General features: G+C 37.5%; 1 protein-coding gene and 1 long non-coding RNA gene across 4 annotated transcripts; one reads left to right on the top strand and one right to left on the bottom strand.

Annotated features, from left to right (window-relative positions):
* Positions 1–8,664: 8,664 nt before the first annotated feature.
* LOC105545076 lies at positions 8,665–43,586 on the bottom strand. The gene is made up of 2 exons (XR_001006865.1): positions 43,352–43,586; positions 8,665–8,977 (listed from the first exon to the last, which is right to left on the bottom strand). It is a non-coding gene; the product is annotated as an uncharacterized LOC105545076 (long non-coding RNA).
* LOC105545075 (L-lactate dehydrogenase A chain-like) lies at positions 10,015–11,675 on the top strand. Of its 3 annotated transcripts, none has more exons than XM_011987837.1 (2): positions 10,015–10,796; positions 11,066–11,675. In XM_011987837.1, exons 1-2 carry the CDS (start codon positions 10,110–10,112, stop codon positions 11,201–11,203), a joined length of 825 nt encoding a protein of 274 aa, XP_011843227.1. In that variant the 5' UTR covers positions 10,015–10,109; the 3' UTR covers positions 11,204–11,675. The 3 variants fall into 3 exon arrangements, with proteins under 3 accessions (XP_011843227.1, XP_011843225.1, XP_011843226.1); XM_011987836.1 differs by having other exon boundaries at positions 10,017–10,359; positions 10,528–11,675; XM_011987835.1 differs by having other exon boundaries at positions 10,015–11,675.
* Positions 43,587–72,089: the final 28,503 nt, after the last annotated feature.

Raw genomic sequence — 72,089 nt, forward strand, 5'->3', positions numbered from 1 at the left:
AGGTAAATCAGATATGCATCTATCTCGGTGAGCAGAGGGGTGACTTTGAATAGAACAGGAGGCAGATTTGCCCTAAGAAATCTCCAGCTTGCGTTTTCCTTAGTGATTTCGGGAGTCCACAATATTTTCCTTTCACAACAGTGTACTAGAAGTAAAATTATTCAGTCAAGACATTTTTAAAAAGCAAATGTAAAATTTTTAATCTAAGTTAATAGCATATTTTAAAAAGCAAAATATGCCGCAAGGGTAGCATGAAAAATCCACAGTCTTCTCTGTATGTCATTTCAACCAACTTTTTGGTGCCCAGAAACAATTATTATTCCATTGTTTCTCCGTTAAGTTTTCCTGATGGTTGCCATGATTTCAGGCTGCTTTTCTTGTTTCTAAACTTTAGATGTTAACGGAAAGTTAGTGACTTTCTGCTATAATAGCTGAAGATATTATTCAAAGCACTTTTAACATCCTGTTCTATTTCTAAAAAAAACTCTGGATTAATAACTTTATTACCTGATTTAAATATTATATTTAAAATATCAATTCCTTGTTCTATCAAATCCAGACACCATCTCTTGATTCTCCACATTGTAAGATGAGAATATCAGCATTCCTAACATTTCCTTACCCTGCTTTCCCTCATATTTGAGTCACTGAAAACAATTTAGGACACCCAGTTAGATTTGAATTTCAGATAAACAATTATTTTTTTAGATAAGTATGTCTTAATTTTGTATGGCATACACTTACATTCAAATATTTTCATTTGGAAAATAATAAATAGATAAGCAATATTTGAAGAATTACACCTAAGAAAGAAGAATTTCTTTGGAGGTATGTTAAAAACAAGTCCACCAATTCATGTTACATAACTCCCAAAGTCTTAGGATATTTTAGATACTTCTAAACTGAGCTTAGACACTGAAGCCAAAATCCAGAAGACTGGTGGAAAGTTCTATATAAGGAGGAACTAGACTCTCAGATTATTTCCCCAAGCTTTCACAACTAGGTAGAATTCTAAGTCCCACCCTAGCAGAGAAAAAGAAGTTCCTCTTTCTTTTTTGCAAAGTCAGTACAGGGAGGCTTTTATTATAGGGACAGCAGACAAAGCTAAGGGCAAGGTGTCACCCTGAATTTGAAAGAAGACTGAATAAAAGCCTGTATTCTGTCTGGAGAGTCCCATTTTCCTTTTTCACTATCAGGATGCTGATGGCAGCGTAATTTAGCAGGAGGGCTCCTATCCTTGCCTCAAAAGATTGGGTCAAATAAAAAAGCTTATAAAAACTGTCAATGGGACTCCTCAAGTGAAATAGCATGGTCCCTACCTTATCACTCATGGAGAGACCTATCAATCCACAACTTTTGTTACCCAAGCAGAGTTTTCGATTCTTTTTTTTTTTTTTTTTTTTAAGGACTGCATTCTTAAATATAGATTGCTGGCCAGGGAAAACCAGACACTTGAAGCCTCTAATATGAAAGACAAACTCCAAAATTTAAAAGTGGAAAAGGAGGACTCAGAGGAAACAAAGTTCATAAAAGAATAAAACTTAAAAAACAAATGAACTACAATTAAAGTTATCAGTAAGATAAGATGCTGCATTCGAAACAAGAACAGGATCTTTTAACAAGAGAGCATTCCTGAGCAAGATAGATCTCTTGCATACTACATGCAGGCTAAGTGAAACCTTCAAATCAATTAGAAGTTTAGAATATATGTATTTGAGGTCATCTTCCCAGAAGAAGAATCAAAAGACAAAAAATAAAAAATTTGGAGGAAAACTTAGGAAAATAATATTTTTCATAAAGATACAAAAACTGAATAATATGAATTCCAAGAAAGAAACCAAAAAATCAAAGGAGAAAAGTTTTTGAAGAAGTAATATATTTCCTACAATTGATGAACACAAGTTTTTAGACTGAAAGAGTTTACCAGGAGTTTAGGAAGAAACAAAAAATCCATGAAAAAAACCAGTACTAGAGAAATGGATCATGAAATGTCAAAACATTAAGGAAGAAGAAAATAAATCTTTAAAGTTCTGAGAAACAGAGAAGGAAAGAGGAGGGGAGAGAGAGAAAGAGAAGAAGAAAAAAGAGGTGGAGGAGAGAATTATATCAATTCAAGTATGAATAGCGTTAGCTTTTCAACAGAAACATTGAAACCTAGAAAACAGTAAAGCAATGTTTAAAAATCTTGAGGGAAAATAATTTTCAACCTAGAATACCATATTCAGATAAATTATCAATAAAGGGTAATGGCAGAGGCCAGGTGTGGTGGCTCACACCTGTAATTTCAGCACTTTGGGAGGCCAAGGTGGGCAGATCACGAGGTTGAGAGATCCAGACCATCCTGGCCAACATGGTGAAACTGCATCTCTACTAAAAATACAAAAATTAGCTGGGTGTGGTAACATGTGCCTGTAGACCCAGCTACTCGGGAGGCTGAGGCAGGAGAATCACTTGAACCCGAGAGGCGGAGGTTGCAGTGAGCCGAGATCACGCTACTGCACTCCAGCCTAGGTGACACGGCAAGACTCAGTCTCAAAAAAAAAAAAAAAAAGATAGCAGAAGTGAAAACTTTTCAGTCATTCAACATCTCAAAAATGCACTTAGCATGCAACATTTTCCAGGGCACCATTGAAAGATGTGCTAGCAACAAAGTGAAATAAACCAAGAAAGAGTGAAACATGGGATCCGAAACACACGAGCCAAAGAGAAGGAAGAGGAAGAGAATTTCCAGAATAATGATGAAAGAAAATCTGAGGAAAACAATGTTTTAGCAAGTCCAAATTGGAACAAGAGAGAATATTCCAGTAGGTATTGAAAGCTTATCTGTTAACTAGCTTGATTTAGCCATTCCACACTGTATACGTATTTCAAAACATTATGTTGTACACTATGAATATATATAATTTTTTATTTGTCAATTTAAATAATTATTTTTTTAAAAGAAAGTTTACCTGATTTGTGGGACCCTCATAGTTTAGGTATACTTTTAAAGTTCTGTTTGAAAATTTGTGAATGAACTAGTGTTACTTTAAAGCAAAATGAAATTAAAAAAAAAAAAGATGCAATTACTAAGTCTAAGACAAATAAAATGTTGGCCAGGTGGGGTGGCTCATGCCTGTAATCTCAGCACCTTGGGAGGCTGCGGTGGGCAAATCACTTGAGGTCAAGAGGTCAAGACCAGCCTGGCCAACCTGGTGAAACCCCATCTCTACCAAAAATACAAAAAAATTAGCTGGGTGTGATGGCACATGCTTGTAATCCCAACTACTTGGGAGGCTGAGGCAGAAGAATCACTTGAACCCAGGAGGTAGAGGTGATAGTGAGCCAATATCAAGCCACTGCACTCCAGCCTGGGTGACAGAGCAAGACTGTCTCAAAAAAAAAAAAAATGTTTATAACAAAGGAAATACATACATAGTATATTGTCTGTATGAGCTATAAAATATTTACAGAAATGACTGGGCGTGGTGGCTTACACCTGTAATCCCAGAACTCTGGGAGGCCAAGGTGGGTGGATCACGAGGTCAGGAGTTCAAGACCAGCCTGGCCAAGATGGTGAAACCCTGTCACTACTAAAAATACAAAAATTAGCTGGGCATGGTGGTGGGTGCCTATAATCCCAGCTACCTGGGAGGCTGAGGCAGAGAGTTGCTTGAACCTGGGAGGTGGAGGTTGCAGTGAGCCGAGATCATGCCACTGCGCTCCAGCCTTGGCAACAGAGCAAGACTCCATCTCAGGAAAAAAAGCATTTATAGAAACGATTACATATTAAATACTAATTTGATAAAATGATGATATAACTAGATTGAAACAATGTTGAGAAGGTCAGAGAGAGGGAGAGATAAAAGTGAAAGTTTGCATAACAGAATCAAATCCTCCTCTTGCATTATTGAAAGGCCTTAGACAATATAAAAAAAAACTGAAAAATCAAGATATAGGTACATATTTTGTTTGTAAAGAAGAGGCATAACGTGGTTTGGATATGTGTCCCCTCCAAATCTCATGATGAGATGTGATCCCCAATGTTAAAGGTGGGGTCTAGTGGGAGATACTGGATCATGGGAGTGTATACCTCATCAGTGGCTTAGTGCCATCCCCTTAGTGATGAGTGAGTTATTGCTCAGTTAGTTCATGCAAGATCTGTTCATTTAGAAGAGCTTGGGACCGTTCCCTTTTCTCTTTTACTCCCTATCTCAGCATGTGTTACATCTGCTCCCCCTTCACCCTCCTCCATGATTAGAAGCTTCCTGAGGCCCTCACCAGGAGCAGATACCAGCACTATGTTTCCTGTACAGCCTGCAGAACCATGTGCCAAAATAAACCTCTTTTCTTTATAAATTACCCAGTCTCAGGTATTCCTTTATAGCAATGCAAATGGACTAACACAAAGTGAATGCCAGAAAAAAACAACTCCAACAAAGAAAATGATGGCTTGTGCTAATCAGGACTTGGGATAAGAGAGGGGTGGAGCAGAAGTCAACTTTTTTCTTTTGTTACCTGTAAAGGTATTTGACATTTATTATTTTGTATACATTAAAATAATGTATATAATATATAACATACAATATATAATATACATGAACAAATAGACGGAAGTATTACATGTTCTTTTTTTATAGAAAAGGAGAAAAGAACACAATTAAGCCATATAAACCCAGTAAAATAAAGCATCAGAGTAGCTCCAAGTGTGGACACATGGACATTTTATAGCTATCTGGAACAATTCACAATATAATTTGCAAGCTTATTAGAAACATGAGGTGAGCCATAGACAAGGCAGGTTTCTTCTTTGTGTTCACAGCCCTAAAGCTTTTGAGGGGAGCTGTGACAGGCTTATATGACAGATCCCTGTTGGGAGCAGAGAGGCACCACAAGGCTATTGTGGTAATAGCCATAGACACTCATGACCCAGAGGTTGAGGCATTGCTGCCGCCTCTTCCTCCTCCTCCTTTTTTTGTTGTTGTTTTTGTTTTTTGAGACAGGGTCTGGCTTTCTCCATCACACCCGACCTATTGCATCCTTCTTGGACACTGTTTTAAAAGCCTGGAAAATATACCACTACCAAAATAAGAATGACATTGTGACAATTTGCAGACTGACATTGTGACACTTTGCAGACCAGGGCAATCCTTTTGACTTCCACCATCTGAAGCGATCATCAAACATCATAGAAAGACCTAGTTTGGGGCTGATCATGGCGACTCAAGCCTGTAATCCCAGAACTTTGAGAAGCTGAGGCAGGAGGATTTCTTGAGGCCAGGAATTCATGACCAGCCTGGGCAACAACAAAGTGAGACCTTGTCTCTAAAAAGAAAATGTAAAAATCAGCCAAGTGTCATGATGTGCTCCTGTAGTGTCAGCTACTTGGGAGGCTGTGGGAGGGTCTTTTGAGCCTACAGAGAGCTATGATTGCACCACTGCACTCCAGCCTGGGAGACAGAACAATATCTCATCTCTAAAACAAACAAACAAAAAATAGAACTGGTTTTATTTGGAAAAGCTTTGAAGGCAAATTAAAATGAGAAGGAAAAGATGAGGGGAAAAAATCCTGTATTTTGTTATGACATAGGCCCTGTTTAAGACACTTACACATATACTATGTCATACATATATTTTGAGTCAATAGGAATTAAATATAGTTACTTACATACAGCAAAGAAAAGTCATAGATTTCCAGGAGCTATCATAGCTTTTATAGGCATGTGCCTAGCCCAATAGGATTCAATTTTTTATAGGTTTAGTAGGACATCACTAACAATGCAGAGGTAAGCTACACTAAAAAATTATGGGTCCAGATGAAGGATGATAATGGTTTCACTCTACTTTGCCTGCATCATACCACATTTGGAGTGCTGTGGGATTTGGATGTCATATGCGGACACAAGCTGATTGAGAAACAATGACTGAGGAGAACCAAACCAGACTGTATAAGGAATAGGTGAAAGGACCAAGGCTTTAGGCCTGGAGGAAGAGAGGGCTTACTACTGCACGTTATGGCTATCTTGCCGTATTTTAAGTACTCTTAATGTAGGAAAAGGAATGTATTCCTTCTAGATTGTTTCTGAGATTGGAACTGGTACATGGATAGAAGTTATAGGAGGCATTCAACAGAAGTATTTTCTAATAAGTAGTGAATGATAGAATATCATGTCTCACAAATTACTGATCCTTCATTGGAAGTGTTCAAGGAACAACCAGATTATCCTCAATTAAGCACTTTAAGAGAGGATTCTTGCATTGGAATTGAAGTTGGACCAGTTTGGATTTAAAGTCTGATAAAGGTCTAATACTCTTAAGTTTTTAGATACATCAATCTTGAAATTCGGTCTCCAAATACTGATTATACAATAAATAAACATTGGCAGCTTTCTATGTGTCAGGAAAGAAGAGAGACATTGTTCCTGCCTAGTGAAGCATTACATCCAGCAGAGGGAATAAGAATTAGGCAGATGATTGGATAAATAATTGTAATTGTAATAAGCATGACGCAGAAATAAAGATTATATGGCAACATATTACACAGGCTCTAATATAGGTTGGAAGGTAAGGGAAGGCTTCTTTAAGAAAGTGATGTTTAAGTGTAGACCCAAAGGCTGAGTTAGCTACTAGGAAACAACTTTTGATTCAGTGTCAAGGTATAGAAAAGTGTCTTTTATTAGAAAATGGCACATATTGAAAAAGAATTCTGCCTTAGCATTCAACCGGTCTTGAAATGTCCTTGAACACCTCCCATACTTATTGACATTAACTATTGGCATGCTATCAGTACTGGCTGAACGTTGATTTTCTTCTTTATGGGAAGTTTTCCTCTGCTTACAACCCAGTCAATTTGCTTTGAATTTATACTTTAGGTCCTTTTAGTTTGAGTGAGTGATTTGTGTTGTTGTTATTGTTGGCTCTGACTGATACCAGGACTCACTATTCTATACTTGTAGGCACCCAAAAGTGTCAGATTCTGAATTATAGTCACAGAGGTAAGTGAAGTTGCTTTTTTGCCCTTGACTTTAGAGCTCAAAAGACTGCTTAAATGCCACTTGAAAAACAAAGAAGTGAGTGAAGAATGGCTCTAGGAGTAAATGAACTCATCCTTCTCCCGAGCATATTTCAAAAACCTACAGAGAGAAATCTTTTATCTAAATTAAACACGGACCCTCATGAAACCTCAAAGAGATCTGATGATATAAAAGGAGTATACAGGGCTTATGAAGTGCCGGTGGATAATTACAATCTGAGATTTATTGGTGACCACTCTTGTGTCAGTGAAAGGTTGGCTGACCAGATAAAACCAGGCATTGGCTAGAGGGAGGACTCTTAAACCACTCAATCTTTTGAAATTTCTAAGGAGTTTTCCAAGGGGAAAATCAGCATTTACATGCTATGTAGGAAGATGTTTACATACTGCAAATGGATTCAGCTGGGTTAGGTTGCTTCACTTGACAACGTCCAATTCAGTATCTGAGAAATGTCATCATGCTTTAGGTCTTAGGGATATCCATAGTGCCTACTAAGAGCGAAATGAGCATTTCTATGTCTACAAGGTATGTTATTGAATCCATCATGTTAGTTATCTTCAGATTAATTAAGGAATACAACATTGGCATTTAACATGGATCAAATCAAAGACCATGTAATCAGTGTCACCTAAAACATGATTATGAGGACAGTCTTGAATGAAGTTGTAGTTTTCATAGTGTGAGTCATGGTAAAACACTAAGATGGTGGCTTTTGTTTAACACTTGTTAATAGTGAGGCTACTAAGATGCTATGAGCATGTAGTAATCACTTGGGTCTTTTCCTTATCATAATTGCTCTATCTTCTAGTTGATACTAGATCTGTAGACCAAGTAGATTGTGACTATGGCAGGTAAATGGATGAGTTTAGGGGGGAAATTATGAGCATACTTTTTAGGAATAGTTAGGTAATCAAGACTAAAATTTTCAGGATGGGAACTTCTGTTGGTCAACATGCCTGTACACTGAAATGTGTCTTTGGGCTTTCAGAAGCGTGGTATAATTTCTTCCTCAAAGATCTGCTTGCTATGTTACATGGGTACAGAGCCATGGGAGTGAAGATGACAACCATAAGAAAGAGACAAAAGAATCTGGCAGCAAAATCAACCCCAGCAAAACAAAGTGGAAATTAGAGAAATTAATAAATGGAATGAAATTATATTACTCAAGTTCTTCAGTTTCTAAATAGGCTTTTATATTTCATGAAATTACTTTACAGTTTTAACTTTTTATTGTACTTTTATCCAAGAGGCTTTGGCTGGAAGTGTGCCCTGATAGGTCTAATGTTAATCATTTGAATTCTTCTGCATAACTTTCAGGTTTGGTTACTCACTGATTGACTCTTCAAACTTAAATGAATAGTTGAAAGAATAAGGCAAATTGTATTTTTTTTCTTTTTCTTTCTTTTTTTTTTTTTTTTTTTAACCAGACATTCTTTTCATTATGGTACTATGTGCTATGGTGTCCTAGGGCAAGGAAACATTGCCTTGCTATTTCACCAGAGTAAAATAATTATTGATTAGGCATTATTGATTTCTCAATTTCTGCAAGGAATTTGAGCCTCATTCTTGAGGAAAGAGGTGACAGAAAAAAAAATATTATATAAATGAGGTTTCTGAGTCAAAGATTAGGTTCATGCAAGGATCCCTATTTTAATTTTTTATTGAGTGTCCAAATTAATGTCAATATAACAGAATTCAAAGGCAAAGATAAAAGTCCACAGGCTCAATTCTAGCTACAGCACATGTCAGTAGTGCAGTGTCTGCTATGTGGAAAGACTGAGAAAGTGTCTTAATCAAAATTTCTACAAATCTTTGATATCTGCTTATTTATTTTCTGCAGAACAGGAGCCTCTTCATGTTTGATGTCCCAGAAGCAAGGGCCTGTTTCTGTTGAGTTTGATGATAGAAGATAGGTCTCCTCCCAGGGAGCTCAGCTGGATGTATCCTGCTTGCTGCCTTAGTTTCTTTTATGGAAGGAGATAAAGGAGGAAGAAGACTACATTATAGAATTGGTAGTTGTTTGTAGTGCTGGCAGAGTCTCAAATGATATTTGTTCTGTTACAGTCATTTCTAACCAAAGGATTCATTTTTGCAGCAGATGAAAGATGGACAGCATGCAAATGCTTGGATTAGACACATTCCAATGCTTTGAAATTCCATGCGTTGGTGTCTGTTATATGTGTTATTTTTCGATATATTTTGCTGCTATTACATGGGTGCTTACTTAGAACAATTAGTAAGAAAAACCAGCAGGATTTGTTTGTAGTCCTTACCAAATATTTGAATAGGAGTCAGGTGACTGTTAGAGTGGGAACAAAAAGTGCAGAAGTTTAGGATTTGGCCTTGTTTCAAAAACTGTTAAGTTTTAATGACTCTGATAATGTGTTCAGTCTCTTAAAGGTTATGGGGCTGACATTTTCCACTTTTTTATGGAAAGAGAATTAGATTAATTGTTAGGGTATGTCACTGGGGATCTTTTGCTTAAGGGCTACTTTTGAGTTTATTCCTGGAAAGGAATGAAGTTGGCAGAAACAAGGTCAGTTTTCTGTTATGTCTGATGACTGTTTCCAGGAAAGTTTGGTTAGCCAAACCACATGGATTCTTGGTCTCTATTGTAAATTGCCAAAAGGGACATCCACCCATGGAAATTATTACACTTTCCTTTTAAATATTGGCATCTGTAAGCTCCTCATGGTAAGAGGAGTAAAATTTTGAGAAGTCTGAAAAGATATAACTCCTGAGATCCAGCAAATGAAAAACACTGTCTTTCATAAGTGGAAGGTCTATCCCCATTGGATATGCTAGAAGGTTGGAAAATCATTCTCAAAATGAGAGAGACTTTGTGCAGGTGACTCAGCCCTCATAATGGTCTCTGCTGAAGCTGGACTTGATATTTTATAATATATACTAATTTAAAATGATACTCTTAACAAATCAGCCATTTATATAGTCACTTAACACCTGAGACATTACAATTAAAATAAGAACGGCATTAACGGTGCTGCAGCCGCTGTCGCCGATTCCGGATCTCATTGCCGCGTGTCGCCGATGACCGCCTGACGTGCATTCCCGATTCCTTTTGGTTCCAAGTCCAATATGGCAACTCTCAAGGATCAGCTGATTCATAATCTTCTAAAGGAAGAACAGACCCCCCAGAATAAGATTACAGTTGTTGGGGTTGGTGCTGTTGGCATGGCCTGTGCCATCAGTGTCTTAATGAAGGACTTGGCAGATGAACTTGCTCTTGTTGATGTCATCGAAGACAAATTGAAGGGAGAGATGATGGATCTCCAACATGGCAGCCTTTTCCTTAGAACACCAAAGATTGTCTCTGGCAAAGACTATAGTGTAACTGCAAACTCCAAGCTGGTTATTATCACAACTGGGGCACGTCAACAAGAGGGAGAAAGCCGTCTTAATTTGGTCCAGCGTAACGTGAACATCTTTAAATTCATCGTTCCTAATGTTGTAAAATATAGCCAAAACTGCAAGTTGCTTATTGTTTCAAATCCAGTGGATATCTTGACCTACGTGGCTTGGAAGATAAGTGGTTTTCCCAAAAACCGTGTTATTGGAAGTGGTTGCAATCTGGATTCAGCCAGATTCCGTTACCTGATGGGGAAAAGGCTGGGAGTTCACCCATTAAGCTGTCATGGGTGGGTCCTTGGGGAACATGGGGATTCCAGTGTGCCTGTATGGAGTGGAATGAATGTTGCTGGTGTCTCCCTGAAGACTTTGCACCCAGATTTAGGGACTGATAAAGATAAGGAACAGTGGAAAGAGGTTCACAAGCAGGTCGTTGAGAGTGCTTATGAGGTGATCAAACTCAAAGGCTACACATCCTGGGCCATAGGACTCTCTATAGCAGATTTGGCAGAGAGTATAATGAAGAATCTTAGGCGGGTGCACCCAGTTTCCACCATGATTAAGGGTCTCTATGGAATAAAGGATGATGTCTTCCTTAGTGTTCTTTGCATTTTGGGACAGAATGGAATCTCAGACCTTGTGAAGGTGACTCTGACTCCTGAGGAAGAGGCCCGTTTGAAGAAGAGTGCAGATATACTTTGGGGGATCCAAAAAGAGCTGCAATTTTAAAGTCTTCTGATGTCATACCATTTCACTGTCTAGGCTACAACAGGATTCTAGTTGGAGGTTGTGCATATTGTCCTTTTTATCTGATCTGTGATTAAAGCAGTAATATTTTAAGATGGACTGGGAAAAACATTAACTCCTGAAGTTAGAAATAGGAATGGTTTGTAAAATCCACAGCTATATCCTGATGCTAGATGGTGTTAATCTTGTGCCTAAACTGGTTAGTGTGAAATAGCTCTGATGCACCACTGCCGATTCTGTACATGCTGCATTTGCCCCTTGAGCCAGGTGGATGTTTACTGTGTGTTATATAATTTCCTGGCTCCTTCACTGAACATGCCTAGTCCAACATTTTTTCCCAGTCAGTCACATCCTGGGATCCAGTGTATAAATCCAATATCGTATGTCTTGTGCATCATTGTTCCAAAGGATCTTATTTTGTGAACTGTATGTATCAGTAGTGTACATTACCATATAACATAAAAAGATCCACATATAAACAATGCAACCAACTATCCAAGTGTTATACCAACTAAAACCCCCAATAAACCTTGAACAGTGAAAAAAAAATGGCATTAACTAATTCATGTATTTATTTCATGCAACAAATATTTATTGAGCACCTTGCAAGGGGCAGAAACAGTGAGAAAATTGACCAAGATAAACATATTTCTACTTTCATGAAACTTTCACCTTAATGAAGTAATACGTTATGGGAAAATGTGTTTTTTTAATGTTATACTTTATATTTCAAAAGGAAAGTATTTGGATAACTTCAGCAGATCATGCAATCATGATATTTTTGTATTGCTTGGGATATACTCTTGTTGATTCCTGCATGTTCTTCATTTTTGCAAATTTGTGATAACATAAAGCCTTTTTGAGACAGGTGGCAGACTTTGCCTAACATTAGTCTTGAATGCAATAATGTTAACTTACTTACAAAAGATTTAACTTAAGGATGTTACTCATTTGCAGTACTAATTGGATTTCTTTCCTGACCCAGTGAAATTTAGAATTTCCTAGATACTCATGATTATACAAAAGTATATCAGCCTGTTCTTTAAATATTATATTATCCCTTTTGTGGAGATACAATCAGACATTTTGTATCTACTCATTGTGGATATTCTTAATAATCTGAAACTCATTAGTCAAATAGTTGACACAATTAATTTGTTTAGGTCTCAAAAGAAAGGCCAAGTTTTGATAGTTTGCAGAGCATTTTAGCATTATTGGTCATTAATTTCCAGATGTTATTACTCTTGAAAACACATGTGACCATGGCTATTAGCATATAATATATTGTACTTCTAGTTTATTTTTATGATGCTGTTTAAAAAACACACAGGTTACATCTATGAGTTCAAAGTGAGATAACAACTCTGACAATTATATGGTGCCCTCAACTAGAGTAAGCCAGATATTCTCTGTTATACTAAATAAATGAGTCTTCGATTACTTGTTACCTCTGATGCTACTAATTACTAAAATGAAATATCGAAAGTTGTGAATATTTAATCTTTAAGACAAATTAGAAGAATTCAAGGCTATCCATATAATATCACTAATTGCTATACATTATGCATTATGATATATTTCTTGAAGAGGCAGAAATGAAATTGTTTATAAACCTGGGAATGCCTATGGGAGTGCATGTGTATGTGACTTGCATTTGTCCTATGTATATGGTGGATACTCATATGATAGCCTTTAGTCCAGGCAGACCTTGGCCTGGCCCAAATCTTAGCCTAGTGCTAAATGATCTGCTTCTCTGACTGTCCTACAGCCTCTACCTCCACCAACATATTTTCATCTCATATTGTTCTGACAAATGTATTTCAATTATTTTCATTAAATATTCAGATTCAGAGTTAAAAATTTAATTATTTAAATTAAATTTAAGAGTTTAAAAATTTATTTTTATTAACTAGTCAGATTCAGAGTTAAAAATGCCCCTTACAAACAAAACCCATTTAATTTGCAAATTTCAAACCTTGTATATGTCTGTTTTTCAGTCACCTTATTTACCTCTTGACTTAAATATATATCAATTTTTTTTTGGTAGAATGGTCCTTGCCTTTATTGTAAGCTGCTGCAAATCCCTTTGGGGAAGAGGTTATTTATTTGTAGCAGCAGAGTCTAGTCAGGAAAACACACAGTACTCTAGGTATTTCAAAGAGAGGGCCTTTTTCCAAGCAATTAGTAACACAGGTGAAAAAAGAACTAGAAAGCCAAACAAAGAACAGAGGAAACCCAAGAATTTGCAGCAGCAGGAAGTAGCTACCATGCCTAGGTCTGAAGGGTGAAAATGCACGGAGTGGGTGGTTTACCAGAATCCAGGTGCCAAAGCCATCTGGCAAACCTGTCTAGTAGAATCTGAAGCAATGCAGGTTGCCAGAATTTCTTGGGAATGGAGAGAGGAAAATATCCTGATTTCTCCCGTCTTCCCACCATCCCCTTCCCTAACTCCCTAATCCATTTCCAGTACCTCCTTTTGACAAAGTCTGGCAAGAAACTAGCACACACAGAGTCTTGCTGAGGTCGACTGTGACGTGACACAGAACAGAGCAGAGGAAGACTAAGAAATGGTTCTGTAAGCAAACAGGACAAAGACAAAGATATGGGTCAAGCAATCAAGACAAATAATCTTTTATTCATATTCATAGTATCCCCCAGAGAAAACAAACTGATAATTGCTAATAAAAAAACAAGCACTGTATTCCTTGATTAGCTTGATTCCTTTGATTAGATTACAACAATCTTGTAGTCTCAAATTATTAACAGGTAAACAATAGGTTTTATTCACCTACTTTCTAATACAGCATCTCTTAGCTGAACATAAAACTCAGAGAATGTATTTCTGTGGAAACTGTGTTAATTTTTTTTTTCTTCTGAAGATGTTAGAAGAAAAGTTACAGAGGTATTTGTTTAAGCAGTCTATAATTCTACTTAGAATCCAATTGATCTTCAGAGATGGTCATACTAGCACTATAAACATATGTTATATCCACTAATATAAGTTTGTAATTTGATGATTCTTAGATCTTTACTTCTAGATAGGAATCAATTAGATAGACCTAAAGGAGTTAGAAAGTATTCTGAAAAATAAAGAAATATATATGAAATAAGTCTGGATTTGTTACCTTCTTAATATAATGTAACCTGTCTAGAGATTTCCAGAATGAAAAACATAAAATTAGAATGACTTTCAGTACTTATTTTTAGGAAAAATATACCTCTTATTAGTTTAATAAGAAAAGATTTATCCTATAAAATATGATATACCGAGTTTTTATGAAGTTTGAATGATTAAAATTAAGCCTTGGTTGGATTTCATCAAATTCAGTGTGGAGCTTTGGAAACTCATTGAACAGTTCTTTCCTTAGATAATTACCTTGCTTAGAAGTGCTTCCTGTCCAGACAGAATTCCCGATTTTTTTCACTTATTAAGAGAAGTCGGTTCCTTCATGCCTTTATAAATGGAGTAAAACATGAATACATTTTCTAGGAAGAGTGATCTTGTTTATTGAAATCAAACTATTTTAACTAGAATTATAGTAAGAAAAATTCCAACCACAGTGATATTTAAAATGGTTTTATTCTCTCTCTTTCTTAGCTTTTTTCCATCTCTTTTTGTAAGTCATATACACTCGAACAAACTAATAATAATAGTAAGATCTAGTTTCGAGGTAGTGGACTGCAACATTGAAGTCTGTAGACTTCTTTGCAAAGAAAAATGTTTCTTGGCGTTAAAAGTTTTTCTATCCAATACAAAATTCTGAGTGAGATACATCAATAGAGTGTATAGGAGTTCCTCCACTCTGGTCAGCTTGTTCTACGGAGTGAGACTGATACTGCTGCTTATCTCACAGTTTTGTTATGATAGTTAACATTTATTAAACTCAGACTAATGTTTGACACATAGTAAATAATAAAGAAATGCTTACAGAATAAATAAATACATTCATAAATAAGTTGATCTCTGTTCAAGTCATGCCATATTAATTACAATCCACATGCTAGAGTGTATGATATTCTCTCTGCCTGGTTCCCCACCTCTCTTTCTATTATTTAAATCCTATTATTCTTCAAGGACTGTGCAGATCCCACCTGTCTAAGCCTTTCAGGACAGACAGCTCTGGACTCTGCTAACCATGTTTCTCCTTCAGTCATTTGCACTTCTGCACCAATATTCTATTTGCTTTATTTAGCCTTTACCATTGGTTGTTAACCAGGCAAGGATATTAGAATTCCCTGGGTTGCTTTTCTACAATGTATATCCCTAGGTCAAACCCCTACGATTTTTAGAGTCAGTGAGTCCTACCTGGCACCAAAACATGCACATTTTGATAGGGTTCTTCAGCGAAGCCAATATAAGCCACTAGTCAAGATACACTGATCAAAATTATCTTTTGTTGCCAGTATGTAGATTTTCTTTATCAACACAAATATAAATATCTTGAAGACATAGACCATGCTTTGTTTTTCTTATGTAAACATAGCCACTACTGAATAACAGTCCTCTTTCATGTTTCATTGTAAGATCTCTGAGACTGGCACCCAGATTATGCCTTGCCAATGGGTTGGGGAGTGTATTAGTTCTCAAGCTGCTAATAAAAACATACCTGAGACTGGGCAATTTATAAAGAAAGAGAGGGTTAATGGACTCATGTGGCTGAGGAGGCCTCATAATCATGGCAGAAGGTGAAAGGCACATCTTACACGGTGGCAGGCAAGAGAGAATGTGAGCCAAGCAAAAGGGGAAACCCCTTATAAAACCATCAGATCTCGATGACTACCACAAGAACAGTATGGGGAAAGCCACCCCCATGATTCAGTTATCTCCAAAATGAGTCTCTCCCACAACACGTGGGAGTTATGGGATCTACAATTCAAGATGAGATTTGGTTGTGGACACTGCCACACCATATCAGAGAGGGACAAAGAGAACCACAGGTAGATCATTCAACTGTTGCCACAATTATGCTATGTCCTGAATAACCACAAATCTTCAGTGATATACCAAAAAGGCACTCTCATTCATGTTTCTGGAATCAGCAGGAATAGCCTAGGCACCTGTGCTGATCCTGGCTAGGCTTTCTCACATGTTTGTGGGGTCAGCTGACTGCTGGCTGGGCCCACCTAAATGTCGCTGTTCAACAGCTCACTCATGTATCTGTGAGCTGACACTGTTCCATGTGACTTTGGTCTTCCTCCTGAGACCAGAAGGCTAGTCAATGCAAATTTTGTCTTGGCAATAATGGAGGACAAGAGGGCAAATGCAGATGTGTAATCTCATTTCAAGTCTTTATTTGTATTGCATTGGCCAAAGCAAGTCATGTGGTAAAAGCCCACTTATGCAAGGTGAGTACTGCACATTACATGACAAAAGCTGTAAATATGAGGAGGTGGGAAGAGTTGATGTCATTTTCTCCGCATGAAGCTCTTGTTAATGTCTCTCTTCTGCACAGCACCCACTCTGGTGCCTTCCTGAAGCTTATTTCTTATTGCTTATAATTCTGATGTAATGTCTTTAAAAAACAACCTTATCACCCTGAGTAAGCAAGTAAGGAATCTTGTTCAGAGAAAAATGTTGCGAATAAACCATCACATTAATGCTATTTCATTTGCCATTAAATAGAAAAATACCTGTATTCCACAGACTTGACATCACCAGAATAATATGTCACATTTCATTAGACTAGAACATCAAATGCAGAAAACAAAATATTTGCTGTTCAGTAGGATTATCTGCTACTTGAACAAGGTTTGAGGAATTGTCAAGATGATGTGTTTGAATCTAGGACATTAAAACAAGAACGATGACTGAAAAATATGTTAAAAACCCCACACATTTGCTTTGAAAGGATACAGCATCTTGTTATCACTTGTGATTTGACCGTTGGTTCCATCTTTATTACCTGTGTCGTTGCTTAGTGAACTGTTGTAAAGCAACCTGTGAAGTATGCTATAAAAATTCAATTTACTAATACCAGAGAATCACCATGGGGAAGAATGGGAGTTTTTGCTAAGTTCCCTGGGATCTAACAAGGCCATGCCATGTTTTTGTCTGAGGGACTTTGTCTCTTAACGGATCAAAAACTTACAATATAGTATGGCATAACCAACTTTATCTATAGACAAACAGTAAATAGCCAACATAATAGATAAATAACTATAGCCATTTTTCTGAATTAATATGCTCATTTTCTATATTTGATTCTTTACTTGCTCTCAGGTAGGTACTTCATTGGCTCGTGGTGGGAGATTGATCAGATACATGAATATTAAATAAACTATTGGAAATTGCTTTACAACCCTGCTCTGTCCTTATTCTTCTGTGGAATTTTAGGTAAATCACTTAGCTGATTAATATTCTTATCTAAAAGAAACAATACAATTTGGATATATAGTTAGCAAGGGCCCTTGCCTATGTAGCTGAACAACAGATAATGGACCTGAAGTAAACTCTAAGTCTGTCAACTACACACCTTTGTTCAGAATCACAATGTATGCGTAGGTTTATATTTTATGAAAGCTGTGCTGTTTTATTTGATTTCTCTTTCTAAAAGGAAGAATATTAACTTGTAAAATAAAGAAAACAAAAGGCAGCATAGCGAAGCAGACTATGTGGTTTGGCTGTGTCCCCACCTAAATCTCATCTTGTAGTTCCCAAAATCCCCATGTGTCGTGGGAGGGACCAGGTGGAGATAACTGAATCATGGGAGCAGTTTTCCCCATCCTGTTCTTGTGATAGTGAGTTCGTTTTCACAAGATCTGATGGTTTTATAAGAGTCTTCCCCTTTTGCTGGGTACTCATTCTTCTCTCCCCTGCCACTTTGTGAAGAAGGATGCGTTTGCTTCCCCTTCTGCCATGATTGTACATTTCCTGAGGCCTGTGGAACTGTGAGTCAATTAAACCTCTTTCCTGTATAAATTACCCAGTCTAACAATGTCCTTATAGCAGCGTGAGAATGGACTAATATACTAGGGTGTGGGCTTATGCAACGTACCTAGTCCAGTTCAATCTCATTACCTTGCACTGATGATGAGATTCTCAGTCACAACTACAGAAATAACTAAAGCAGGTGGTGATTTTTATATAACTGAAAAGTTTCTTCTCAGACTATAATTGCTAGAGGAGAAAAAAACAGAGAAGCATGAGAATTTTACATGTGTAATTACAAAGGAACATGAGAACAAGTCCATTTTCCTAGTAAGTGAGAAACCATAGTTCTCCACAGCATTAGGAACTCTCTCCCTCTTGCACAAATGCACATATATATGTCCACTTCGTTTTCAGGCAATAGCCCAGCGGGATCAAGCTGGGCACAAAGTTGGGCCCTCAGGAGAGTGGGTTAAAGGCCTAGTTTCCCTTTCTTAAATGGAAAATGCTGTGGAACTAACATTGTAATTTATCTTGCAATCAGAAAGGAGAAATAATAGCTTTGGGATTCAATTCTTTTATGAACTCTTTGGTAAACTATGCAGGTAGTGTGAATTGCAGTAAGGAAAATGTAGCCAGCACTTGGATGAGCTACACTGGACTTAGGACACTATATAATTAAGAGATGTTAGCAGAATGTTTCTACAGGAGGATGAGGGGAGCAATGGCTGGCCCTGACTTGGGACCAGCTCACATTCACCTTGGGAAAGGGAAGGTTATAATGGAAACAAAGCTAGTGGTGGAGAATAAATTATTTCAGAATGTTTGTTATCAAGAGAGTTTGAATCTTTGTGCCTTGTATGTGGATAAATAGGCAATGAGTAGAAGAGCACAGTGCTATGAATGTTTGATAGCCAAATGATAGCTTGATGTCAAAGCTACTGATAAGTATATGCCATTTTAACTTCATTTGATTGCAGCAGTAGAACAAGCTAAAACTGAAACACAATAATTTTCAGGATTTAAAAGTTTAAAAATTCAAGCTGCATGGTATTGTCTTAGAAGGGAGCAATGAGGATAAAGTCATTCTTGTAATGGCAAAAAAAAAGATGAGTCATGGAAAAATGGTTAAAGCTTAGATTCATAATTTGATGCTCAGCTGTGACAAAGATCACCAATATATTCTACAAGAAAAGAGAATAGCATATTTTTAGGAGGCATCCTGTACATGAGGAAAAGTGTTCCATTTAATTTTGGGTTCTTGTTTCTATAAAAATAAATATTATGAATCAATATAGGATTGATGGTGCTGTTGAGAACATTTGGTTATGTGACTCATGCTTTAGAACAGCACTTTCCTATCAGGCAACTAGCCAGAGATCCTCCTACTGCTGGAAAATGTGTTTAATCAGAAGACAGGCTTTAATTAGATAGGATCATGCAGCTTGCTAACTCTTCATCTTTAATTTTCCAGGAGCCATTTCCTCATCATAAGGATGCAGTAGCCATAATTATTCCAATCATCCAAAAGAGAAGACTTTAAAGTACAATAGTTAGCCAGCAAAAAGAGAAGGCTAATTTCCAGTTGTGAGAGCATTTTCCCAAGGCAAATATTCCTTTTGTTCTGGATAGATGTATTTTTGCCTATTTCTACCTTTGTTGGGCTCCATTTTCTTGCCCTTCAATAGCTGAGTTCTCTGCTAACTGTTCTGAATTCAATAACTTTCTCTACTCCAGAAACCTTTCCAGTTATTTTTTTAGCGCTAGCCAAATTGTCTATATTGCCTAAATAAGTACAATGATGGCACATGAAATAAAAATGCCCAACAAAAAAATTTGGAGAAATCTCTCATGATATGTGGAATTTTAATAGATGTAAATTTAAAAAAAATGATTGTCAAATATTTGGGCAATCATGAGCTAAATGAACAGAATTTTTTGCTGTAGGATTTATCAGTGTGTTTGCTCTACTGATATATGTAGGCATATTTATGAAGCAGGTTCACTGTGCATTGGTTACCAACTTGTCTGAGTCTGGTGAGGCCCAATACCCACACACACAGCAAGTTGATTGAAGTGGGTTTATTGTATATAGATGGGCAGCAAGAGACAACAGAATTCTAGTATTCGTTGCCAACTAATCCCAGAAGACTCAGGAAAGCTGCCTGGGGTAGATGGAGTTTTTACAGCATGTGTCCCACTTGCATCACAGCTGGTGGACCCCAAAAAGCAGCCCATCCTGGGTAACATGACATGCTGGGCTAAAGCATTGAAGGACATCCTGTTTCAGGGTTGGGGGTAGTAGGGAACTGGAACAGAGCCCAGACTGTTCCAGCCAATTTCCTCCTTATCTCAGGATTTTGCATTCTTGCACATACTGTAGTTATTCTTGAGAACTACACGAGAAAAAGGGAGGAGAACTGGATTGGGTCCCTGCCACCTGGAGAGCTGTCCAGCATCCTTGGCATTAGACTTCCTGGTCTTTCCACCTCCATGATATTTTATTGGGAAAAGAGGACATGGGGGAAGGAGTTTTCTCATTTGAGTAACTAGCAATATTACCATTTTATTTCAAAACCATTGTAAGATCATACTTTTGCACCATGTTGCCTATTAAAAAGTTTGAGAATGGCTTCATGATTCCCACTATAAAGAAGAAAGAAAACCTGATTCCACTAGAAAGAAGAAAGAAAACCTGATTCCATATGACTCATAGCATACATTAAGCTTTATGTTAGTCAAAATAAACTAGGCAAATGGAGGTGCCCAATCTCTTAGTTTTAGCCCCTCAGTCTTTAGATACTTTGATGATAGAGATAGTCATAGCCCAATGGGCTAAGAATTGTTCATTACATTTTAACATTTTTTGAGGATTATACATGTAAATGAAAATAAAGCTGCTTATTTGACATTATTTTTTAAACTAGAGCATATAATATTTATTGATTATTTGATTGGTATATACTGAAAACTATAATCCATATAAATATTTGGCTTTAATCCATGCTATCATCTCATTTGCTAAGCCCTAGCTTAAGCTACTATCATCTCTTTCCTGACAATTTTAATCACCTCCTGTTAGTCTCCTTGTTTATACCCAGGTCACATTACAGTCTATTCATCACCCAGCAGCCAGGGGGATTAATTTAAAGTATAAATGAATTCAGACCATGTTCTTTGCTGCTCTGAATCATCAAATGATGTCCTGTGGTATGCAGAATTCAAAGATGGCCCTCAGATTTCCATACCCTCATGTAAAACATCTTGTGTAATTGTTTGGAAGAATAACCTCTTGAACGTTAACAGGACTTGCAAATATGATGGGATTTCACTCAAGATTGTTACAGTATATCACAAAATGGATTTTGTAAATGTAATTAAGGTCCCAATTCAAACCTTGCCTTCAGCTAATTAAAAGGGACATTATCCTGAGCAGGCCTGAGCTAATCGAATGAGCCCTTCAGAGGGATCCAGGTCTTCCTGGAGGTCAGAGAGATTTGTTGTCAGCAAGATGTTCCCCTGCTGTCCTGGAAGAAAGCAGTCATGTTGATGGAAGGAGGGGAGGAGGAGACAATTGGCAAAGGTTTGAGAGCAGCCTCTAGGAGCTGTGAGTGATCCTTGGCTGACATCCAACCAAAAGACAGAGACCTCAGGCCTACAACCACAGGGAAATGAATTCTACAAATGACCTGAATAAGATGGAAGAGCACCCCAAGCCTCAGATGAGAGCATAGTCACTGCCAACGCCAGGCTTGTAGCCTGGCCAGATTCTGAGCAGAGAACCTTGCAATGTCATGCTAGATTCCTGACCCATAGGAACTGTAAGATAATCAATTTGTGTTGGTTTAAGCTTTTATGTTTGTAGTAATTTGTCACGTAGAAAAATAATATACTTTCTATCTCTAACAGAAGAATATATGCATGGCTTTAGTAAGGATATTGGATTTTATTCTGGGTTCTGGCCTTCTCTTTGTCATCATCTTCTATTCTGTCCATGGTTCACACTGCTTTAGCCACACTGCTTTCACAGCTCTTGGAACACTGTGGTGTGTTCTTGCCTAAGGGCCTCTGTTCTTATTGTTTCCTATTCCTGGAGCCCCCCTGCGTCAGGGCATCCACATGGCTTCCTATCACACATCGTTCAGATTAGTGAGAATAAGCTGACTTGTCTAGTCAGGATAGGCAGGAGTTCTGCTGTGCCAATAAATAATCCCTAAATCTCAATGACTTAAAACAACAAAAGTTATTTAAAAGTTTGTTATTCCTTTTTCCTATATGTTTAGTATAGATCAACAAGATGGCTTTCCTCATCACAGGCACGAGGGTCCCAGGCTGACCGAGGCTTCCCATCTTGTAATGGATTTTTTTGATTAACGTTAGCATAGTATATATTTCTCTATCACTTTACTCTCCTGGATCCCATTACATTTAATCTATTTGTGTCTTTATATTGAAAATGGATTTCTTATAGACAAAAAATAGTTTTTTTTTTTCCTTTTTAAGTCCACTCTGACAGTTTCTTTTAATTGTTATATTTAGATCACTGACATTTAAAGCAATTATTGGTATAATTGAATTAATATCCACCATGTTTGTTACTATTGTCTATTTATGACTTTGTTCTGTGTTTCTTTTCCTTTTTTATATTTGTCTTGTATCTCCTTCTGCCTCCTCTGCTTTTAATATATGATTTTCTCAGCCTATCAGTTTTATCATTTTTTTAACTTTCTTTAGTAATTTTCCTTGAGTTTGTAGTATACACTTATAACTAATACAAGTCTGCTTTTAAATAACATTGTGCCACTTCATGGGCAGTACAAGTACTTTATAGCAAAATATTCTCAAATTCTTCCTCCTACTCTGTAATATTACTGCTATTCATTTGTCTATAAGCTATAATTAGTGAATATATGGTAGATATTATTTTAAACAAGCTTTTTTGTTAAATTCAAATAAGAAATTTTACTGTACCTTTATTACTTCTCTAATGTGCTTCCTTTTTTATGTAGATCTGAGTTTCTGACATATTTTTTCCTTCTTTCTGAAAAATTTCTGTTTTATATTCATTGGAAAGTAGGTCTACTGGTGAAAAATTTCCTCAATTTTTGTTTGTCTGAGAAAGTCCTCATTTCTCCTTCACTTTTGAATGATAATTTGATAAAATACAGAATTCTAGAGACTTTCTCCAACACTTTAAATATTCTACTCCAGTCTCTTCTTGCTTAATACCTGGGTGGTTTCTGAAAACAAGTCCATTATGATTGTTGCCCTTCACCCTGTATAGATAGGATGTTTTTCTCTTCGGCTTCTCTCAAGATTTTTCTTTGTCTTTGATTTTCTGTAGTTTGAATATGATATGCCTAGCTATGTGACTACACACACATGCACACACACACAGATGCAGGTGTGTGTGCGTGTGTGTGTGTTTGTGTGTGTGTATTCTCCTGCTTGGTGTTCTCTGAGTTTTCTGGATCTTTGATTCTGTCTCTCTCATTTGTTTGGGAAAATTCTTAGTCCTTATTGCCTAGATTTTTTCTTCTGTTCTCTCTATCCTCTTTCTCATGTTCCCATTATGTGTATATTACACATTTTGTAATAGTTTAACAATTCTTGGATATTCTGTTCCATCTTTATCTATTCTTTTCTCTTATTGTATTTTAGTTTTAGAAGTTTCTTTTGACACTTTCTTCCTGCCTATGATTCTTTCCTTGGACATATCCAGTCCATTGATGAGCTTATAAAAGACGTTTTCATTTATTATAGTGTTTTTGATCTCTAGCATTTACTTTACATTTTTTCTTAGAGTTCCCATCTCTCTGCTTTTATTACCCATATGTTCTTGCAGGTTGTACACTTTTTTCCCTCATGGCCCTCAGCATATAAATCCAAGTTTTAAATCCCTAGTCTGATATTCCTACATCCCTGGCATGTCTGCATCTGTTCTGATGCTTGTTCTGTCTCTTCAAACTGTTTTAGCAAGTCTTGTGATTTTTTTGTTGTAAGCTAAACATGATGCACTGACTAAAAGGCACTGAGGTTAACTCTCTTTTAGTGAAAGGTTTATCTAGTTAAGAGGTAGATTGTATTTACTGTTGGCTGTAGCTGTAAGTGTCGGAGGCTCAAATTTTCTTTGTTCTCATTTTCTCTCCCCTGTTGCCTTTGCGTTTCCTTAGAAACTTCTAAAATGAGGTCAGAAGCATGCAGTTCTTTCCATTGTATTCCCCTGTGTTATATGGGAGCCCTATTGATATGATGGTGAGGTGTGTGGAGAGAGGAAGCATTCTCTAACTCTATGCTTTGGTCTCAGTCCTTTAGTGAGCCCGTGCCTGTGCAAGTGCTTCCCAGTCTCCCTTCCTTTTAGTGGATGTGGGAAAGATAAAGGGGTCTGGGGTTGGGTATTTCCATTTTTCCAGGTCAGTTAGATTCTGGTAAAACCTTAGTCAGTTAGGCCCTGCTAAAAGATGTTCTCCTGAGGGCATGCCTTGTTAATAAGAGCAGAAGGCTCTCAGTATATTTCAGAATAGCTACTCTCTTCTTCCTCTGCAGGAAGCACCAGAGGATTTTTCTTAGAGATTCAGTGTGAAAACCTGGTGAGTCTTGTAGGTAAAAGTCCCTGAAGTGTGGAGTGCCCCTAAGACTGAGCTTTGCTGGAGTTTTTAACTCTAAAAGTTGCTTACGTTGTGCCTCCAGCAATTCCATCAATTACCATTCAGGTTTCCCTACCCCAGTACTGGTTCACATGGAGATTTCTACACCTTCTGTAAGTTGTAGTTCTCTGCATCATCTATCTGTCTCTCCAGTTCTGGGGACAGGTGTTTGCCTTGTGACCTCAGTTTTCTGAAGGATCTAAAAATAGTTGTCGATTTTTAGTTTGGTCAGCTTTCTTCTTGCTGAATGGACAGGAGGAATGACTTTCGAGATCCTTTCCTGCTGGACTAGAAACCAGAAATCGTAATACCACTATGGGACTGAAAGCTTTGACACAGCATGGGGAAACACCTTAGAGAACTGCACACTGGCTCCTAAATTCCTTAGCCTGACAGTGACACATCATTTCTATTCATATTTCATTGGCCAAAGTAAGTCATATTGTAATATCCAATTTTTAAAGTGTGAGTAATCTAACCCTCCTGTGTTTGTGGAAAAAGAGAATAAGAAGTGCTGGGGAACATTATTAAAGTTGAGCAGAGGACTCTATATAGGGTATTGCTAACTCGATCTACCACTTTCCTTTCTTATCATGTAATATTTTCTCCCTGGCATTTGACAATACCATATTTTACCGTAGGATATTACAAAGAAACCTATTATGCTAGGTACTCTGTTTGTTGCTTGTCTCCCCACTCCCATCTACACCAATATGAGCACCACAGGAACAGGAATTTTATCTCTATCCCCAAAATAATATCCCCACTTTAATCCCCTGAACACAGGATATTCTAGGCTCTGTACACATTGGGCGAATGGCTTAGTGAATGTTTGTTTAAACCCTGAGAACCCTGAAAGATAAACTCTTGCTTGAATCCACTATAATAGCCAAATCAGGCACAGGAACTGTCTCTATGATCAGAATGAAGCTGATAGAACTTGTGCAGAGCCTTTGTCACACTGGCTGGGTGCATCCTTTGCTATCAGACAGCAAGGAGAGAATGAAAATGCTTCAGAAGTTCCTTAGGAATATGGTGCTATTTTAAGGCAAAGGCATAGAAAAATGAGATTGAAAATAAGCTTAGAGTTTTAAGTAATGTAGTCAAAAGTGTCAATAACTTGAAAAAGAGACAATTCTCAATTTAAAAATCTTCCCATCTCAGTTTTATGTTGATAACCAAGGATATGCAGCTTTCATTTCTCACTAAAAAGCAAAAAGCTAAATCATGTCTTGAATATGAAATGTAGATGCAGTGCTTGGAACACTCTCCTTCTGAAGGAACAGACCTGCCAGATCCTGGGGTGCTTGAAATGGATGCTTCCTGCTGGTTCGGTATCACCATCTTTGTGCTTCTTTATGCTTATTGTTCACTCTGAGCTTAATGAGTGCATTCAGGCATGTAATGAAGAACAACACTATCAGACAAACACTTTATTGAAGTCCAAAGATATGGTGGTTTTATCAATTATATTATTCAGTAGAATAAATTTGCAATTTATTTAAAAATACATCAATTGGGTGACATCTGGAACACTGGTGCATTGACACTCACAATATTAGCAGCCATGCTATAAAAGAAAATCTTAAATGGATGGCGTTTTGTTACAGTGAGTGTACAGTTTTTGTCTGTCTACGTACTAGAGGAAATAGATGAGAGCAACGCAATTGTGAATCACAGGTCCTTCTGGTGTGAAATTCATCCTAACTGAGCTTAAAACATTTGATAGCCAAAGGCATGAGCCTCCATGGCAAATAGTTCTCATTTTCACCTCTGCTAGCCTCGGTTAATGGAATGAATATATGACTAGAGGGCAGGTGAACCCTGCTAGCTATCCAAGAGTAACTTCATCTAAGCAATATACTTGTCTTATGTTTTTATCTTTCTTTTCTGTTTGGGTTAATTTTTATGTATTTATTTTTATTATTGCTTTTTTTAATTATACTTTAAGTTCTGGGATACATGGGCAGAATGTGCAGATTCATTACATAGGTATACATGTGCCATGGTGGTTTGCTGCACCCTTCAACCCATCATCAACACTAGATATTTCTCTTAACACTATCCCTCCACTAGTCCCCCACCCCACAACAGGCCCCAGTGTGTGATGTTCCCCTTGCTGTGTCCATGTGCTCTCACTGTTCAACTCCCACTTACGAGTGAGAACATTCAGTGTTTGGTTTTCTGTTCCTGTGTTGGTTTGCTGAGAATGATGGTTTCCAGCTTCATCCATGTATCTGCAAAGGATATGAACTCGTCCTTTTTTACAGCTGCATAGTATTCCATGGTGTATACATGCCACATTTTCCATATGCAGTCTATCATTCATGGGCATTAGGGTTGGTTCCAAGTCTTCGCTACTGTGAATAGTGCTACAATAAACACATGTGTGCATATGTCTTTATAGTAGAATAATTTATAATCCTTTGGGTATGTACCCAGTAATGGCATTGCTGGGTCAAATGATATTTCTGGTTCTAGATCCTTGAGAAATCACCACACTGTCTTCCACTATGGGTGAACTAATTTACACTCCCACCAACAGTGTAAAAGTGTTCGTATTTCTCCACATCCTCTCCAGCATCTGTTGTTTCCTGGCTTTCTACTGATGGCCATTCTAACTGGCATGCGATGGTATCTCATTTTGTTTTTGATTTGCATTTCTCTAATGATCAGTGATGATGGGCTTTTTTCATATACTTGTTGACCGCATAAATGTCTTCTTTTAAGAAGTGTCTGTTCATATCCTTCACCCACTTATTGAAGAAGTTGTTTGTTTTTTTTCTTGTAAATTTCTTTAAGTTCTTTGTAGATTGTAGATATTAGCCCTTTGTCAGATGAATAGATTCCAAATTTTTTCTCCCATTCTGTAGATTGCCTGTTCACCCTGATGATAGCTTCCTTTGCTGTGCAGAAGCTCTTTAATTTAATTAGATCCCATTTGTCAATTTTGGTTTTTGTTGCAATTGCTTTTGGTGTTTTATTTATGAAGTCTTTGCCCATGCCTGTGTCCTGAATTGTATTGCCTAGGTTTTCTTTTAGGGTTTTTAGGTCATACATTTAAGTCCTTAATCCATCTTGAGTTAATTTTTGTATAAGGTGTAAGGAAGGGGTCCAGTTTCAGTTTTCTGCATATGGCTAGCCAGTTTTCCCAACACCATTTATTAAATAGTGAATCCTTTCCTCATTGCTTTTTTTTGTCAGGTTTGTCAAAGATCAGATGTTTATAGATGTGTGCCATTATTTCTGAGGCCTCTGTTCTGTTCCATTGGTCTATATATCTGTTTTGGATCTGTTTTGGTAGCAGTACCATGCTGTTTTGGTTACTGTAGCCTTGTAGCATAGTTTGAAGTCAGGTAGCCCATGACGACTCCAGCTTTGTTCTTTTGGTTTAGGATTGTCTTGGCTATACAGGCTCTTTTTTGGTTTAATGTATAATTTAAAGTAGTTTTTTCTAATTCTGCGAAGAAAGTCGATGGTAGCTTGATGGGGATAGCATTGAATATATAAATTACTTTGGGCAGTATGGCCATTTTCACAATATTGATTCTTCCTATCCATGAGCATGAAATGTTTTTCCATTTGTTTGTGTCCTCTCTCATTTCCTTGAGCAGTGGTTTGTAGTACTCCTTGAAGATGTCCTTCATATCCCTCATAAGTTGAATTCCTAGGTATTTTATTCCCTTTTTAGCAACTGTGAATTGGAGTTCACTCCTGATTTCACTCTCTGTTTGTCTATTATTGGTGTACAGGAATGCTGGTGATTTTTGCACATTGATTTTGAATTCTGAGACTGCTGAAGTTGCTTATCAGCTTAAGGAAATTCTGGGCTGAGATGATGGGGTTTTCTAAATATACAATCAAGTCATCTGTAAACAGAGACAATTTGACTTCCTCTCTTCCTATTTGAATAGACTTAATTTCATTCTCTTGCCTGATTGCCCTGGCCAGAACTTCCAATGCTATGTTGAATAGGAGTGGTGAGAGAGGGCATCCTTGTCTTGTGCTGGTTTTCAAAGGAAGTGCTTCCAGCTTTTGCCCATTCAGTATGATATTGGCAGTGGGTTTGTCATAAATAGCTCTTATTTTGAGATACGTTCCATCAACACCTAGTGTCTTGAGAGTTTGTAGCATGAAGGGTGTTGAATTTTATCGAAGGCCTTTTCTGCATCTGCTGAGATAATCATGTGTTTTTTTGTCATTTGTTCTGTTTATGTGATGGATTATGTTTATTGATTTGTGTATGTTGAATCAACTTTGCATCCCAGGAATGAAGCGGACTTGATCGTAGTGGATAATCTTTTTGATATGCTGCTGGATTGGGTTTGCCAGTATTTTATTGAGGATTTTTGCATCGATGTTAATCAGGGACATTGGCCTGAAATTTTCTTTTTTTGTTGTGTCTCTGCCAGGTTTTGGTATCAGGATGATGCTGGTCTCATAAAATGAGTTAGTGAGGAGTCCCTCTTTTTCTATTGTTTTGAATAGTTTCAGAAGGAATAGTACCAACTCCTCTTTGTACGTCTGGTAGAATTTGACTGTGAATCTGCCTGGTCCTAGGCTTTACTTGGTTGGTAGCCTATTAATTACTGCCTCAATTTCAGAACTTGTTATTGGTCTATTCAGGGATTTGACTTCTTCCTGGTTTCGTCTTGGGAGGGTGTGTGTGTCCAGGAATTTATCCATTAGATTTTCTAGTTTATTTGTGTGGAGGTGTTTATAGTATTCTCTAATGGTAGTTTGTATTTCTGTGGGATCAGTGGTGTTATACTCTTTATTTTTATTGTGTCTATTTGATTCTTCTCTCTTTTTTCCTTTTTTAGTCTGGCTAGTGGTCTATCTATTTTGTTAATCTTTTCAAAAAAACCAGCTCCTGGATTCACTGATTCTTTGAAGGGTTTTTGTCTCTATCTTCTTCATTTCTGCTCTGATCTTAGTTGTTTCTTATCTTCTGGTCGCTTTTGAATTTGTTTGCTCTTGCTTCTCTAGTTCTTGTAATTGTAATATTAGGGTGTCAGTTTTAGATCTTTCCTGCTTTCTCCTGTGGGCATTTAGTGCTATAAATTTCCCTCTAAACACTGCTTTAGCTGTGTCCCAGAGATTCTGGTATGTTGTGTCTTTGTTCTTATTAGTTTCAAAGAACTTTTTTATTTCTACCTTCATTTCGTTATTTACTCAGTAGTCATTCAGGAGCAGGTTGTTCAGTTTCCATGTACTTGTGCAGTTTTGAGTGTTTCTTAATTCTGAGTTCTAATTTGATTACACTGTGGTCTGAGAGACTGTTATGATTTCTGTCTTTTTCATTTGCTGAGGAGTGTTTTACTTCCAATTATGTGGTCAATTTTAGAATAAGTGCAATGTGGCGCTGAGAAGAATGTATGTCCTGTTGATTTGGGGTAGAGAGTCCTATAGATAACTATTAGGTCTGCTGGTCCAGAGCTGAGTTCAAATCCTGAACATCCTTGTTAATTTTCTGTCCCATTGATTAGTCTAATATTGACAGTGGGGTGTTAATGTCTCCCACTATTATTCTGTGGGAGTCTAAGTCTCTCTGTAGGTCTCTAAGAGCTTGCTTTATGAATCTGGATACTCCTGTATTGGATGCATATATTTAGGCTAGTTAGCTCTTCTTGTTGCATTGATCCCTTTACCACTATATAATGCCCTTCTTTGTCATTTTTGATCTCTGTTGGTTTGAAATCATTTTTTTTTTTTTTTGAGACAGAGTCTCACTCTGTTGCCAGGCTGGAGTGCAGTGGTATGATCTCGGCTTACTACAACCTTCGCATCCCACATTCAAGCGATTCTCTTACCTCAGCCTCCTGAGTAGCTGGCACTACAGGCGCATGCCACTATGCCCAGCTAATTTTTGTACTTTTAGTAGAGACAGGGTTTCACAATGTTGGCCAGAATGGTCTCTAGCTCTTGACGTTGTGATCTGCCTGCCTTGGCCGCCCAAAGTGCTGGGATTATAGGCGTGAGCCACCATGCCCGGTCTCAAGTCTGTTTTATCAGAGACTGGGATTGCAACCCCTGCTTTATTTGCTTTCTGTTTGCTTGGTAAATATTCCTCCATCCCTTTATTTTGAACCTATGTGCATCTTTGCACATGAGATGGGTCTCCTGAATACAGCACACTGATGGATCTTAACTCTTTATCCAATTCTCCCATCTGTGTCTTTTAATTGGGGCATTTAGTCTGTTTACATTTAAGGTTGATATTGTTATGTGTGAATTTGATCCTGTCATTATGTTTCTAGCTGGTTATTTTGTCCATTAATCGATGCAGTTTCTACATAGTGTTGATGGTCTTTACAATTTGATATGTTTTTGCAGTGGCTGGTACTAGTTTTTCCTTTCTATATTTAGTGCTTCCTTCAGGAGCTCTTGTAAGTTAGGCTTGGTGGTGATAAAATCTGTCAGCATTTGCTTGTTTGTAAAGGACTTTATTTCTCCTTCCACTTATGACGCTTAGTTTGGCAGGATATGAAATTCTGGGTTGAAAATTCTTTTCTTTAAGGATGTTGAATATTGGCCCCTACTCTCTTCTGGCTTCTAGGGTTTCTGCAGAAAGATCTGCTGATAGCCTGAAGGGCTCCCCTTTGTGGATAACCCAATCTTTTTCTCTGGCTGCCCTTAACATACTTCCTTCATTTCAACCTTGATGAATCTGATGACTTGTGTATGCTTCATGAAGTTCTTGTGCTGTGTTTTTCAGCTCCATCAGGTTATTTATGTTCTTCTCTAAACTGGTTATTCTAATTAGCAATTCCTCTAATGTGTTTCAAGATTCTTAGTTTCCTCGCACTGGGTTAGAACATGCTCCTTTATCTCAGAGCAGTTTGTTATTACCCACTTTCTGAAGCCTACTTCTGTCAGTTCATCAAACTCATTCTCCATCTAGTTTTGTTCCCTTGCTGGCGAGGAGTTGTGATCTTTTTGAGGAGAAGAGGTTTCTGGGTTTTGGAATTTTCAGCCTTTTTGCGCTGGTTTTTCCTCATCTTCATGGATTTATCTACCTTTGGTCTTTGTTGTTGGTGACCTTTGGATGGGGTTTCTGTGGATGTCCTTTTTGTTGATGTTAATGCTATTCCTTTCTCTTTGTTAGTTTTTCTTCTAACAGTCAGGCCCCTCTGCTGCGGGTCTGCTGGAGTTAGCTGGAAGTCCTCTCCAGACCCTGCTTGCATGGGTATCACCAGTGGAGGCTGCTGAACAACAAAGATTGCTGCCTGTTTCTTCCTCTGGAAGCTTTGTCCCAGAGGGGCACCCACCAGATGCCAGGCAGAGCCCTCCTATATGAGATATCTGCTGACCCCTGCTGGGAGGTGTCTCCCAGTCCAGAGGCACGGGGGTCAGTGACCCACCTGAGGAGGCAGTCTGTCCCTTAGCAGAGCTAGAACGCTGTACTGGGAGATCTGCTGCTGTCTTCAGAGCCAGCAGGCAGGAACATTTAAGTCTGCTGAAGCTGTGCCCACAGCTGCCCTTCCCCCAGGTGCTCTGTCCCAGGGCGATGGGAGTTTTATCTATAAGCCTCTGACTGGGGCTGCTGTCTTTCTTTCAGAGATTCCCTGCCCATAGAGGAGGAATCTAGAGAGGTCTCTTTTTCCTTTTAATAAAGTGTTTTATGGAGTTTGTGGAGCATGCTCATATTCATCTCATTTGATCTTTACAACATCTCAGTGAAGAAAGTTAGTCAAGGTTCTCACTTCCATTTTTAGATAAGGGACACACAGTTCCTGGGGAGTTGAGCGGAATGGGGGCCCAGGGTTTTGACTCTAAGCCCTACGCTTTTTTTCTTTTTTTTTTTTCATTATAGTGCAATGATGGTTTAGGCCTCAGTTTCCTTACTTCAAACCAATGATAAATATACCTAGTTTGCCAACTTAGCAAGTTGTAGGAATGACAAGACATTGTCGAGTTTAAAGAACTATGACTAATCAAAGCCATATGTAATTGTGAAATAATTTTCTTGCTTTTGTCAAATTCAAGGGATCGTTTTTTTCAGATCAAAAAGTCTTCCTCTACTTTCTTCAATAGAAAATGGCCAAAACCGATGCATGTGTACAGAGTTCTGGAATTCCCCATGTGACAACATTGAGGAATAAACTCTCTTAAAGAAAAAATGGAAGGTCATTAAAATGCAACCAAATAGTAAATCCGATTTGACTTTCTACAGAGACTGTGATCAAATTTGTTTTTTAGTAATGAATGATTGGTTTGCTTGAATGTAGTTCTATTTTCTCACTCATTGATAAATATGGCCCTCTTACTTTTGAATTAGTTCTGCTATATAGGACTATGATTTTTAAGAAGTACAAAAATAAACAGATATTTTATATTCCAAAATTGGTTATGACCAGAGCCTTGTTTTCAAAATATAGAGCATAAATTAGAGAAATCTTCCAGTAAAGGACCAGAAATATGGTCTCTGTCAAGAATTATCATCTCTACCATTGCAGAGTGTAAAAATAGCCATGAGAAATATATGAGTGAATGGGCGTGTTCCAAAAAAGCTTTATTTATGAACACTAAAATGTGAATTTCATAAAATTTTCATATGTAATGAAATACTATTTATTTTTTCAACCACTTAAAAATGGAAAAACCATTCTTATGATCATATAGAAACAGATGATGGGCTGGATTTGGCCCATGGGCCATGTTCAACACCAAACTAAAGCACCAAACACTCATTGCTGCTGGAGACACTGCTCAGTTCCAGTGATTCTTGGAGCTGGAAAAGCATTTCTAGGGAGTTTTTTCTCACAACACAAATTTTCAGCACTGATGTCAGCAAAAGCAATACTTTTAAAGTAGGGGTCTAGAAGTCATCTTGTCGTAAGAAAAGTAGCAGTATCTCCTTGTCAGTAAGTTAGAGATCCTGGCTTTACTTTCAAAAGAGAAAGATTATTGAGCATAATTTGGCATAGAGCTGGCAAAATCTTGGAGCCAAGGCTTTAACAATCTCACAAGGTTTAGTGCATTTCCACTCTCGATTTCGTCCTCAATAAGTTTCTGTTGAATTGGAATTCCCATGAAGTTCCTAAGTTTTTGCTTATAATGTAGAATGAAGTGAATATAGACTATAATTGTCTGTTTAGAAGAGAAAGTATTAATGAGCCTTTTAGTAGCACTCTTTACTGCTACTTGATGAAGGTTGATTAAGAAAGACTTAAATGACAGTGAGGTTTTACAAAAGTGCTAGCAGTAGGGCAAGGTGTGCACAATATCTAAATGATTAGCTATTATGAGCATGATAATACCCATGACTAAGCTAATTTGTGGCTATAAATTGGATATTTATGGAATCTGTTAAATTATTTCAGATCTCCAGTGTGTAATTGAATCACAATGAAGTAGCTAATTATTGCTATGTCCTATTATCTAAGAAGTTCAAACCCATTCCAAACTTCTTTGACTCACAGTCAACACCATGACATTTTAGTACCTAACTCATCTTTGTGTTTTTCATGTGTGTTACTTTCATTTGTTCAACTACATCACAAGTTTCTTTTGGGCAGGGTCATGTTACATAAATAGGAGCAACATGATGGTTAGGAGCAGGGCTGTAAACTCAGATTGCTAGGGTTCACATTCTGCTTTGGCATTTACTAGCAATGCAATCTGGAGTACATTATGTAGTCTCTCTTTGCCCTTAGTTTATTTATTTGCAAATAGCAATAATAATAAAGGTATCTACCTGACTGAGTTGGACTGCTGGGAGAGCTGAATGAATCAATGCATGTAGGCACTCAGAACAGTTGCTAATACACAGTGAGCCTTAGATAAATGCCAGTTAAAAATATGCCTTTGGGTCCTAGTCTGAGGCTATAAAATCCTATTTATAAGCTGATGATTTCTCCAGTCCTGATCTTTCCAGTGAACCCCACATAAGTTATCCACTTGGAATACTTACACATCTCCACTTGGAAATCAAATACCATCTCAAAAGTACCATGCCCACAAAACTCACTTAATTTCTTTTCCACCCCAAACTTATTCTCCCTTAGTGTTTCCCATCCTGATATAAAGACAAGCTTTAGACTTCAGGCTAAAAAACAAATACAATCCTACAATCTCCATCTGTAACCTCTTTCTTTTTCACATATTTCATGTCCTCTCCATTAGCCTGTTCTGTGAGTTCTATAACATATATCTAAATCCAGCTAACCCATCAGCTTGCCTGTTCTGCTAGTCTGTATCATAATGATCTCTTTCCTAGGCTATGATTGCAGGCACCTCCTAACTGGTCTTCCTTCTTCTGTCCACAATCCTCTACCATCGACTTCCCACACACTAGCCAGAGTGCTGCATGCACAGCACCCACACAATTCCTGGTACATGGTAAGAATTCAATACATAAACTAAAGGGATGTTTGACTGGAATATTTGAAAGCTAATTTATGTATAACCATATGATAGGCACTAAGAGAATTTGATTAAAAGTGATGTAAAATTCTCAGTAGTCTCTGCCTTTTAAAATTATCCAAATAAGTAATTCCTTTACAAGTGAAGTCAGAAGAAGATGGGAATGCATAATTTGGAAGGTTTCTTCCAACTATAAAATTCTGAGTCCATGATTGGTTAAAAGCCATAAGGTTAAGAATGTGACAGATAATTCAATCTATTCCCAAATTTTTATGAGAATATTCTTGAAAAAGTACTGGATTGGGAAGCTTTTGTTTAACAAACTCTGCATTTGTACCAGAAAGGTTAATTTGTGAGTCCTACACTTATACCAAACATATATATTTTATATTCATGCAGTTTGTCAGGACATATTATTTCATAAAAAAGAAAAGAAAAACACCTTCCTCAATTAGATCTTTCAGAAGTTAAGGTAGAAAAACAATTTGTGTCAAATTATGAATCTCCAAATATTTTCTTTTGCAGTACTTCTCTAGCCTATAAATCTTTTATTCAAGTATCTTTTTAAAAGTTAAGGTGTTTAGTATAATTTTTTAATTGTGAAGTTTTTCATTTTTATGTATTTATTTTTAAGATGATGTTTAAGTGTTTAGAGGCTTAGACCTAGGATGTTTTAAATATTAAGCCCTGATTCCTCTCATTTCTCTGTACAGAATTTTGACCAGACTGAGATATACTACAAAGGATAGTTGCCAGAAATAACACCCAAAGGTATATTTTAAGCTGGCATTTATTGATGGCTAGAGAACAAGGGGCTTGTTAGGTCATAGCATGCTGCTGAGGGCTGATAGGTCTATATCTCTTCCTGGGACACTTTCAGTCTGCAGCCCCTCTCCTATCTATCCCCTTTTTTCTTCAGTGCCAGAGAGAGGTACATGATTTTTGTATCCAGAAAATTCAGAGACCCTTTTCTCTTGACTATAAGTAAGGAGACTGTGAGTAGACATGGAGGAAAAATGAAAATTAAAGGAAGAAAGAATGGAAAAAGAGAAGGAGAAGATGGTGGCCAGAAGAGGAAAGAAAAACAAAGAAAAGGAAGAAAGAAAATAGATTAACTCTCAACTTCTGAAAAATATAGATAAAACTAATTATATGTTTGTGTGTATATACGTATATGTGTGGTGTCTGTGTGTGTGTGTGCGCGCACAAGTAGCCTACCTCTGTCTGCCTAGAGACCTTGAAACAATGCTATACCTATAGCAAAGCATACACCTAGAACCCAGATGATCTTGATCTGTAATCATAATCTCCACTAAAAGGAATCAGATCTAGGGCTTCTTGGAGAGATGGCTGCTTGTGGAATTTGGGAAGGAAAGTGCAAGATAAGTCTGGAATATTTTGTGACAGAAAGTAAGATGTCCAAGGAATGACAGACCCATGTCAAAAGAACATAGGAACCAGCTTGAAGAGACTTCCACTGGACAGATTTGAGAACTATTTCAGCATCAGAACATAACAACAACAATAATAATTGTAATAATTACAATCAATTATATAAAATAAGAATTCATGAGTCCATTCTTATATTAATTTTCAAAACACGCAGATAGATAAGTGAAAGCTGCTTTTCTTGACAGTAGAGTGCCAACCAATTAATGTAGAAGAAATGGTGGATGCTAAAACTGGTGGATAAAATTTTGACAAGAACTGTTATATTTGCATAGGCTTAAAGTATCCCAAACAAATTCTTTATTAATTACAAAGACAAAAAAGCTTTTCAGTGGAAAAAGTGCTGTATACCAAAGTAAGTTTCATTACTACTGGGCCCATGAACATTAAATATTTCCAGATATGATCAAGAGAAGGACAAGCCATCACTTCCACAGAAGTCTTGCCAAAGTCAATCACCTAAATTTAATCATGAGGAAACATCAACCAAACCTAAAGCAAGAAGCATTCTATGAAGTAATTGACAAGTACCCTTCAAAATTGTCAAGGTCATGAAGGATTAAAAGACAGAGGAAAGCTTCCAGATGTAAGGAAATTAAAGAGATTTGACAACTAAATAAAATATATGTTCCTCGGTTGGATCCTCAACTTAAGGAAAAAAATGACTGTAAAGAACATTATTGGAACAACTGAAAAAATTTGCATATGAATTGTGGATTGGTATCTTAGTATCTGTGGGCTGCAGAACCAGATACCATATTCTAGGTCGTTTAAACAACAGAAATTTATTTTTTCACAATTCTGGAGGCTATAAGTCTAAGATTAGAATGTCGCATGGTTGTTTTCTGATGAGGGCTCTGCCTTTGGGTTACAGACAGCCACCATCTTGCTATGTGCTCACATGACCTCTTCTCTGTATGCACAGGCGCACACACACACACACACACACACACACACACACACACGGAGAGAGAAAGAGAGAGCAAGAGCAAGAGAGAGAGAGTCCTGGTTCACCAATCTCATTGGACGAGGGCCTCATCCTCATAATCTCATCTAAGCCTAATAATCTCCCAAAGGTCCCATGTCCAAACACCATCACATTGAGGGTTAGGACTTCAACCTATGAATCTGTGTGGGGGACACAAGCATTCGGTACATAATCTTCAGGTATCAAAGTTAAATTTCTTGATTGTGATAACTTTGCAGGCGTTCTGTAAGAGAATGTCCTTGCTCTTAAGAAAATCACCCTAAAATTTTTAGGGTTAAAGAAACATATTGTCTCCAGGTTACTATCAAATGGTTCAGGAAAAAAATGTACATATACATACACAAATAGAAAAAAAGAAATTAGGCAAAATGTAAATACGTGTAGAATCTGGGTAATGAGTGTAATGGGATTTCCTTGTACATCAAACTAAAAGATACAAAAAATTTTATTCAAAAGGATTCTTCGAGCTACAAGGTAGATTCTTATTATCCTTCATTAATCAACCTATTACTACTTATCCAGGGAGTTAGCAAGCTTTCTCCATTTTACTTAATCTTCTTTCTGAAAATGGTAATTAATCTTCTGACTTTCAAAGAATAAAAATCTGAAAGTCCTCAGGTTCTCAGCATCTGTAACATTAGGTTAACATGAGTAATGCAACATTTTTATAAGATATAATTTAATAGAAAAAATACAAAGTCCTGTATTTGAATTTTAAAAAATCAATTGTTTTGAAACAAAATTAAAGATAGCTAAGAACTGCTCACCTGAAAAATCAGAGTTGATAAACAAATGCAATATAAAATATTAAAACGTATATGTAATTGTACATGTGAATGTACATATATGTAATTGTATATGTGAATGTAATTAAACTTAGTAACAATTTTTGGATCTTCTTTTAAAGGCATCAGTTAGTACTTAACAATATTTCTTTATGGCAGCATTGTTTAGTCTTAATGTGATTATTCACATATTTCTATTTTCATTGAAAATGTAATTCTTAATAAAGCACCGTTCTTCCAAAATATAAACTTTTTTTTTCTCTTTCTGTAGAAAACAATAACATACAAAAATAGGGGCTTACTTTCACCTTTTTTCAAAATCTCAATGACTTAAAAAAATTCCATAGGTTTATTTTCTATGCGTTTTCAAAATACGTGAACTTGAAATAACAAGAATATATGTATTCACATTTTCTACTTCACATAAATGTGTTGGGTCTTAAAAACATAGAATATATGTATTAAATGAAGTATTTATATGAGCGACAGATAATCATGTTTATGCCCACACATGGTGGACTACTTGAAACAATTGATTCCTCCCTAGGAGGAGAAACGAATGATCGTTCTAGATTTTCCCTTAAGTCAATAGTTTCAAATACAGTTCTCCCTTGTATTGTCCTGAGGGCCTGAATGCTATGCGCTCAGTGCAGGGTTAGCTATTGAGGAGGTTTGGCAAATAGTGAGCTACTTTTTGAGTTGAGCGTTGAAAATGATCTCAGCTACCCCAAATATGGCCTATGTTGCATTCCTCTTCCAATCACCTTGCAACAGACAGAGTTTTATTTCATGGGTTTGAGACCTTGGGGAGTTAAATGCAGAAGGAGATGCAGTAAAAATTAGACACGGGGGAGGGTATCCAGAAATGGCAGGATGGGTGGATGTGACAATAGTGTGAAGTATGTGAACAGCAAGAGGACAATTCAGAATGTCCAGGCTGGCCAGGAGGAACCCAGTGAAGAAAGATGGAGGTGGAATTTGTACAGGGTTTGCTCTACTGAAGGGCTTGTGGAACAGAGACACCCCACATCCAGCAACTTTTGTGCTTTCATGAATCATGTAGTCAGATGCTACCACTCATGAAGCATTGGCACCGTTGTAAATACATTGCCTACTGTGCATGATGCTTTGCTAAAACATCATGTGCCTCTCAGAAGTAGTATTTTATCTTTAAAATGCCTGTCCTGTCAACTTTTTCTCCTTAAACTTCCTATCACATCTTAAAATTTTTGCTACCATCTTTATTAGGCATAAATATCAGAGTTATACCTGCCTTATAAAAATATTGAACAGTTTTTCTTGGCTTTTAATACCTGGAGACAATTTAAAGAACATCGGGACTATCTGGTCTTGTTTTTGCTTGTCAAATCATAATTGCATAAATTTATGAGATGTAATGTGATATTTCGATGTCTACATACAATGTGGGATGATTAAATCAAGCTAATTAACATATCTAGCACCTCATTTACTTGTTCTTTTTTATGGTGAGACATTTAAAATTTATCCTGTTATTATTTTGAAATACTATATACGAGACATTCTTCTTGACTATAGTCACCGCGCTATGCAATAGATCTCAAACCCCGTTTCGCCTGTCTATCTGAAACGATGTAACTCATTTTCCTTCTGTTTTTGCAGATACTTCTCCCCTGGACCTTGTTCCCAGGCTCCGTCTGAAGCTGAACACTCTGCATAATCTCCCTGCCACCACAGCAAGCTATGAAGTTCATTACACATGCAGGTAGCAGACAGTACAGCTCTGCTTCCCTTTCTGAACACCTAGGGTAGCCTGCAATTATTCAGTGTGCCAGCCTGTTTCCAAGCCTACAATGTATAGTCCCTCTAGTACATACTCATTTTTTTCTCAGAGAGCCAAGTAGAGACATAGGCAGTTTTCTTCTCAAAATGTGCCAGAAATTCCAAAACAATCTCAAGGCATTAAAGGCTATGTGCAGAAAGCATGCAGTTGTAGAGTCCCTCCTTTGCAGAACCTTGTACCTCAGCCTACCAGCATTTCCTTGCTGCTTCTCATCCTGACCCTCATCCTCATGCACAGACCATTGGATTTTACTGCACTCACGTACTTGTGTACTTCTTTCTAACAGCTGACTGAAATCCTTCCTACATTTTCAGGGTGGTGGGCAGAAAGTTTTTCTCAGGAAACATTGTAGGGAAGCTGGCACGGGACAGTAATATATATGGGGAGGGTCACATTCTATTATTGATGGGTTTCCGTGGTCACAGGGAGTCAGGGCTGGTTGGAAATGGAAAGAAACAAGTTCATGTTAACACAGCTGAGTGCAAGGCTATGGCCTAAAGACCTGAGACGCTCCAGGAATAGGTTCAGGATGCTTCCTTGTTGTCTTCTGATGAAACCAAAATCTACCATTTCTGTTTGAGAGTTTTGGGAAAGAGGTGGCAGGTGAGGAGGTTAGGGCATAGATGTGTGAATACTGCCACTATGAACCCCAAAGCACATTTGCCATGATTGGTCTAAAAATAAGATAATAATCCAAATGTAGCTAAATATAGACTACTGTCTAGTTTCTCTCTTTTACACTCTTTGGCTACCAGTGATCCTTTATGCCTGTCCCTTGGGGGACTTAGGAAGGACAAAGAAGAGACAAGAATCAGTGTAACATTTAAACAACAGTGCAACCGTGCTGTGACAGCCATCTCATCGTGATGTCCTAAGTAGCCAGTGTTTCCTTCACAACACGACAATGGTAAACAAAGATGTTTTCTGGATGGCTGAAGCAAATGTGATTTTTATGCTCAGACCATCCCCCTGCCCTTAAGCCCCTACCAGGGTTAAAAAATTTTTTTTTCTTTTTTTTTTTTTTTGCTATGAATTTTCTACATGGAGATAGGTGAAATGAGACATTATTTTCTTCTTCTGTTTATTTTCTATGTTACACAATTTCAAGATGCTGGAAATTTTGTTGAAACACTACTCACTGCAGAGAATATAAGCTTGCATATTGAATTCTAAAATCCCCCTGTTGTGTGGCATTGCTAAGAATGCAGGAGGGGAAGTTCTGTTGTGTGAAATCCCAGGGTTATGACAAGTTTGACAAGATGAGCTTGATTGACCTTACCTCATGTGGTCACACAGGCAAATCTACCATCGAGGTTCTCAGAAACAGATAAGGCAGATGAGGAATGGCCCTCTAGAGATGAACACTAATTTGTTGTAACCTGAGTAGAAAAAATAAATCTGGGAGATTTTAAAACATCGTTTAATGAGTAAAATAATGCGATGTGAAGAATGATGGGGTTTTATAATTCCTCTCTAAGCCCCACGGTAAAAATTACAAATCATCATTGTTTAGTAAAAATCGGATGCATTTTTTAAAAATTCAACTGGAGCAGGAGGATGGGAAGAAGTATATTCATTAAAATGTTTATTGGTGAGCTGTGGCTGTTTTTCATGAGCCACTGACATCTATTCTAATACACAGACAAAGAAAATCCTCAAAGGCAATGCTCAATGAGATCTTGGCAATATTTTTCACTTAGGAAGGATTAATTTCTATGAAGGAAAGCTTTTTAGAAACATGAAATAATGAGCTCTAAATGTATGTCCTTGTCAAGCACATTAGCACAAATGGCTTGGACTATTTCCTAGAGGAAATTAGATGCTTGGTGGGATGCAGGAGTAGAGGGAGTACATTTTGATTGGGAAAAAATGATTGGGATTTAGGATTGAGTGAAGGTGAACCTGAATGATCCTCAACTAACAAGCCTGAGTCAAAGACTCTGATCTGTAGAGAGAATAAACTGCAAAGGAGAAGCAACTAGAGACCAGCGTTGTATAAACCCTCCTGTCCAGGATAGAGCTAATTTCTCTCCCTGCTGAATTACAGCCTAAAAATGCAAATTCAGTTATTTGCAAGCTATGTTTCCCAGTCAAACTACTAAAACCCAATTCTATGATTACAAAGAAAGGGAGAAAGACAGAGGTTGCCTTTTGGCATCTAAAAACACATGTCTCCCACTACTCAATTGTGACTGCTCAGAGAGAACAATTCTCTGTCAATGGAAACTGAGAGGTTGTGGGAAAAATAATGTGATGATGGGCAACAAGATGGCAGAAAGGAAGAGAGCAGTTCATAGAGATAAGAAGTGATCAGAGAAAAGAAAAACAAGAATTCAATCGTTTCCAAATGTCTTGTCTGTTTCTTCTTTTAACCTGTCTCCTCTCCACCTACCCTTCCATGATTGCTGCAGGTATACACATAGAGTACTTTAATTTGTGAACATCTGTTCATCCAATTTGAATTCCATATTCTCTAGGGGAAATTCTGTGATGCAATGAGCATAAAATGAGTTGCAGAACCATTAGTAGCAACAAAGGTGGGGAGGGGGTCTCTTACCTGAGGTGCTGCTTTGAAAACATCTTCTAATATTCTTGACTTTCCTAACGAAGTGCTATCACCTCTGCAGATGGTAAAATTATGTATGTATTTTGTGGAATTCCCTTAGCAAGGACGCTTTCATTGGGGGAGTTTAATAAGAATGATATTCTTTGGTGGAAAAAAGAACACTGGCTACTTATGATATCACACTGAGATGGCTGTAGCACGATTGCAGTGTTGTTTAAGTGTTACATTGATTTTTGTCTCTTCTCTGTCCTTCCTAAGTCCCCTGAGGGGTAGGCAAAAAGGATTGCTGGTAGCCTTTCCCCACTGCAACCTGTAAATTTAATTCAATAGGATCTCACTGAAATCTGAACATTTAAGTCCAAGTAAATATTACCTGAAAGTTATTTTTAAAGGGCTACATGAATTTTAAAATTATGCTAAAAGATTGAGAATCATAATGAAGAAACATGTTTTTAAGGGAGATTTAAAAGGAGGAAACATTGTCTAGTCCAACTCTAAACTCCTGCCCTTCTCCATAGTCAACACATTTACCAAAAGCCAGAAGCATACATAATTTCTACTAATTTTCAGAGAAAAAATAAAAATTCATACTACAGTTATATAACTTATTATCTAAATTTGGACATTAAAAAATATAAATGGGAATTTTTAAAACATCTATTAAAACAACAGGCATAACCTAGAACTGTCCTAAGCAAACTAGATAACTAGAAGTATAGCCGCCCTACTTACCTTCATCCTATAGATGTGCACAGTTAGTGCTGGAACCATTGCTAGAAATCCTTCTCTAGCTTGGTGGAGAAATCACTATGGAACTGGCACATTGCTGCTGAGTCATCCTCTCCTTCACTTCATAACTCATCATCTAAATGTGTTTCTATATTTTCAGAAAGTTGAGGCTCAGGAAAAGTAAGCAACTTTCTCTCTACCTCACAGCAACCTATGAGCTATACTTCCCTTATCTTTTATAAGTATCCATCCTAGAGTTTCTAGATCCTCAGGAATGTTCCCCATGGCTCCCCTGACATGAATTATGACATCACTAACACTCCCAGGGATGTAGTTTGAAGAGTATAATTTTTTTCCCCTAGTGCTCAGTACTTATACTAATTTCTAGATCTCAAGACCTGATCGTCTTGAGCACTGTCATATTCAGAGTGATCCCCAACAATAAGTTTTAATATTTCTTTCCTGATGATAGGAGATAAACTAAATATGTGTTTCAGTATACTCATGGAGGTAAAGTCTTTTAACAAGCCCAAGTTAAGGAACTGTGGTTATCAACATTGTTTCTAGATGATGGCTTCTTTTTCTCCTTCTTGAATGGAGTTTAATGTTGTTAGTGTTCAGAGAGAAAGGTCTAACATTTAGGACTCTTGGCCCTTCCAAACTTCCTTCCCTTAAGAGCAATGCCAGGAATAAACTTTTAAGAACAGAGGGGCAAACTAACAGTAAAGGCACAAGGGGCAAAGCTTAAGCTGAGTCTTAAGGGACTAATTTTCCTCATCTTTAGAATACTGCATAGACAGAGGTTCCACAGCATTTAGGAGAATATTGAAAACTGGGAGCTTCTGCAGGATGGGTGAGGAATTCGTGAGGACTGGCACCGAAGGAGCCCGAGTAACATGCTAAAGAGCTAGACTTTATTCTGTGTCCACTAGGGAATAACTGAAGAATGTTGAGCAAGAGAGAGATGTATATATAGTAAGCACCTTTTAAAAAGAAGTCAGGTGACTTTGAAGAGCTGGATTGTAGGGTGTAACATGATGCCAGAAGAGTAGCTAGGAGGCTCTTGGCAAAGCTTGGATAAGAGGACAGATCTGAGCTAAATATCTGACTGAGAAGATTGATAGAAATGCATGAATCAGCAAGAGATTCAGGTACTAAACTTATAGGTCTAGGTTTCTGCAATATATATATATATATGTGTGTGTGTGTGTGTGTGTATAAAATATAGAAACTATACAGAACCACTTAAGGAAGCATTTCATTACCAAAAATAGAAAAGGAGATGACTAGCAGATTTCTGGCTATGGAAACAGGGCAGTTGGTGGCATTTTAAACCGAGGTAAGGATTACTGAAGAAAGAGGGACTATTGGTAAGGAATGAGTAAAAATAGTAAGTTAAATATGAATGTATTTCATTTATTCATATGACACTGGACACAGATGTCCAGAAACTTATTAATAAGTGTCATCAAGTAAAATGCTCTTCATTAAATGCATGATAATACTAAGATTAAGAGGAATCAAGTAAATTTAGAAAGATCACCCAAAGTCTTACAGAGCTGGAATTGAAACACGAAGCTTCTGAGAGTCAACCCAGAAACTTTCTCTGAGTCAGAGCTTACCATGTCTTGCTGTTGTTTAGTTAGTTAAAAGAAAAGTTGGTTGACTTAATAACAGGATTTTAATTCCAGGAAGAATTTTGCTTGAGTGTTGCCTTTTTGCCTGAGTTATTGCTATGTATGCTAGCTGTGTTTCCCCATTAATTGCATTTAGAAATTGTATAAATCCTGCTTCTGGAGCAAAATTCTATAAGAAGATGACACACCTCTGTGCTGTCAGAGGATCCTGAGAGGTTTCTAAAGGCTATTGCTGAAGGCAGTCATAATGTTCAGTTTGGGTGTCCCCATTTCCTCTTTTGTTTTATTCTGTTCAGCTGTGTTGGAATCAAGCAGAGGAAGTAACCCAAAGTGCATCTGGTTTAGAAGGATTCTCAAACTTCCCTCTCCAACATCTGCCTTGCGATGGGATCATTAAACAAAAGGTGACCTCACAAATAGCCCTTTGTCAAACAAGCAGCCTGTTTTTCTCATGAGAAATGCCCTTTTGCCTAATGTGGGTGTTGAAACTGTCGCTCATCAAAAGTAAAGTGTCTGCCCCTCATGGGTGAGCACTAGTGATGGGAATGTGACTAGTTCTGCAAAGTGAAAGCAGATGTTTGCAGAGAGGAGTCAACATTGAGAAAGTGTTTTAGGATCACATAAAAATATTGTTAATAAAATATTACTTTTTTAAGAAACAAAAAGTCCACAACTGATCTTTCAGCCTTCAGTGAGGGCTGTTTATAAGATTTCAAAGGGTATTTTTCACAGTTGTTTCCATCCCAATGATTCTAAAATGATCCTTATTTAAAGTTATGGTGACTCAATGACATTTCTTTGGTTGTTTTGTTGTTTGAAGGTTATTAGAAAATGGCAACATCTTGGTATATTAGGTTCGATTTTAGTCAGTGGTATATTTTCATCATCCCGTTTTTATAAGTATCAAAACATGTTCTAGATATTTAGATTGATATCAGACAGTGGCTTTGTTCAAGTTGGATGAGCCAAACAGGACTTGCACATTTTAAGATGTTGGTTTTGACTTATACTTTGTAAGTCTCTTTGTCTTTGACTTTTGCCCATGAATTTCTGCTTAGCCAGAAAATACTGTGTGTTTGGTATGTTGTTGTTGTTTGGTTTTACTTTGTGTTGTTTGCTATAGTTAAGACAAACCTAGATGTTCAATGTATAACCTTGTTGTTTTGGGGTAAATTCTTTGGCTGAATCACTCCACACCAAATGCACAAACCTGTATATATCCACCTGGAAGCATGTCTCTACTTTAGAGTGATACAATCTTGACCTGTAACAAGTCTTTCTTTCCACTCGTGACATCAAGGTTATGAGTCCCACAATCACTTTAGTTGATGGAGTTCTCCACAATGTGTTTCAGGGCCTGGTAGTTAGGACTATGTTCCTACATTAGCCTCTGTGAGTGGAATGCTTACTGAAATGTGCACCAGTGGCTCTGATCTCTTTAATCACATGAGGGAAGGGAAGGGGAGAGAGAGGGAAGGCTCTGTGATTATCTGATTCCCATGGAAGTTTTCCTTGTTTTGTTGCTGGAGCACTACAAGGCAAATGCTACTCACTTCTTTTAAGAAATCCCAGCTGCAGAGGAGCTGCTGACCACAACAGGGTCTGTTGCCAAAACACTCTACTGGAGTGCTGCTGTGGCCTAGAAATAGCTGCAAATAATGAGAAGTTCTCAGAAAAAAAGAAAAAAGAAAAATAAAAGCTCATGGAAATATTTTAAGATAAAAGGAGTCTTATCTGTGGTTATGTATATACAAACACAGTTTGTGGGTTTGGAGACCAAGGCCATACTTTTGTTCATACTGTTCAGGCTCCTTTGTTCTAGCTGGATTAGGGAAACTTTTTCTCTTGGCTTAGATGACATCAGGTCTTAACTGGTGGCTCTGTAGTATTTTATTTTTAAAATGCACAAAGTATAAAAAGGTAAGCGGCACTTAATAATTTGGGTACTGTATTAGTCCATTCTCACATTGCTATAAAGAACTACCTGGTATTAGGTAATTTACGAAGAAAGAAGGTTTAATTCACAAACAGTTCCACAGGCTGTACAGGAAGCGTGGCTGGGGAGGCCTCAGGAAACTAACAATCATGGCAGAAGGCAAAATGGAAGCCAGCATGTCCTACCTGACTGGAGCAGGAAGAATAGAGAGAAAGGGGAGGTGCTACACATTTTGCAACAACCAGATCTCAGGAGGACTCACTCACTGTCATGGGAAAAACAAGGGGAAAGTCCAGCCCTGTGATCCAATCACCTCCCACCAGGTCCCCCCTCCAACATTTGGGATTATTATTCAACATGAGATTTGGGAGGGGACATAATTACAAACCATATCAGTTACTTTTTATAGAGAAGGTAAACTTTGATATCATAGCTGTGGTTAGAATATACAGGTTGTTCAGTTGTTTTGCTGTAATCCATGATGTTATATCTCTGTGTTGCTGGAAAAATTTCTTCAGATCTTGACCTGTAACAAGTCTTTGTTTTCACTTGTGACATCAAGGTTATGTCTTCAGTTTACTTTGACTCTAAACATGTCATTAATCCCAGCCTATAAATGGAGTATGGAATGGGGAAGAAAAATGTATTTAACTGGATGCATCACTATTATTTCTCCAAGCTGTAGGCATGACCTTAGGATGATGCCCCCCAAGAACAGGAGGATGAAAAGCTTCCTCCATAAAATATGCAATAATAAGAGTAAAGTTTTTGATGAATGGGTACTTGGGGCTTTTAGGAAATCGATAAATAACATCCTTTTTTTTCTCCTGAGTTTGGAAAAATAAGACAGAAGCCAAACAAAAGAAGAATATAAAATTACTTTCATTATTAATAAAGATTGCATCAGAGAATACGATTTAATATGTAGCAAAGTGGACATCTAATATTTTCTGTACTTTCCATAATGGATTCAGTCTAGTACTCAGAACTATAGGCATTCCTCTTGCAGGAATGGGGGCAATCCACATGGTTGAGAGCAGGACACAGTGCCCCCTCTGTACACATAGCCCATCCCTATAAGAGATCAAAGCCCACAAAGCCTTCCTTAAAACTCACATCACATCAACTCATTCTTCCACAAGGAAGTATGGAAAAGATTGGGAACAGAGGTCAGAGGAAAGCATAGAAAGTCCGCTATGGAAATATGAGGCAAGGGAAGTTGAGACTCTTTAAATATTCATTAGCAGCATTAAGATAGAAGTGAATTATAGTTGGTAAAGGGAGAAAAATGTCAGCGTCTTAGAAGTTCTAGGAGTGAGATAGACAATGAGCCTACTAGGTAAGGAGGTTAAAAATGGAGGAGGATGGCCAGGCGTGGTGACTCATGCTTGTAATCCCAGCATCTTGGGAGGCCAAGGTGGGCGGATCACCTGAGGTTGGGAGTTTGAGACCAGCCTGACCAACATGGAGAAACCCCATCTCTACTAAAAATACAAAATTAGCCTGGTGTGGTGGCGCATGCCTGTAATCCCAGCTACTCGGAAGACTGAGGCAGGAGAATGGCTTGAACCTGGGAGGCGGAGGTTGCAGTGAGTCAAGATCATGCCATTGCACTCCAGCCTGGGCAACAAGAGTGAAAATCCATCTCAAAAAAAAAAAAAAAAAGAGAGAGAGAGAAGGAAGACAACAGAAGGTGGTGAATAAAGGCCACTTTTTAGCACCACCTTTGCTGATTCAGATGGGCAAGTAGGAGGCTGAAGTGATTGATAGATTTAAGGGGCTAAAAATACAGAAGTTGGAGTCCAAGTTCTGTTGAGGGGCAAATCCAGGTAGTCCTTGCTTTCTTCAGGTTTGAAATCCCTGAAAGGCTGCACCCTAGGAGAAAGGATAAACTAAAAGTAAACACATTCTCACAGAAACTGCAGCTTATCTTAGAATTCTCTTAATTCCTATACTTAAATTGAGATGATTTTAATTTGCACGTGCTCACAGGCATGTGGCAGAAATAAATAAAAATACTCCTTTATGGATGATAACACCATATTACTCCTGAGTTTACTTTCACAAACAATATTACAAATACAATTTCTGGTTGATAATAAAACATTCATGGAAATATGAGGCAAGGGAAGAGACACGAATACAAAGAGACAAGATAACATGAATGGGAACTAACTGGAACACAGAACAATATAAGTATATCTTCAGGTTTCCAGACATTGGTTTTATCAGATACAGACCTTAGCATAACTATGCTTTCTATTGCTCAAGGAAAAAAGAGACAATATGCAGAATTATGGCAAAACTAAAAAATAAAAAACTTTACAAGGAAACAATAGTGAAGTTTTAAATTTTAAAAATACAGTAATCCAAATTAGGAACTCAATACATGAGTTTAGTAGCAGATTAGATGCACCTACAGAAAGAATTGGTAAAATGAAATACAGGTCAGGAGAAAATATTCAGAATGAATAGAGAGACTAAAGGAACAGAATATAGAGAAAAGAGAATAACAGAGTACACAATGAGAAAGTAAAATATTTGTGGCCGGGCGCGGTGGCTCAAGCCTGTAATCCCAGCACTTTGGGAGGCCGAGACGGGCGGATCACGAGGTCAGGAGATCGAGACCATCCTGGCTAACACGGTGAAACCCCGTCTCTACTAAAAAATACAAAAAACTAGCCGGGTGCGGTGGCGGGCGCCTGTAGTCCCAGCTACTCGGGAGGCTGAGGCAGGAGAATGGCGTGAACCCGGGAGGCGGAGCTTGCAGTGAGCCGAGATCCGGCCATTGCACTCCAGCCTGGGCGGCAGAGCCAGACTCCGTCTCAAAAAAAAAAAAAAACAAAACAAAACAAAAAAAAAACAAAAGAGAAAGTAAAATATTTGTAATTGAAATCTTAGAAGAAAAAGAGAGAGAAAATGGGAAAATAAATATTTATAAAAAGAATGGCTAAGAATTTTCAAAAAGTTGATGAAAGATACCAAACCTCATCCACAAACCCTGAAAACCCAATGTACCATAAATAAAAAGAAGGCATATCTAGATAAGTAATTATAAAAGTATTGAATAAAAAGGCAAAGAAAAAAATGTAAATTGTCTAGAGCAGGATTGTTGTTATTGTTGGTGCTAGAAAGACAAAGTACATGTAAAGGAACAACAAGACTAAGAGCTGATCTACTTAAACAATGCAGCCAAGAGGAATTACACCTTTAAAGTGTTGAAAGAAAATAACTCTCAACCCATAAACTGATAATTAGTGGGAATGATGCTTAAGAAAAGAAGGTAAAGTGAAAACATTAAGGTGCTTCTTCATCAGCAGGCCCACAATGAAATAAATATTAAAGAGTATACTTTAAGCAGAAGAAAAATGACTCCATCTGGAAGCTCAGAGGTGCTTCCAAGAGCAACAAAAATGGCAAATATATCATTCAATAAATTAATACTGTCTATACAAAATAATAATAAAGTCTATCATTTAATATTTATACATGACAGATTTAAAAATAAATGAAACCATGTCATATGATATGGTTAGGTTTTGTGTCCCCACCCAAAGCCTTTTTTGAATTGTAATCCCCAGTTGTTGAGAAAGAGACCTGATGGGAGGCAATTGGATCATGAGGGCAGTTTCCCCCATGCTGTTATTGTGATAGTGAGGGAGTTTTCATGAGATCTGATGGTTTTATACACGACAGTTCCCCTGAGCTTTTCTCTTTGTTTCTCCAGCTGCCTTGTGAAGAGGTGCCTGCTTCCCCTTTTGCCTTTCATCATGATTGTAAGTTTCCTGAGGCCTCCCCAGCCATGCAGAACTGTGAGTCAATTAAACCTCTTTTGTTTATAAATTACCCGGACTCAGGTAGTATCTTTATAGCAGTGAAAGAATGGAATAATACAACATCTAAGTTGGGAGAAATCAAATAGAAATAATATACATTAAGATTTTTACAGATGCAGAAAAGGCTTTTGACAAAGTTCAATAGCCCTGCATGCTAAAAACTCTCAATAAACAAGATATTGATGGAACACATCTCAAAATAACAAGAGCTATTTATGACAAACCCACAGCCAATATCATACTGAATGGGCAAAAACTGGAAGCATTCCCTTTGAAAACCAGTGCAAGACAAGGATGCCCTCTCTCACCACTCCTATTCAACATAGTATTGGAAATTCTGGCCAGAGCAATCAGGCAAGAGAAAGAAATAACGGATATTCAAATAGGAAGAGAGGAAGTCAAATTGTCTCTATTTGCAGATGACATGATTGTATAGTTAGAAAACCCCATCATCTCAGCCCAAAAATCTCCTTAGGCTGATAAGCAATTTCAGCAAAGTCTCAGGAAACAAAATAAATGTGCAAAAATCACAAGCATTCCTATACACCAATAACAGACAAACAGCCAAATCATGAGTGAACTCCCATTCACAACTGCTTCAAAAAGAATAAAATCCCTAGGAATACAGCTTACAAGGGATGTGAAGGACCTCTTCAAGGAGAGCTACACACCACTGCTCAAGGAAATAAGAGAGGATACAAACAAATGGACAAATATTTCATGCTCATGCATAGAAAGAATTAATACTCTGAAAATGGCCATACTGCTCAAAGTAATTCATATATTCAATGCTATCCTTATCAAGCTACTGCTGACTTTCTTCACAGAATTGGAAAAAACTACTTTAAATTTCATCTGGAACCAAAAAAGAGCCCGCATAGCCAAGACAATCCTAAGCAAAAAGAACAAAACTGGAGGCATCACGCTACCTGACTTCAAACTATACTACAAGGCTACAGTAACCAAAAGAGCATGGTACTGCTACCAAAACAGATATATAGACCAATGGAACAGAACACAGGCCTTAGAAATAACACCACACATCTACAACCATCGGATCTTTGACAAACCTGACAAAAACAAGCAACGGGGAAAGGATTCCCTATTTAATAAATGGTACTGGGAAAACTGGCTAGTCATATGCAGAAAACTGAAACTGGACCACTTCCTTATACCTTATATAAAAATTAACTCAAGATGGACTAAAGACTTAAACATAAAACCTAAAACCATAAAAACCCTAGAAGAAAACCTAGGCAATACCATTCAAGACATAGGCATGGGCAAAGACTTCATGACTAAAACACTAAAAGCAATGACAACAAAAGCCAAAAATGACAAATGGGATCTGATTAAACTAAAGAGCTTCTGCATAGCAAAAGAAACTATCATCAGAGTGAACAGGCAACCTACAGAATGGGAGAAAATCTTTGTAATCTATCTGTCTGAAAAAGGGCTAATATCCAGAATCTACAAACCACTTAAACAAATTTACAAGAAAAAAAAAAAAACCATCAAAAAGTGGGCAAAGGAAATGAACAGACAGTTCTCAAAAGAAGACATTTATGTAGCCAACAAACATATGAAAGAAATCTCATCAACACTGGTCATTAGAGAAATGCAGATCAAAACCACAATGAGATACCATCTCATCCCAGTTAGAATGGTGATTATTAAAAAGTCAGGAAACAACAGATGCTGGAGAGGATGTAGAGAAATAGGAATGCTTTTACAATGTTGGTGGGAGTGTAAATTAGTTCAACCATTGTGGAAGGCAGTGTGGTGATTCCTCAAGGATCTAGAACCAGAACTACCATTTGACCCAGCCATCCCATTACTGGGTATGTACCCAAAGGATTATAAGTCATTCTACTATGAAGACACATACTCACGTATGTTTATTGTGGCACTGTTCACAATAGTAAAGACTTGGAACCAACCCAAATGCCCATTGGATTAAGAAAATGTGGCATATATGAACCATGGAATACTATCCAGCCATAAAAAAGTATGAGTTCATGTCCTTTGCAGGGACATGGATGAAGCTGGAAACCATCATTCTCAGCAAACTAACACAGGAACAGAAAACCAGACACGGAATGTTCTCACTCATAAGTGGGAGTGGAACAATGAACATACACATCGGGGCCTGTAGGGGGTTGGGGGGTTAGGGGAGGAATAGCTTCAGGAGAAATACCTAATGTAGATAATGGGTTGATGAGTGCAGCAAACCACCATGGCACATTGTATACCTATGTAACAAAACTGCACGTTCTGCACATGTACCTCAGAACTTAAAGTATAATTAAAAAAAGATTTTTACATTGACTAGGCAATAAGTCAAAATACCAGTGAATTTAGCCTTCTTAAGCTCTGGGGTAAGCACTAAAAGAAGAGTAAAGTAGCATCTAACTTTCAACCTAATGAAGGAGGTAAGAAAGTAGTACAAAATAATATAAAAAGAAAAAAAGAAAAAAGAAAAACCCAAATCCAAACAGAACGATAATAGATCGTGTGGGATAAATAGTAAGAAATGAATAGTATAGTAGATTTAAATTTTACCTGGAAAGGTTAAGTTGAATAGCTAAAACACTTCTCAGAAAGAGAAAAGTGGGAGGTATCATTCTACCCAATTTGAAGAATTATTAGATAGCTGTAGGTAACAAGACTGTGTAGCATTTGCAAAAGGATAGACATAGGTCAATGGCACAGAATAGAGAACCCACAAACAGCTCCACACAAGTGCAGCCAACTGATTTTTGATAAGAGTGCAAAAGCAATTTAAAGGATGAAGGATAATTTTGTCAATAAATGTTACTGGAAAAATTGGATATCCATAGCTGTCTCCCCTCCCTGCTAACCTCCACAACCCTGCCTCCACAAAAGGAATCTAAACCTCAGGAAAAATTAACTCAAAATGGAGCATAATTTTAAGTGTAAAACGATAAAGCTTATAGAAGATACCACAGGATAAGCTCTTCAGGACCCATGGCTTGGTGACAAGTTCTTAGACATGACATCAAATGCAAGATCTATGAAAGGAAAGTATTCATAAATTGTTCTTCATCAAAACTAAAAACTTCTGCTGTGTAAAAGACTGTGGTGAAGAAGATGAAAGACAAGGACAGACTAGGAGAAAATATATTCAAATCACATATGTGTAGAATTGTCCAGACTCAACAGTATGGCAATAAACAATCCAATTAGAAAATGAGAAAAATATACAAAGGGATATTTCACCATGGAAGATATAAAAGTGTCAAATAAGCACATGAATAGATGTTCAACATGACTATCCTTTAAGGAAATGAATGTTAAGAGCAAATGGTACATTATTGTATACCTATTAGTATTGCTAAAATAAAAAACAGTAGTAAAATGCTAATAACACCATTTTTTAAATGGGCTAAAAGCTGAAATAGAAATTTCTCCAAAAAAGACATATGGCTGGGCATGGTAGCTCATGCCTGTAATCCTACCACTTTGGGAGGCCAAGGTGGGCAGATCACAAGGTTAGGAGTTCGAGACCAGCCTGGCCAATATGACAAAACCCTATCTCTACTAAACATACAAAAATTAGCTGGGTATGGTGGCATGTACCTGTATTTCCAGCTACTCTTGAGGCTGAGGCAGGAGAATCTCTTGAATCCAGAGGCAGAAGTTGCAGTGAGCCAAGACTGCGCCACTGCACTCCAGCCTGGGCAACAGAGTGAAACTTCTTCTAAAAAATAAAATAAAATAAAATAAAAAAGACATACTAATGGCCATCAAATGCATGAAAAGATGCTCAACATCACTAATAATCAGGGAAATGCAAATCAAAACTAAAAGTAGATAGCATTTCATACCTGTTAGGATGACCATTATCAAAAAAAAAAATATGGTGAGAATGTGGAGAAATTGGAACACTTGTACACTTTTACTGGAAATGCAAAATAGTGAGGCACTACGGAAAACAGTATGGAAGTTCCTCAAAGTGTTAAATATAGTGCTAGCATATAATCCAGCAATCCTAGTTCTGGATATTTATCTGAAGGAATGAAATCAGAATTTCAAAGAGATATTAGCACTCCAATGTTCACTGAAGCAGTATTCAAAATAGCCAAGATTAGAAACCACCTAAATATTCATTGATGGATGTATGACTAAAGAAAAATGTGATATATACATACAATGGAATAATATTCAGTCTTAAAATAGAAAGAAATCCTTCAATGTGACAACATAAATGAACCTTGCCGACATTTTGCTAAACATAATAAGCCAGTCACAGAAGGACAAATACTGGATAATTCTACTTATATGAGATACCTAAAATAATGAAACTCATAGAATCAGTGTGTAGAAGGATGATTACCAAGGCCTGGGTGACGAGCAAAGTGTGAAATTGCTAATCAATGGGCATAAAGCTTTAATTATGAAACCTGAATAAGTTCTAGAGATCTATTGTACAACATTATAGAAAACAACACTATATTGTCCACTTAAAAAGGTGTTAAGATGGTAGAGCTTACATTAAATGTTCTTGCCACCATGAAATAAAAACTTTAAAAATAGTAACAATATCAAATGTTGGCTAGTATACAGAGAAATAAAATTTCTTACACATGGAAATGTAATCTGGTAAAGCGACTCTGAAAAAGTTTGGCAGTTTGTAAAAAATTAAGCATACATTTACTATTCAAACCAGCAATTGCATTGTTGGGCATTTATCCCAGATAAATGAAAATATATGTCCACAAACTATTACATATGATTGTTCATAGCAATTTTGTTTGTAATACCCCAAACTGAAAACAACAAAAAATGCTGATAGAAGAAAACCAATCTTAGAAGATTGTGTACTGTATAATTTCACTTCAATCTCAGAATAACAAAATTATAATGATGGAAAACAGATTAGTGGTTGTCATGAGTTAGGGATGGTGGGGTGAGATTATGAAGGGGTAGCATGAGGGAAATCTTTGTGATGATGGAATAAATTTTTATTTTGGTTGTAGCAGTGGTTACACAAATATACACGTGTGGAAGTTACATACTATGCACACACATTGTGCCAATGTCAAATCTTTGATTTTGGTATTAGACTACAATTATATAAGACACGAATTGAGTGAAGAGTACAGGAGCTCTTTCTGTACTATCTTTGTGTTTTTCTGTGAATCTATTGTTATTTTAAAATATAAACATTTTCCACAAATGTATTAGTAATTACATTACATGTAAATGGATTAAATGCTCCAGTTATAAGACAAAGATTACCAGATTAGATTTTTGTTTTTAAAAGCCAAATTCTGTTTATAAGGTATGTTTTTAAAGCATTATGATATAGGAAGTTTGAATAAAAAATGATAGAACTGGTAACCAATGAAAGGTGTTATAAAAATATCAATATCAAACAAAGTAGATTGAAGCCAATACTGTTTATGAACTATCACATGGTTTGGGAGGTCTGTTTTTTGAGTATTTTCTTAGTGTGCTAGAATCACCCAAACCAGAATATCACTACAACTGAGATAAAGACAAAATAAAAATTTATACCTCATTAATGATGGAATAGAACCATTGCATTCACACACACACACACACACACACACACACACACACCCACACACCACATTGCAAAAATTTATTTTAGCATCAACTTAATTTAAGTAACTTTTTAAAAATGGTAGTACATTTTTGTAGTTCATCTCATGACTACTGCAGGCACTGTCACCAACTTATTATATACACTTGGTGTTGTTTTGTTTTGTTTTCTTATCTGATTCTGTTCCCATCTGTCCTATGGACTGAGTGTGCTGCAGTCTTTACCTTTCGGGAATAGTATATATCCTATTTTTCTAAGGTTGCCTATTTATTGTCTCATTTTATTAGTAGCTATGTCTAGATTTCATAAATATCTCAATTGATTTTGTACATCACTCTCCCAGCATCATAAAACTCCTCAGAAAACAGGCAGTATTATTAAAACATGGAAAGTAAATGGATCTCTCTGGGAAGAAGAATAGACAGTGGGTGGCTAGAGAAGGGAATACAGTCTTTATAACCACATGTAGAAACAGAAATAGCCATTTTGCATGTTAAAATCAGCTTATTCCATTTCAACCTCTCCCATGGATAACATTTTTCCCTTGCTGAGACACTCTTCAATAACGATCCATCATGAAGACAGCTTATTTGAAAATGAAAGCACAAAAAGTTCCTCTGAGATTTAGATACCATTTAAATTTATTTTCATGCTTACACTGTTTGAATGCTAATAGTTGCCTGCCCAACTCAAAGGCAAAGTGTTTACTCCTATTATTAAGAAATTTAAGATAATGATTAATCAGACCATTTTATATTCATTTATATTTCATAAGACAATACTCATACACATTTTTATGTTTGACCTTCACAGTTGTTCTCTGAATTTTCATAGCAATAATTTTTACTTCTATTTGCAGAAAAGGAAATTGAGGCTCAGGAAGCCTGCGCGGCTTACCCAAAAGCACACAACTATTCTACAGCAAAGATTGGTCTCAAACCTAGTCTTCATCATTTCTTCAAAGTGCTACTTTTACCCTGTCATGCTGCCTTCCTTTCCATACTGATGGCAAGGCAGTGGCCTTTGCCATGGTGAAAGGGATATCTCAGGAAAAGTATACATACCCTCTCCTTGGCACCTTCCTTATTCTGTGCTCATGCCTCGTGGGGTCCAGGCTGCTGCAGTCTGTCTGCTGTGAATTTGTCTTTCCTCAGCAAAAGTATATGGTAGTTTCTACAACAGTATGTAGTCCCATGGCAAATTCATGGCAGGCTGATTGCTGGTTTTCTTTGCCTGTCAATGTCAGTTGAAGCCAAAGAGATTAAATAGAATCCAAATCAGGCTAAGTGCAGTGCCAACCACAGCCCACATGAAAAGCCTCAACTTTGAATATAAGATTGGCAGCATTATCAGTATTGAATATTCTGATAAAATTTTACTGATAAATAACAACTAAAGTCTGCGAAAGAATATAAATGAAAACAAAGTATTGGTTTTATTCTTTTAATTTTAAGAAGGCATTTTTCATTTGGATTCACATTATAGTCTAATTATTGATTTCATCACCGCAAATGAAAAACAGAAAGACTGCAGGAAGGCAAGAGCCAACAAAAATATACCAAAAAGTAGGGAGAGAGTAGAAGGAATGTAGGGAAATTGTATACAAGGGGCTTAAAGAACAACCACCTTAGGAAAAGCTTTCTGGAACTAGGAAAGATGGAGCCTACAGCCACTTGGATTTCAAAAGCTCCCTTGGATTCAAAGTCCAGTGCCTGTCTTGAAGTAAGCTTGAGGGCTTCACAATGACCTGGTTGTAAGCTGAGCAATTTCTGGCTGATTGGATTCATCTAGCATGGCAATGTGGTCTTATGCACACAAAAACATTTTAAATCATTTTTTACTCTGACTAATTTATGCATTAAAAATAAACTGCCTTAGAAGTCTTTGCTTTTTTGATGACTTTTGGTTTTAACCACACCACAGCAGAATCTGCTCTGTTACACAAAATTGAACTTTGATATACTTAGGACTTAGACAAAGTCAACCTGAGAACTCCAAAGAAGATAATCAGAAAATACATTTAAGATAGTAGGGAACAAGGTTTAATAAAAGAGGCTGTGATTTTTTTTTAAGGGATATTGGAAAAGAAGGAAGATTTGGTCGTGGGAGTATGATGAAGAGTGGGTTAGACTAACCACTAAACTGGCCACTGCCCAGATCCCTTTGCTTAAGCAGCATTTTCCAAGATTCAGTCATTCTCACGTGTTCTTGATTGTTCCCATATCAGCCTCCAACTGTTCAATTTTTAAAATATTTTTAAGTTATGTTTCTTTTTAAACATTTTATATGACACACCATAAATGGAAAACCAACAGCACTAGTCATAAATAGAAATCAGTGTAAAAGGAAATATAATACAATCAATTTCACTGAATTCTAGCAGTAAACGATTTTGTTTACTCAAAGTTCTAAGCTTGAAGCCTTATTTTTATTGTTGTTGGAAAGGGAGATTAACAAGTATAGGGAGAGTTTTAAAGTTATGTCATAATAAAAGTGGTTCTATCTGATAGTTGAAAGGAAAATTGTAAATTTATGGGTATTCTTATTTTGTGAATGAATGCTAATAAATACTACGGTTGCTGTTTGATTTATTTAGCTGCAAGCAATAAAAACCAATATTAGGAGGAAATGAAGTAGGTGACATGAACTGATCACTATGAGTCATTTCCTAGGTCGTTACGTGGTGAACCAACTCCACGCTCCAGCCCTCCCCACACAGTTTGCAGCTGTCTGGGGGAGACTGAAAGATTCAGAGCAGGAAGCCTAATGGGCTTAGAGCATGTGTCCATTCCTTGAGTGGTGATAGAAGGGTGCTTGAGCTGCAGTTCCACAAGAATGTGTGCAATGGGAGAGAGGTCATTTCTCCAAAGGAAACTCTAACTCTGGTACCACCAGAAAGGGAAATGAATGTTGCATAATCAAAAAAATGATAAATGCTTGCTGCACATGTTTGACACCCTAGATGAACACCATCAGTGGTTTACCACCACCCCAACTTCAAACTCTGGGAGCCACTGTGCAGAGAAGATTACTGCCCTAAGAAGCTGTAAACACATGTTTTAGCTCCCAGGAGCCACGGGAATATGTGATACAGGATGAGACTAGCCTGAAATTTATAAATTAAAAACACAATTTCTGGTTTATGTCTTAATCTGCAATGAGACATTTATGAAAAATGAGCCTTAGGGCTCTGGGTAGCACTTGACCAATGAGCAGAATTTTGACAAAATGGTTGGAAAAGTTGAAGAGGTTCAAGGTCAGGTTCTGAGTTGAGAGGAGATATGTCACCCAGAGGAACCTGGAAAAAGGCCAGGATCACTAAAAGGTAGCAGGTAAGGAAGGGCATCTGTGATAGCCTGTGTTGGGAGCAGGGGACAAAACAGTCTGGGCACTATAAACCAGATGGAAGGTTTTTAAAGTAATCCAAAGGACACTGAAAGCAGGTTGATGACATAACAAAAATAATCAAATTCATCTTTTTTTTTTTTTTAAAAAAAGATCATGCCACAGGAGAGGCTTTCAGTAATGGTGGTCAGGATAAACAATTAATTAATTAATTATTTTTCTTATAAAGACAGGGTTTCCCTCTGTTACCTAGGCTGGAGTGCAGTAACATGATCATGGCTTGTTGCAACCTTGGACTCCTGTGCACAAATGGTCCTCCTACCTCAGCCTCCCAAGTAGCTAGGGCTACAGGCATGCAGCACCACATCCAACTAATTGTTTATTTTTTTATTCTTTGTAGAGATGGGGGTCTCACTGTGTTGGTCAGGCTGGTCTTGAATTGCTGGGATCTGGCAATACTCCTGCCTTGGCTTCCCAAAGTGATGGGATTACAGGCATGAGTCAGCCCACCCAGCCTTCAGGGCAGTTTAGACAAATCCTCCCACTGCTCATAAAAGCTGTACAAAAGTAGAAAAAAAAAATCTGACTAAAATAATTGGAATGATGACAAGGCTGTAATAAATTAAGGGGCCAACATCTTGGAGAAGAAGGAAAACTCCATAGAAACATCTGATGATTCTGGAAAAACAAAACCGCTGTGGAGTTGAAATACTGAGCAAAGATTTCAATAGATTTACAAGGCCAAAATGACCACAAGAATCTTTGAAGCTTAGAGCCTGGGGGAGTGCCCTTCCCCCATACTGCACATGAAACATACATAAAGCTTGAGACTGATTCTTTCACTTAGCATATTGTTTTCAAGTTTTAGCCTTGAAATGTATTAGTGCTTCATTTTTATTGCTGGATAATATTTTCTTGCACAGATAAATGACATTTAATTTATCCATTCATAAATTGATAGACATTTGAGTTGTTTTCACTTTTTGGCTGTTATGAACAGTGCCTCTATGAACAATCATATACAAATTTTTGTGTGGACATATTCTTTTATTTCTCTTGGGTATATCGTAGGAATAGAATTGCTGGGTCATTGGCATCTCTATGTTAAACTTTTAGGAACTGCAAGACTGTTTTCCAAAGTGGCTGCACTATTTTATGTTTTCACTGGCAGTATATGAGGGTTCCAATTTCTTCTTATTTTTGCCAACAATTGTTATTTTTCTGCCTTTGTGATTGTAGACAAGCTAGTAGGTATAATGTGGTATCTCACTGTAGTTTTGATTTGTGTTTTCCTAATGGCTAATGATGCTGAGCATCTTTTCATGTGATTATTGTCCATCTTTTTTGGAGAAATGTTTATTCAGAGCCTTTGTCTACTTTAAAAATTGAGCTATTTGTCTTTCTGTTATTGAATTGTAAAAGTTCTTTATATAGTCTAGATACTAGTCCCTTAGCACACATATGATTTGCAAATATTTTCTTCCATTTTGTGATTATTGTTTCACTTTCTTGATGGTATCCTTTGAAGCACAAAAGTCTTCACTTTGCTGAAGGCCAGTTTATCAATAATTCATTATTGCTTGTGCTTTGGGTGCCACAAGTACGAAGTCTTTGCCTAACCCAAGGTCACAAAAATTTACTCATATTTTCTATGTGCTTTATTGTTTTAACTTTTACATTGAGGTTTATGATTTATTTTAAGTTAATTTTTGTGTATAACCTAGGAAAGGGGAAGCTGATTATTTACACTACTATTTGGATCTAGAAAGTTTTAAGAGATAGGGAAAATTGCAATGTGTGTGATAACAATTTACATTGAGAAATTAAAATATTTTGTAATGATTTCCAATTATAATCTATTAAATATAACTTCATTATAATGCTTGAACGTTATCTATAAAATCCTTAGATAAATTTGACAATTGGTTGTTCTATTTGCTATAGTCTCAGCAGAGCAAAATTTCTCCAAATTGATATTAAAATCATCTAAGACCCATAATATTTCTTTAAATTTGTCAATAGACAACTAATTTTATAAAATTTTTAATTATATTATTATAATAATTATTTTGCTGAAAAGGCAAACTTTTTTTATGAAAAAATGTATCCTACTTATAAATGAAGTATGATAGTATGTATCATACTTATAAATGAAGTATGAGGGATGAATTAATTTTATTTCTATTCCAAAAATTATTGGTCCAAAACAGAATGTCCAGGTCATGTGTGATGATAAACTTAGGCATCTTTGTATTTTGCTAAATTTCAGTCATATAAAAACCACAGTTTTATGGTTTTATAAATATTTTAAAATATCCTTTAGAAAATATAATAATTCAGTTGCTATATGTTAGTCAATAGATAAACAGCTATTTATGATGCATAAATTTTAAATCTGTAGCACCCTCAAATGTTTGGAGTAGAACTATAGAAATAGAACAGCAAATTGAATGCAAATAAAGTAAAATGTAGAAAAGAATGGGAAAAGAAATTACCAAAATAGAAAACAGGCATACAATTGAGAGAATCAAGAAAGCAAATGAATAAGAAAGTCTATAATAGGACAAGGAGTAAGAATATTGGACAGACAATAGAACATAGATAAATGATTGATAATCCCATCAGTAATAAGGAAATGCAAATGAAAACTACAGTGAATAATGTCCAACTGGCCAATGGATACACAGATGGTAGTACATTCCTGCAATGAGATATAGTTTAGTGATAAAAAGGAACAAACTACCAATGCCTACAACAACATGGACAAACTCCAAAAGCATCATGCTGGGTGAAATAAGACAGAAAAAATGACTATATACTGTACGATTCCATCTCTGTAAAATTCTAGAAAGGGTAAAATTGTAGTGACAGCAGATCAATGGTTTTCTGGGTCTGTAGGTTGGGGAGAGGATTGACTACAAAGGAACATGAGAAAACATTCTGGGGTGTTGGAAATGTTCTATGTCTTTTGTCTGGTGGTAGTTACATGGCAACTTATTTTTGTTAAAACTCATTGAATTTATCTATACCATGAAAAATGATAAGAAATGGAAATGAATGAATCGCTGCACTAACATGGATGAACTTTTAAAGTATGATGTTGAGAAAGAATAATAAAATAATGCATATGATCAAGTTATACAAACAGGCAAATCTAAACCATAGTGTTCTGAGTCAGGAGAGTGATCTCCCTTAAGGAGAAGCAAGGAAATAATGATTGCAAGAGGCCACAACAGGGTGAGGGGTTTGTGGCGAGCTAGCAGTGCTCTGGTTCCTCACCTAGCTGGTGGGTACCTGTGTGAGTTATCAAACTTTGTATTTATGTTTGGGGTCACTTTTCTGATGATATATGACCTGAGTCCGGCTTGGACAGGTGTGGGAAACAGCGGCGTGATAAATGTGTTGCTTTATTTTATTTTTTTAGATGAAAGATATTTGAGAAATACTACTTTTATTTAGGACTGATTTCATAGGAAGAGAAGCAATAATTACTAGTGCAAATCTCCTGATAATGAGGGAGGACTTAGGATCCAGTTAGAAGAATTGGTTATAAGCTAATTGGAGGGAGGAGGAGAGAACGTGGTGCATGTGTAGGTTTGCAGGTGGAAAGTGAGTTATAGACTGAATTATGACCTGGATGTGGTTCGGCTGTGTCCCCACCCAAATCTCATCTTGAATTGTAATCCCCATAATCCCCACATGTCGAGGGAGGAACCCAGTGGGAGGTGATAGGATCATGGGGGCAGTTTCCCCATGCTGTTCTCATGATAGAGAGCGAGTTCTCAGGAGAGCTGATGGTTTTATAAGTGTTCGACAGTTCCTCCTTCACATGCTCACACCCTCTCCTGCCTACCCCCATGTAAGATGAAACGCTTCCCCTTCTGCCATAAGTTTCCTGAGGCCTCCCCAGCCATGGGGAACTGAGTCAACTAAACCTGTTTTCTTTATAAATTACCCAGTCCCAGGTATATCTTTATAGCAGTGTGAAAACAGACTAATACAGAAACCCCCCCAACCCCAAAATGTGTATGCTGAAGTCTTTACTCTCAGTACCACAAAATGTCATTGTATTTGGAGATAGGTTATTTTAAAAAGTAATTAGGGTAAAATGAAGTGATATGGTTGGAGCCTAATGCTGACTGATACCCTTATAAGAAGAGAAAATCAGGACACGAACACACACAGAGGAACACCAGAAGAACACAGGGAGATGGCAGCCATCTGCAAGAAAAGGAGAAAGATCTCAGAAGAAACTGAACATGTGAACACCTTGATCTCAAACTTCTAGCCTCCACAACTGTGAGAAAATAAATTCCTATTGTCTAAGCCAGCCAGTCTGTGATACTTTGTAATGATAGCCCAGTAAACTAATACAGATGGCTTCTATTGTCTCTAGATTGGAAACAGAGTTCCTTCTTTGGAGGAAAAAGGGAAATTAGCGATGCAATTTGATAAACATAGAGAAATTGAAACTATTAATTTAAGAAAGTGGAAGGTCCGCCTGAGCTGTAATTGTCTGAAGCATTGCTTGTCTATGTTGTGCAGCCCCGAAGAGCATGGTGAATTGAACTCACCCTTATGAGAAGAACTTCTGTTCTGAACTCAGAACATGACAGTTTGTAGTTTGACCTCTTTGACAACTCACAATGGCCAAATTCTAGATCTGAAGAGAAACATGAATACGTGAAATTACTGTTGCTTTAAATAAGTAGCCACAACTGGCTCAGAGTAGGTCATAGAGGTGGAATCACAAATGAAATCTGCACCTGGTATGGGGAAGGAGACTAAAAAGAGGGACATTTGCCAATAATAACAGAAATCATGACAATGGAGTATTCTTCTTAAGACACAACGGTATATATAAAATTAGAGGAAACATCCACATAGCTCAGCTTTTTGTCCAAGTCATAGGATTCAAAAACAAAGAGCCATAAAAGTATGTGAGTATCAAAAACAGTTGGGTGTACATCTTATTTTGCTAAATGCTGATTTCAAATCTAAAATGCAAATTAGTGAGAGAATGTGAATGAATCGACATGAATTCACTTCTACTTTTTGAAATTAACTCCAAGTATTTGTCATAGAAAGTACTGCCCAGTAGTAGTAGTTACCTGTGTGTAACTGTGTCCAGAATTGGTGGGTTCTTGGTCTCACTGACTTCAAGGATGAAGCTGTGGACCCTCGCAGTGTTACAGTTCTTAAAGATAGTGTGTCTGGAGTTTGTTCCTTCAGACTTTCAGATGTGTCTGAAGCTTCTTCCTTCTGGTGGGTTTGTGGTTTTGCTGTCAGGAGTGAAGCTGCACACCTTCATGGTGAATGTTACAGCTCTTAAAGAGAGCACGTCTGGAGTTGTTCGTTCTTCGCGGTGGGTTCGTGGTCTTGCTGGCTTCAGGAGTGAAGCTGCAGACCTTCGCAGTGAGTGTGACAGCTCTAAAACACAGCATGGACCCAAACAAGGAGCAGCAGCAAGATTTATTGTAAAGAACAAAAGAACAATACTTCTACAGTGAGGAAGGGAACCCAAGCAGGTTGCCACTGCTGTTTCTGGAGGCCTGCTTTTATTCCGTTATCTGACCCCACCCACATCCTGCTGATTGGTCCATTTTACAGAAAATTGATTGGTCCGTTTTAGAGCGAGCTCATTGGTCCATTTTACAGAGAGCTGATTGGTCCATTTTGACAGAGTGCTGATTGGTGTGTTTACAATCCCAGAGCTAGACACAGAGTGCTGGTTGGTGCATTTACAATCCTCTAGCTAGACATAAAAGTTATCCAAGGCCCCACTAGGTTAGCTGGATACAGAGTACTGATTGGTGCCTTTACAATCCCTTAGCTAGACATAAAAGTTCTCCAAGTCCCCAGCAGACTTAGCTCAGCTGGTTTTACCCAGTGTATCCCGCACCTGGGCCACAGGCCAAGGTGCCTGCCAGTCGCTTGCCATGCCCCCGCACTCCTCAGCCCCTGGGTGGTTGATGGAATCCAGCGCCCTGGAGCACGGAGCGGTGCTTGTTGGGGAGGCTTCGGCTGCGCAGGAGCCCACCTTAGGGGTTCAGGCATGGTGGGCTGCAGGTCCCAAGCCCTGCCCGGTGGGGAGGCGGCTGAGGCCCGGGAGAATTCAGGAGCGGTGCATGCGAGCCGGCAGTGCTGGGGGACCCGGGGGCAACCTCTGCAGCTGCTGGCCCGGGTGCTCAGCCACTCACTGCCCCGGGCTGGCGGCGCTGGTGGCGCTGGTGTCGCTGGTGGGCCTCTCCGAGTGCGGGGCCCGCCGAGCGCGCTCCCGCCTGAACTTGCGCTGGCCTGTGAGCGCTGCGGTTGGCCCTGGTTCCCGCCTGCGCCTCTCCCTCCACACCTCCCCACAGGCAGAGGGAGCCGGCTCTGGCCTCCGCCAGCCCAGAAAGGCGCTCCCACAGTGCAATGGCGGGCTGAAGGGCTCCTTAAGTGCCACCAGAGGGGACGCTGAGGACGAGGAGGCGCTGACAGTGAGGGCTGCTAGCACATTGTCACCTCTCGTAACCATTAAATATTGTCATTTAATAGCATTTAGGCTAATCTTGTACATTGTAGAAATAGTTTCTTTAAGGATAATTACAGTACTTTGTCAAAATAAAGTGACACACAAGTTACACATAAATAAGAGAGATAGAAGTTTGACACACTCCCTTGAAAATGAACAGAAACAAGCAAACTGTAAATATCTTGGAATTGAAACATTATTCTGTATTTTGCGTAATTTTTTAAAAGCATGTGTATATTTTCTTGGTGAATATCAAGAGAAACAAAGCTAAAACTAGGTACTCAAAAGAATGGTAGGCAAAAATATAAACAGATTTTTGTTTTTCTTGTCTGCTGTTTATTGTGCTATTGATAGATGAAAGAAAAAGAAGTTTTGGAGGAATTTAAAACAAAAAATTTACCTTTGGGCAAAGGTAAAGAACAAAGGTTGGTAGACCCACTTAAGAGTGTTGATACCAACTACATATTTAAGGTCAACTATTGAAGTATTATACTCAAAGCCTGTGTACATAATTAGTGATTAAGTGTACAGTTAAAGGTCTTAGATACCCAATGAAATCTTGTTAAATGGATTTGTTTTACTTCACCACAATAACGAATGATTAATTTTTAAATTTAAACAGTACAAATATATAAATGAAAAGTTAATATTCTTAAGTCCCCTTGTTCTCCCTTCAGCTAACTAATGTTACAGTTTGTATCTTTATTTTTATATATTTCAGGTTTATTCAATTATATGCAAACATGTTTTTTCTCTGTGTGTATCTGTGCAAAACCAAAAATAACATCCAGCTAAACAGGTTACTCTGCAATTTGCTTTTAGCACTAAAAAATATGGCATGACCATCCAGTCCAACAAATAGATATAATTATACTCATGCTTATTGGTAGATGCAGATTATTGCATACTATGTATATGCACTCTCATTTATTTAAAATATTCTACAAATCGACAATTGAAAATAAATTGAGGTTATTTGCAATTGTTTGCTACTACAAATATTACTATAACACATATCCTTCAATGTATATCCTTACGTAATACTGCTTTTGGTTTTGTGTGTGGATAGAGTCCTATTATTTTCCCAGAAGTTTGTAGGAATCCACACTTCCACCAGCAAAGGATGAGGGTGCCCTCTTCCTTTTAGCATTGCCGCCACTGGAGGTTTTCACTCTTTCTCAATTTTGTTAATTTGATGGATGAGAAATAGTACCTCATTCTTGAAGGATATAGCGAGAAGTGTGTTCCATAGGGATACTGGCTTTAAGTTAAAGCAGGCCTTTGGAACTTTTAGCCTATTATTTTGTTTATCATCTGCTAAGTAAGACCTCAGAGCACCTAACAGGAAAAGTATTTTTTAGTATTTTGGCCATATTCATTCATTATATGATCTAGTCCTCAAAACTCTGTTATAATCTCTATTTTGTAAAGGAAAAATCAAAGATCCACAGAGTCATTAATTTCAAAATATACAGATTTTAGGGGTAGCTGGGATGGAAGTTCAATCCCACTTTGTCTTAATCCAAAAACCATGGTTTTTTTTTTTTCCTTTTTTTTTTTTTAAATTATAAGGCCTATCAACTGGGAATCCTCACTGTGGTCAGTATAGAATTTAAGCGTCGGATAAAACTATGTAGGTAGGTAGGTACATAGGTAGGTATAGATATGGTTTATTTTAAGGAATTGGCACACAATGTGAGGCCTGGGAAATGTGAAAACTGCAGAGCAGGCCACCACCTGAAAACCCAAGAAAGAGTTAATGTTGAGTCCAAAGTCAGTCTGGAGGCAGGATTCCTCCTTTCTCAGGTGATCTGCCTTTTCCCTTAAGACCGTCAATTGACTGGATGAGGTCCACCTGTATTCTGGAGGGTAATCTACATTGCTTGGAATGTATGGATTTAAATACTAATCACATCTAAAACATACCTTCATAGCAATATCTAGTCCAATGTATAACCAAAAACTGGCTACTATAGCTTAGTTAAGTTGGCACATAAAATTAGCCAACACACATAATATCACATAATGTTAATATCACACGTGTATTCCTTTAGGATTTGCTTTTTTAAATTTGACATTTTGTTTTTGTCATTCTTACAGCCTACGGTTCTTTCAATGTCTCTGCTAAAGAGCATTGTATTGCATGAATGTATCACTATCCACCTGTTCCTGTTGCTAAATATTTGTGTCATTTTTTTTCCTGTTACAATGTAGGTTATGACTCCAAGCGTTCCTGTGCGAGTTTCTTTAGAATATATCTAGGAGTAAACTTTGAGTCATGGTCTATGCACATATTTAACCTACAAGATAATTCCAGATTGTTAAAAGTGATGTGCCAGTTCACACTTCTACCAACAGTTGGGTGAGAGTTGTGCCCTGATATGCCCCATTTTTGTCTTGTAAGACCTTTTAATGTCTGCCAGTGTTTTAGTCAAAAATAGGAATTCTGGATTCTCTCATGAGCTCTGTTAAATACTAGCTGTGTGGCCATCGTTAAATCATAACACTGGAAGGCACCTGTCAGTCTTAGATTCTACTGTCCCAAGCAAGCTCTTCTCTCAAAGCAGATATAGATCATGTTAGAAAACAAATCAAATTCACAATTTACTGTGCTCCAACACTGAAGACATTTATTTGATTTAACTTGGTTCAAGGTGTTCACTGGTCAAAGAACCAAGCAGTTGAGTTGTCAGTTTCTGAGTAAGGAACCTAAGCAGTATGACTGTTTTTGCAGGACAGTTGTGTAGGAATGGATTTACAGTATGCCTAAGGCAGTAGGCTGATTGCAGCTGAGTTTTTCATGTTAAAGTAGACAGATTTTATAAAGTCACTTACATAGCACATTCTACTATGAGCCTCTTACTATTTAACATATTTTCTATTAGAGGGCTGTGAATTTGGGGGAACTCAGGGCAGTGGGATGGACCTTGAACATTTGAGGGCTTTTCTTTATCAAATGTTGGTTTTAAAAAAGCCTTTTTTGAGTTCTTCAAAAGCAATTTTCTCCTCAGATCATTATTATTTCAGAGGCTTAATTTAATAACTCTTTTTTTAAAAAATGAAAGCTTATGCTGTTCAAACACACAAAAATAGCTGCTCTAAAAGCCACATTTGGCCTCATTTTTTACTTCAAAAAGAAACAACAATTTCCTTTCAATTTATTCTCAACAATTTTATTTTCATCCCTTATTAGAGTCAAATAGAATTTGGAATCAAAAGTTTCTATATGAGTAGTAACTATATGCATGAACATCAAGAACTCAGTGTAAAAGTTGCTAAAAGAAATCTACTGCTCTCTTAAACCAAGTTGTTCAGTGATAGACCAGAGTTGGTACATTTTTTTCCTTTTCTCTTTTTTTGAGGCAGGGTCTTGCTTTGTTGCCCAGACTGGAGTGCAGTGACATGATCATGGCTCACTGCAGCCTCAATCTCCTGGCTCTAGTGACCCTCCGACCTCAGCCTTCCAAAGTGTATGAACCATAGCACCCAGCCACTTTTTCTTTTAAGGGACAGACAATAAATATTTGAAACTTTGTGGGTTTTACAGTTTCTGTTGCATCCACTTAACCCTGCTGTTGTGGCATGAAACGAAAGCAGTCATATGCAACATATAAACAAACGGGCATGACTGTGTTCCAGTAACACTTAACAAAAACAAGTGATAGACTGCATTTAGCTTGCAGGTTGCAGTTTGTTAGTCACATTTAGATCAATAAGTAAATTACACCAAGTAGTAAACATAATGTACAAAACATTTGTTATCATACTCTTGCTTCTTTTGCCTAAAGACTCTGGTGTTCCTCTAACATGAGACAATGCCTGCCATCCTCCTTATTATCATTTATTCAGAGGACAATCACAATGGGCTTTTTGTTGAGCTATGGGTACTGAATTTAAAAAGGTTAATGCATTCTTTCTAAGGACATGGTGCATTTCATGGGACTGTTTATGGGAAGTTTTGATTGATTGAGTCTGTTTGTTTATTGATGGTAATAGTTCTTCCGGCAGGTGGGAGGAAGGGCTGCTGAGCTAGGCTGGGCTGGTTAAGTCTACGGATTTGGCAGGTGTTTAAAGCTTTTAAACCCAGGGCCCACAGTGAGTGGGTGAGTCTTTCATTCTGCACCTGTGGCCTGCTGGCACTCAGCATTCCTCCCACTGCCTATCATGTGCCAGCTCCAGGAGGAGGCAACATGCACATGTTGTGACACACCACAAGCTGTTCTTCCCTGACCTCTTAGGAAATCAGCTGAGCACAGCATGGAACATGGGGTATGAACCCGAACCAACAAATCCTGCGTATAGCTAATAACCATGAAAAATGATGCTGGACTTACATGGGCATTACACACCAGCTAGTGGCTGTATTTGGGAGGACCACGATGCACATGCCTGGAATGTGGTCAGGGAGGAGGGCGATATTCCCTTTTTTCCTCTCGATCCCATCATTTTCTTCCCACCTCCACACCATTACTGCAGGGCAAGTTACCGTCCTATCTCTTGGACTTCCACAATTTGTTCCTGATGGGATTCTTTAAATCGTCTCACTTCACTCTAATCTGTCCTCCAGAATGACTTAAAAGGTCAGTTTTAAAAGAATGCAAAGCTGATCATGCCACAGCATGATTTCACTTCCTTTAAGGCTTCACATTGCTCTTAAGAGAAAGCCAATATTATTGTCATGACTCTCTGTCAAGTCTATGCATAGCCAGGCCTTGTTCACCTCTGCAAACTCAGCTGAACCCACTCTCCGCCATGCTGTGTTCCACTCACACTTGCATTGTTTAGATTCATGAACTGCTCTCCATGCTGCCTCTCACTTGGAAGTCTTGCCTCCTTTCCACATGCTTATCATTTGTTCTGGAACTCTCTTCCCTTCCATCCTCAGTGGATCCCTGACAATTAGGTGCCTCTACTCACTGATTCTCCACCAGTGGAGGTGTTCACACATTGATCAAATCATTAGAAGGATGTGGGAGCCAGGCGTGGCGGTTCATGCGTGTAATGCCCAGACTTTGGGAGGCCAAGGAGGGCGGATGGCTTGAACTCAAGACCAGCCTGGGCAATATGATGAGACTCTGTCTCTATAAAAAATCCAAAAATTAGCTGGGCATGGTTGCACACATCTGTAGTCCCAGCTACTTGGGAGGCTGAAGTGAGAGGATCATTTGAGCATTGGGAGGTCAAGGCTACAGTGAGCTGTGTTTGCACCACAGCTCTCCAGCCTGGGTGACAGAGTGAGACCCTGTCTCAAAAAAAAAAAAAAAAAGAAAAAAGTTGTGGGAGAGATTTATTTATTATCAGGTTGATAAATGAGATAAGTGAATTTTAAGGCCCCTTAAGAAAGCTGTGATTTTTTCTTTCTATGACTCATCAATTTAACCTTGTCTCTAAAGTATATAGATACAGTAATACAGATATAGTAATTCTCACCCCATCTGTATTGGGAAAAGGAATATATAGACACATGATGTAAGAAGAACTATTGATCTTCTCTTTATAATTTTGATTTCTTAAATGGATAAAAGGCAGTACAATATGATATAATCTGTTCTATGACAAGTCATATTTTTTGGGGTCTCAACTTGTTCTAACAATTGATGCAAGTCTGACATGTTGCTTATTAAATTTAGTCATTGTTGTTTTTGGCAGTGGTCTAGAAACATAAAGAAGAAATTCAGTGATTTTAATCACAGGTTACATACAGCTAGTCTTTTGAAATACCAATTAAAGGGTCCTTAAAACAATAGTGTTGCCAATGGCAGTAATTTCCAAAATTTCGCAAATTTGGAAATTTCCCTGATAAATTGAATTGAAAAAAATCTACTTTCATGCTTTCATATAATATATAGAGAAAATTAAGTCAAATGTATATATGTAGATGTT

Source organism: Mandrillus leucophaeus, unplaced genomic scaffold (genome assembly GCF_000951045.1).
Source record: "Mandrillus leucophaeus isolate KB7577 unplaced genomic scaffold, Mleu.le_1.0 Scaffold318, whole genome shotgun sequence".
NCBI classification, from domain to species: domain Eukaryota; kingdom Metazoa; phylum Chordata; class Mammalia; order Primates; family Cercopithecidae; genus Mandrillus; species Mandrillus leucophaeus.

What these genes read in the sequence shown, in the direction of transcription:
- LOC105545075 (XM_011987835.1), top strand. Translation starts at nt 10,110, where the DNA reads ATGGCAACTCTCAAGGATCAGCTGATTCATAATCTTCTAAAGGAAGAA.